The sequence below is a fragment of the Schistocerca cancellata genome, chromosome 1 (genome assembly GCF_023864275.1).
Source record: "Schistocerca cancellata isolate TAMUIC-IGC-003103 chromosome 1, iqSchCanc2.1, whole genome shotgun sequence".
Classification (NCBI taxonomy): Eukaryota; Metazoa; Arthropoda; class Insecta; order Orthoptera; family Acrididae; genus Schistocerca; species Schistocerca cancellata.
The window spans coordinates 459,466,107-459,538,195 of record NC_064626.1 but is presented as its reverse complement, the minus strand read 5'-3'; the positions used below and the strand labels follow the sequence as shown (position 1 = coordinate 459,538,195).

General features: G+C 39.5%; 1 protein-coding gene across 1 annotated transcript; it reads left to right on the top strand.

Moving 5' to 3' along the window:
* Nucleotides 1-38,210: 38,210 nt before the first annotated feature.
* On the top strand, nt 38,211-49,003 carry LOC126176987 (pupal cuticle protein Edg-91-like). Its single transcript, XM_049924202.1, has 4 exons — nt 38,211-38,340; nt 42,203-42,335; nt 46,767-47,096; nt 48,782-49,003. Exons 1-4 carry the CDS (start codon nt 38,244-38,246, stop codon nt 48,795-48,797), a joined length of 576 nt encoding a protein of 191 aa, XP_049780159.1. The 5' UTR covers nt 38,211-38,243; the 3' UTR covers nt 48,798-49,003.
* Nucleotides 49,004-72,089: the final 23,086 nt, after the last annotated feature.

Below are 72,089 nucleotides of genomic sequence, written 5' to 3'. Positions count from 1 at the left end.
CACGAGGATATAGGATTTCTATGACATACCGTTGTGCCATCAAAAGTTCCTCATCACTGCCAGCCCTGAACAGAAGTCATACCTGACGGCTCCTTACACCGTGATGCCAGAAATAATAACACTGAGCCGCTCCAAAACAATGGAAGAATGCGACCTATCCCCAAATCGCTACCGTACTCGCCCACTGTTGTCATTTGGGGTCGCCAGTCTTCAGCAGTTCATACTCCCCGGTCACTGCACCTCTCCAGATGCAGCAATTTGCATTATGATGTTAAGGAATCCTACAGGTGGGTTGGTAATTCTCTTCTCTGGCATCTGCTAGTCTCCAACCAGCGCTGCGGAAAGACACAGAATGTTGCAGGAAGTCCATTTCTTGTACTCGGCTGGAAGGCGCAGATGTGAAGCAGGTACAGTGGGCATGGTGCACAATACTTTGATCTTCCTTTGTAGCGGTCAGACATGGTCGACCAGAACCACGATGATGCGTAAGCTTACCCTTACTCTGCGACGCCGACCAATGTCGAGCCAGCGTTGCATCTGAATACCCCAAAAATCTGGAAACTGCACGATTGGAGCTGAGTACCCGGCGTTGTCCTGGTATTTATTTATTGCAATCTTCTATTAGTCTTTCTTCCCTCTCTCTCTGACCGTTTTCCCGTTCACCCCCTCTCTCTGTCCACCTTGTCCACTCCCTACGCTCTGTCCATCCCCTCTTCCCCCTCACTCCGTCCATCTCCTCCTCCCTCCTATGTGTACCTCTCTCTTCCTTCCCCCTCCCTGTCTGTCCATCTACTCCTTCCCTCTTCTCTCTCCACGTTATCACGTCCATCTCAGTAGGAGGTTGGTGGTCCATAACCCCACAACATTTCTTTCCATATTCTAACTATTATATGTATCATGTTCGGTTGAAATCGGGCCAGTGGTTTAGGAAGCGTTGTAGTACATACATACATGCATGTTCATTTTTCTATGTGGCTTATGCTGGCGATGAACAATTTTTTTAGGAGTATATAAACAGCTAATTCTTTCTATTGGAGTATTGCTCGTTGTTCTAGAAGGAGAAATAGTTTTATTCTATGTTTGATTATAATTGTGCTATCTGTCAGACATTTCATTTTCACATACAGATTGTCAAAGACTTTTATAGCAGATATTTCACCCATTTCTGTGGCAAAGTTAGATACATTAAAGCGTTATGCAGGTCGCTTCTCCTAATACCGTAGTACTTGTGAATATTCATGTTATGTTACTCTAAAAACTCAAATGGATTGTTGATAACTAATTTTGTAACTGAATAAATGTACCGTGATGCTGTGATTAATATTAATGGCTGCTTAAAGAGATGCCTGCAGTTTGGGCATGTGTGAATCCCCCACATAACTGTAATTACTTTCTTTTGATCAATGAATACTTTTTGACTGAAAAGTTACTCCAGAATATTATCACATATTGCATCAGAGAATCAAAAAATTCAAAATATTATCCAAAAGTTGTCAATTATTCTTATGGAAGAAGTAGTAAACATTTTGGTACGTTCACTGTATCGTTTTTTCGGTTTGAGTTTCCATCAATATGCCCACCTAATTACATAGAACTTTCAACTCTGTTCTTGATGGTGTACAAGGTTAATAGGAGGTATGGTACAAAGCTGGGTGAATTGTGTCTATTAAAAGTTTAAAGCTAATCCAGTTACGCAAAACCAGTCAACAACTTACACAAAAAGATGATTGATTAATTTCTCTGTAGGTGATCCTTCGCTCAACTTTACAGCAATGCTTGTGTCATCTTCAGTAATAATTCTGCACCCAACTGAAATAAACTGGTAGATTATTAACATAAAGCTAGAACATTAGAGGGCCAGTGATTGAAACTTAAGGAACATCCACTGTAATTTCTCCCCATGTAAATGATGTGGCGTCCCTCTTTGTATTACTCAGATAGCCGAGGGTAACTTTCTATGCTCTGTTTCTTAAATAAGACATAGCCCAGGCAAATGCTGAACTATGCAGTCCATAAATATTTAATTTCTGTAACGGATTGTTATGAGTTACGCAATCGTATGCCTTTGATAACAATTCCACATGACAGGGACAATGCAAAATCCTACTTCAACAAAAAAGGGGACAAGTAAAATATAAAATACTTTAAATCTGCCATAATCCTTTATTGTAATAGACAACTTATTCATTTAAATTATCATCAAATGCGTAGAAAAAAACCATAGCATTTTAATCAAGCAACTAACTTTAGAAGGAGATACTTCTCAGAGAGAAACCGTAAGTGTAAATTACACTTTCCCCTTGGATCCAAACGTTTTGAGAAATCTTTTTGTCTCAGATTCAACGAAAACTCCACCGCTAATCAAAATAAACACTGTACTGTCGCGATAATGGCTGTCTGAAGATGTTACTTCTTGTTTCCTCTTAATCTAATCGCACCCATAGTGGAAATATGTGAAGCATATATTATGACAGTTAAGTCACAGACTAGATTTTGCTTAGGGCAGTTAAAGACGATGACTGGATGGACAGCAAAAGAAGTAAATAGAAGAGTAAAAATTACTTGTAGCACTGTTAGTGATATGAATAAAATTATCTAGATTAAGCTCTCCAAGTGTGTGAAAACAAATGGCTAAGTCAGTGTAAATTACCAGTTATTTCCCAATAGAATATTACATGGGAAAACTGTTCAAAAACTGAGGTTTGTACTGTGAGCGTTAGAGTAATGCAAGTTGGAAATTACAAGGAGAGACAGGAAAACGAGCATGTGGATTAGGGAACAGAATAGAGTAAAATACGTAATTTTTACTAATAAAAATGGAATGGAGGTGGGGAGGACATGTGGCCAGGCACATTAATGGTAAGTGGGCCATATAAATTCTCTGCTGGACTCCAAGAAATAAGTAGGCCTATGTACCACGTCGCGAACCTAATGGTAAGTGAGTAGATGGCACTCGAAAACATGAAAGAGCAACACTGATGCGTATAGCTGAATACTGTAACGAATAAAAAAGGTAGTCAAAGACTTTAGTCTTCATTTAATCTAAAATGGCTAGTAATGCAAAGCAGTGCTACGATCTGCTGCCCACGGGGTTCTCTATTGGCAGTCGATCGCATTTCTAATAAAGATATGTGCAGGAGTCTGTAAGATACATTCGTCCTTATCTCCCACACTTGCTCTAGAGAGTCAGATCCGGAGCTGTCGCTAAACTGTTTATGTGGGGGATTTCATCTATGGAATATTCCGTCGATACGTGGAGCAACATAGGCATATTAAAAAATTAAATACAAAATATTAATATTAAACTATCTGCACTGCCGTTGGATTGTCTGCTGTGACTGTTCCAAACATGCAAAGTTGAATGCATTTAAAAACGGATGGTTTAATAATGGACACAATGTCCAACAGTAGTAACCACCAATAAATAAACAATACTTCTTAACTCAACTTACGAATGTATTGCAACCATTTATTTCAACGTTCCACCTCTTATCGCAGTCAACTCAATGAAAAGAAGTTTCCACTCTTGGAAATTAATGTACTAAACAGTAAAGTGACATTTATTGCTGATACAACCATGTGTGTAAAAAAGAAAGTAAGTTCTTTGTTTGTTTACGTTTGTGCTGGCAGAATCAGAGGAGAAGAGAGCTGTAAAACTGTCTTTTGACTGCACATGCTATTGGAGGACGAAATATCCAATGTCGAATGTCTTTTGTGCACTGTGAAGAGTTCATTCAACGTTTACGCTTGCTGTAGTGGTATGAATGGCTCCGAAACGCACGTACCTCTCCCCAAGACAATTAGCGCCCACAATAGATGATCACATCATTGCACCTGGTATTATTGTGTGGGCGGGTAGCGTTATCTGCATAACAGCAGAGGATTTTATGCTTTCGTCCGTATTAGAAATTGCTTCTTTACATCCAGGACCAGACACGACCTACACCATCGAGAAAGTGGATCTCGCGCCTATTGACGGTGGAGCAAAAGAGTCAAAAGACTGATGCTGTCGCTCGAGCACCTACACTGTAACAAGAAAAACATACTGAGTTTTACTCCTTGTCGCTACTGGAACGCAAGTTATGGCTGCTTTGTTTTGATATTTCATTTACTATGCAGAGTATTTCAGAGGGATCATAGGGGGGGGGGGGGGGGGGGAAGGAGGAGCAATTACCATAATGTTTTCACTGTCTTACAACATTCACGGACAGAATCAAGTTTATGTGTGGCACAATAGTATTTGAATGGAGGTGAATATTTCACTAAGCACCTCTTTGGGCACTCAGAGAGTACACTACCTTTTGTAAAACACATGATTCTCGTTAGTTTTCTTGATTCTAGAGTCACAGTCATCATTGATTTATTAAATAAAATCATTAGCCTACATAGACTGATACTGTATTTGAAATAAATGATCGCCTCTCACAATGACCAATTTTCACTCTGTACGTCACTGTTCACCGGAGCGTAAGAGTGTGCATCATATGTGCCATAACGTTGTGGGAAGGGTATCGTGGTCTTCTGGGATTTATATGTTTGTGGAATATGATACATCATTTGGTTGTCTTATTGCCATTACATAAGACCTTTTAAGGCATTATGCTTGATTGCAGTCTCATGTACGTCTGAAAAAGATCAAGTGATCAAGCTTGGCCAATCGTATAAAATAAATGTGAAGCCCAAATGAAGGAACAGTCTGTTCAGGAAGATGGCTTGATTTAATACATCAGTTTCACACTGGCACTGGTCTTCCGTATTCCATCTTGGCAAGCTTAGCTAATTGCGATGTTTTACAGCTAAGTACAGCGGAAGGAGCTGCTTTTGGGTAGGTTGTTTTAAACTGTGATAGAACCATTTTTAAATGCTTTCTTGTGAGCGGCCGTATTAGAAGCAGAAGTTATGGCTATAACGTCCCACTGACATCGCGGCCACTAGAAACGTGCCACGTGCTGGGACTGGGAAGGAAATCGGCCGTGTCCTTTTCAAAGAAATCGTCCTGATATTTGCCTAAGGGATTTAAGAAGATCAGGGGAAACCTGGATTTGCCGGCGGGCATTTGAACCGCCATTCTCCAGATTTCGAGTCCAATGTCTTAACCACAGCAACATCTCGCTCGCTAACAATACTGAAGGGAACATCACACGCAGTGGCTAACCGTATTCCCTTCACGGAGTTTCTACTTTGATGACGCTAACGAGTGTTTATTTATGCGCTTGTAAAGTGAGAATTGTTTAGGAGACTAGGTGCCGTTCTGTGAATCTTAATGGTGACCTTCCTTCCAGCTAACACAAACAGCTGGGCTTCATTCTCAACAGAGGCGTGCTTAGTCACATCTTAAGTAGGCTTTTGTTTATGTCCTTCTCGACGGATGTCAGAGGAAATCACTTCATCTGAACTTACTAGTACGGAAAACATGGTCGTAACTACCGCTATAGAGTCTTCGCTTAACCATTGCTGGTTAAAGCGTTCACTACATTAATTTAAATTTGAATTTTGTGTGGCCTTACGCCACTAGGTGTATCTTATCGAGGGTCTGCAAGCTAGTCTATCCTGTGCAACCTACAATTAGTAATAAAGAAAGGATTGTTCATACCGTTATGCGCTCAGCATGAACATCGTCTGAAACCACGAACATCCAAATGGTAGCTTATTTCTAGCCACACGCAAATCAGTTGGTATCTAGTCAATGGACTCGAAGTTTCCAACGGTCCGTCCGCGTATATCTTGAAGAATGGCAGACAAAGCTGGATGAGACGCAGTATCGTTTATGTACGACTACTAGAAGAAATAATAATGATCGAGGAGACAATTGACAACGAACGATCTATTTATTCTCCATTTTTTTCTAACTGAATATCATGGAAGAATGTTTTTAAGATAACGTTTGAAGTAAATGTGAAAGTGAAACTGGTAGCTGTCTGGTGTGCAGATAAAGTAATTCGAAATATTATCAGTTATGGAGACAAGAATTTTTCTAGCACATCTATGTATATCTCTCCTGCCATAGCTTTCTCGATGAAATCGTAAAGACCATAAACTTTATTCGGAAAATACTCACATCACAAAAGACAATAACTTGCAGTATGTAAAAATGATAAGGAAGAAGAAGAAACCGTACCTACTAAGTTTTTTCCACATTTTTAAGTTATCCAGTTCATTATGACGTGTTTCAGATATGATGCTCTTTCTGAATGGATAGAACTCATACCTGATTTTAGAAATTCATACGCTTCAGTTACTGTATACACAATTCGAAAGAAAAATGCCGATGTTTCTGTCAAAGCAAATTATTAATAAAGCTGAACAATTATGACCCATATATAACGTACAGAAAACTTCCATTTTCATGCTTAGAAACTTTTGAAGATGAACTTGACATATTTGGTACGACTATCAAAGAATTTTGTGTGTTGCATTACTGTCCAAAGGTATTAAAGAAAAAGTGCGTGGGATCTGATATTCATCAGTTTTAATGTAATATAGCAGATCATTAACGGGTAAAGCTATCACTAACCTCACGGTTATTTTGAGCGCTAGGCTTGGCTCTTTATGGGATTTTATGCCCTTTCTTCAACTTACATTTGAACTCATACAACCATCGAGCTACAGCGGGACATACAATTTAATGTGGACTCCAGACCGCGATACAAGTCAACGCTCTTCACATTAAAAAATATTGCCAGAAGAACAGATAGGCGGATAAAAATTCTTGTGCTTATCAGGGATATCGAATCCCAGACTTTCGTATCTGTACTCTGGGACTTACTAGTGACTGAGCGAGGAGGCGCAACGGTTAGCACACGGCATACTCATTCGGGAGTGTGACAGTTCAAATCTGCATCCGGCCATTCACATTTGGATTTCCGTGATTTTCACGGGACGCGAAACCCTAATCATCCTTCTTTCCTACGTAGCCACTGAGCCACAAAGTTAGTGAAGTAGTTTTCATGCTGGCACTTTTATATTAGGATAACAGTAAAACATTAAAGGATCGATTGTTCTTGTACATTAACATATCATTATTATCGCTACTGAATATTTCCAGTGCATGTGGCAGTTATAGATGTGATTACTTGTGTTCTCGTAACAATTTTACTGCTGTTTATAACTAACTGAAACTTTCAAAAGGGTCAAATGGCTCTGAGCACTATGGGACTAAACTGCAGAGGTCATCAGTCCCCTAGAACTTAGAACTACTTAAACCCTAACTAACCTAAGGACATCACACACATCCATGCCCGAGGCAGGATTTGATTACCCGAATGCTTGTGTGTATCCTAGGAGTCTGTTCGAACTTTGTCTGGATACGCCCGAAATTACTATAATATGCTTTGCACGATATCGTGTGAGAGAAGGGCTTCAGGTACCTGAAGTTGTTATTACGGTTTCGTGCTGTTGAGTTTGCTACTCTAGTCTAAAACCATCATCATTTGATCATACCACTGTTAGTCACATTCGGACACTTTAGGATTTTGTATCGGTTGATGCAAGTTTAGTTTCATTTACGATTTCATAACACATATCCTCAATTTTTCAGAGTAACGGTCTTATAACGGAGAACAATGTATCATACGTTAAGCTTCAGATTTAAATCAAGAATGACAAAGAGGCTAAGAATTCACATACTTGCCTACTTCAGAGATGACTCGTCTCTTCACTACTCCTCGTCTTGTGCGCGACAGGCCTACAAGGTTAACAGGTGGGCCGTAGAAGAGCCCAAAAGCATGTGGAAGCTCTGCGTACCACTGTGGATGAGGACTCTGGCCGTCCTTGAATATGGAGGAATGCTGCCGCCTAAGATCCGGTTCGCGTTTCCGATTTGTATTGTTACAGTCAAACGCAACACGAGAAGTTAGTGACTGTGACAGGGCGTGATCCCACGCAATGAGTTCTTGGTGTACTAACGGCTTGTTGTAATATTGTTACTTTTATGTCTGCATTTATTTTACTTGCATAATCCAATATCCGAAGATTTGATGACCGTGAACAATTTGTAATTCATTTTTCTGATGCAAAGAAAAAGGGTTAATGAAATATAACTCTTTTATAGTTACTTAATACAGATTGTTTAGCAAATATAATTAATTTTCTTTGCAGTTTCTCTGGTTCGTATTACTAACGCAATGTAGAAGACAGAAGGCTCCGCAGAAATATTGGTTCTGTGCTATAAACTATTCTGTGATTCGTGAGGCAAACAAATGCCGCTCGTACTTAATGTAAACCTTCAACCATAGATACTAGTAGACTGGCCTTGCTGTGCAGAAGCTATGGGGCTAGTGTGGCTCCAACATAAACCACGTGACTGTTGGCAAAACGTGGCTGGATTTCAAATCAGCGGTGTGCCATCCTATGTTTGTATCGGATTTTCCCCACATTTCTCAATTGACTGCCAAGCGCTTCCAACAAAAACTACTTTTTTATTTGTGAAAAATTATGCCAGAACTACATTTGACCTAGATTTGTTCAAAGTACCATTTATAAAATCTTAACAAATACATCGAACGCCACACTGGTGGGCAGCGGGACGAAATTACTATAAACTATCAATTATAGTAAAATGTCGTTAAAATTCTTTTAAACAGTAAGAGTGGGCTCGTGTCAAAACTTTAAACATTGTATTCGCCACGTTTCGAGCTTTAGTCACTTATAAAAGAAAATGGGCTATGGGAATTATGTCAACTATAGGTGTCAAAATTGTTTACTTTAGGAGCATGTCCATTTTAGAGTATCAATTTTAGATGCACTTCAAAGGTTCAGTTCCCACTATTTTTACAAAGGTTTAAACTATCAGTTTAAAAAAAATGATATTTTAGATGAAAGGTGAGACTTTGCAGTTTCAGAAAATAATTTTGGAGCCTAGGTTTAAAAATGACAGACACTGTAAATACAAATTATAGATATACATTGTAAATAATAACTAACTTATCAAAACACTTCTCCGCGAAGTGCTTCAAGCAAAGGCGCGGATGTGCAAACGGCTTAAAGTTTTTCCGTTTCAGGGCCTGTATCCAAAGCTGCCTTCGGTTTTCATCCTTGCGGAACCTATGAGTAGGAACGAGAAACGATTATATTTACTTCTGTAACCGAATTATCACAGATACTTTCCAAAATGTAATATGAGTCTGACTTTACAGGCATCACTTTCAACACTTTAATTTACGTGATACTCTATTTCAAGTGTAAAAAACATATAAAAGTCACTTCAGCAGATTTCAATAAACGCGTCTGCACTATCTTAGACACACTTACACGTGAAATGTAATGCCATTTCCCCGACAAAACGCTGAGTACAGCCATAAGCGCAACACGAAACAACCATGTTTTGCCAACATTCACGTGACTTCAGCCCAGAGATGTTGGAGCCACGAAAATGACGTCAGGGCCAGTCTATCATATTTATGGTCGAAGATGTAAACTCAAGTTAGAATCTCTGATTATGATGAGTTCCGTTAATTTTCGAGTAAATCATGTTTATTTCAATCAACTGCCAGTAGCTTCCAGCTTTGAGTAGTAAACAAATGACGTTAACTTTAAATAAAATACACAGCTTCCAATATTCCTTTGAATCAGTTCTTTTCTAAACGTTGTTTATGAACTTGAAACTTCCTGAGAGATTAAAACGCTCCTTTTGTAGACAAGTGCTTTGCTGACTGAGCTATCCAAGCAGGACTCAAGACTCTCTGTCACAGCTTTAGTTTTGCCAGTAGCTCATCTCCTAAATTCTTGGCCGCGAGAGGCAGAAGTCCCAGGTTCGAGCTCCTGTCAGCACACAGTTTTGACGTGCGAAGTAGTTCCAAATCAGAACACACACCTCTACAAAGTGAAAAATCATTCTGCTTCACTAACTTCTTGATGATAACAATGACTGATATCCGTGCATTAATGAACGGTACAATTAGCTGTATACTTCGACAACGAGATAATAATTTTTTCTCATCTGTGGCAAAATTTAGTCACACTGGTTATCGTTTCAATTTCTTTTCATCACCACAAAAAATGGAACTATCTTGGCAGTGCTGCTGCCATGTTCCCGGGATCGCTGGCTGTCAGCTTACAGATTTCGGTGACTGGCACTGCGGAGAAGTCTCAAGTGAGAAAGACGATACAGCGCTGTTAGCTCCACTCGAAACAAAGAAACAAGTACTTCTTTTGCATATTAGCTGGCAATACGGCAATTGCTCGGATATTCATTTTGCCAATTTTCTATTAGAAACGAAAACAAAAAACGAACTACGTTTTTAGTGTACTATGTAAAAAATTTCATTCCCATGTATTCGTGACAACACCTTTGAAAATATGAAACAGTCGTAAAAGAAATCTCCATGATGCTCACATGTATAAGTGTAGTATCAAAATTAAGGAACGCAATATTTCTGAACGCTGAGCGCAGCTGCTTCATGTGTCTACAACGCGATTTTGTGAACGTCTCTATGGCTACGCCTCTTCATAGCTCTACAGACGGCTATTGTTTTCGCTAACAGCCTTTGAGCTTCGTAACTGAAAGCTGTCAATAGCGTTGCCGGGCGTTAGGGATACTCTAGGTTGACTGTACTGTAGGAGTGTCTTGGTACCAAAGAATAAATCCGTTAAATCATACAATGAAGGCTTTCACGACCGGATGGTACTGTTGTTGATAATTCTTCCGGGTTATATGGCCGTGGTCCATGGAATACTTCTATTCCTAACGTTTCGTCCAATACTACGTTGGACATCCTCAGAGGTATGGCTGGTCCTGTTGAGTCCTGCCGACTGACGAGTCGGGCGTCGGAGACCGGCCTAAATACTGAGGAAAGTGGGCGTGGTCTAGCTTGCACATAGTAGCATAGAGAAAACTAGTCAAAGATAAAATGTAACTATCGATAATAGTTCGTCATAGATAAAAATCACTTATCGATTCTGTAACGCCACTGGCCTTAAAATTAAGCGACATATGGACAGTGGCGTTACAGAATCGATAAGTGATTTTTATCTATGACGAACTGTTATCGATAGTTACATTTTATGTTTGACTAGTTTTCTCTCTGCTACTATATGCAAGCTAGACCACGCCCACTTTCCTCAGTATTTAGGCCGCTCTCCGACGCCCGACTCGTCAGTCGGGAGGACTCAACAGGACCAGCCATACCTCTGAGGGTGTCCAACGTAGTATTGGACGAAATGTTAGGAATAGAAGTATTCCATGGACCACGGCCATATAACCCGGAAGAATTATCAACAACAAATCCGTTAAAGCTTCAAGCATGACGCTGCAGTTTTTCATGCATCTCAGAGTTTATGACGTATCTCCTGAGCTATGAGTAGCATAATGCTATATTTTACAGGTGCATTTAGCGGCATACGTAGATACTGTCTGCGAAATTCATTACGAATAGAGCTCGTAGCACAGAAGTAATATACTTAAACGTCATGAATGATGCGACAGTTATTTACGCATCTTGTTATTTATGAAGTCATATTTCCTGAAGTATTATAGGGACGGGGTTTTCACCCCCACATCGATTGTTGTCGGACAATGAAGGATATGTGTATCAGGCTTGGTTGAAATCGGAATATAAAAAACACACACACGCATACGTAGATACATTTCTATAATATGTATGGATGTCGAAATGTAATTATCGTAAATACATTGAAACATTAAAATAAAAATATTTACCTAATAATTAATCATTTATATTACATAACTACCGGCAATATTTGTAACACTATAGATTCCATAGTAAATTTTGTATGTTTGCTACAACTTTCTCGCGACTCAAGTTGCACAGTTTACCTTAGGTTTATTGTGGTTCATAACTCCCAGCTACTTCATTTAACGTACGTGGTACTGTTTCACAGCAGTTCGGCATCATTAAGGTAGAAGACAGACGCCAGGACTTCTTCTCCTTGCGAAATTACATCCGGAGGTGGAAGAATCAGTGATGACTAATGTGTTAGGAATGTATAAAACTATGGAAATCAATGCAATTAAAACAAAAATGTCATTCGACGAGAAATGTCTCTAAAGTAATCTTGCGTTGGCATCTTACTTTGTGACAAACCTTAGAGGTAAAGTAGCCTCACGTACGGAACTGCAAATAGAAACTGTTTAAGGGGTTGCGAGCAGAAGAGTAAAAAAGGAAACAGAAATGGAACAAAAGGTTCTGATTAGCTGATTACAGGATTCAGCGAATGTTGTAATCGTGGTTGGTATCGTTACGATTCGTAAGGGGGGACACTTAGTGGATTAACAGGGACAGAGGAAGAAAATGCGAGAGATTTACATCATATACGTTCCCAAATACTTACTGTTTAATGAAGCTATGATTTAAAGTTTTTGGTACCAAATACTGCGTATTTTCCTTTTGCTCAAGATATTAATGAACGAAGTCAAAAAATTAAATTAATAGGTTTCTCTTTCTTGTCTTCTTTAGTGCTTCGCTCAAGTAGAAAAGCACCTTAAACAACGCAATGGTAATGAGCAGCAACGAAACTATTGAGAAATAAATATCGCGAGAACCTATTCGTGGCTCCGGTAGACTAATTAAACTGATCGGCGAAATCCAAAATGTACTGTACGGACCAGTTTTCCTCAGCTATTACAGAAGTCTTACGGTGCAACTTGGGTAAAGAGAACAGCGGCAGAACGAGAAGTCAGTAGGTGACAGAACTCGGGTTTCAAGGCCCGAGCAGCTACCGATCAAGAGAACGATTATGCAGTGTCGGCTTAAGTGAAGCAAACAATCTCTTCATTGTTTGGAAGTATGGAAGAAGTTGTTATGTCACGGTACATGAAGTGGCACTCAGATCGAATTGTTAGTTTTCGTCGATGGCAAAATGAAAATATAGCGTGATGAAAACAAGATAATAGCCTGCTTCTGACTATGTACGAACAGTTCGGATCATTACTGTATCTGTTTGTTTGTAGTCTTGCCTCCGAACAAGGAATAGCTGCATGATGGTCCCAAGGAAATTTGTTGCATTTGCTGGACTAGTTCTGGCCTCGATCCATTGAAAATATTTGGGTTGGACGGGTTGGGAAGGACGGGGAAGGAAGTCGGCCGCGCCCTTTCAAAGGAATCATCCCGGCATTTGCCTGGAGCGATTTAGGGAAATCGCGGAAAACCTAAATCAGGATGGCCGGACGCGGGACTGAACCTTCGTCCTCCCGAATGCGAGTCCAGTGTTCTAACCACTGCGCCACCTCGTTCGGTCAGGAATGATCTTTAAGAATGGTAACTAAATTAGCAGTTCATGTGTCAGAACGTGGTATGAAGGCATCCCTTAATGTTAAACAATAAAGTAGCAGCAGACTGAGGTCCTAAAAGCTTTTTAGTTAAATGGCTATCGTCACTGAACGACAGTAAAAGGTGTCCCAATAACTGTGGCTACATGCTGTATTTCTTCTCAGCCAATTCGTATTTTTGGTGCTCGTTGGTCTGCGTTGACTCTTCAGCATTCGAACTAAACGATTCAGGGATTAAACATTACTCTCGTACTCCCACACTTTTTTTTTTAATGGGCGTTGGTTTCAAGATTCCAGACACGTCATTCCACTTCAGAGTGCACATGCTAACCTCAGAATGAGAGCATAATTCTCTCACATTTTTACTACTCGTGTTCTGTTCTTTCCCTGCAGCCATATTGGTTTTCCTGAAAAGTCACATCAGCTTCTTTGCTCTGCTCCTCTGCATGCTGCTAAAGAGTTTAAACGCAGCGAACTGATTGAGTGGTAGTTTGACCATGGGAAGGAGCGACAACATTTTTCTTGGTGTTATATTTTCAGATTTATTGAGTTCATTAGTAGTCAGCTCATCCTCAAGTGGTTTATGAAGAAGAGTTGCACAGTAAGAACTGATATTGCAGCTTTACAGTAAATGGTCAAGTGTCTTCCCATGTGTCGTAGTCCCATGTGTCATCGAGATCCGAATTTTGTGTAAAATGACAGAAGATTGCTAGTTGCTGGACTATCCATTTCCAGTTCTGTAGTAGGTGTAATGTGACAGAAGTATCCGGATCAACCTCAGTAAAGTGTTCAGGTTCCAACCAAACCTCAGATTGTTAACTTCTGAACACGATCAATTCTTTCAACTAAAATATGAATCGTGACATACAGAAAAGGGTAAACCTAACTACATTTCTAATTAATTAAATATATTAGAATTCTGATAACGCACATTTTATGAACATTCGGTCTTTTATTCGAGCTAAGATCGTTTGAGATGTAACAATGCCCTACAAGTTTTCAAAGTATATCTGGAAAACAAACTTAGACGGAAAAGTATTAGCAGCAGAAAACTAAGCCACACAATATAAACGTCCACTTCCACTCAGTCAATAAAATTAGTTGCTATTTCCCTGTATAAATTAAGCACATAAATACTGAACAGCCGAGCGGTCTAAGGCGCTGCAGTCATGGACTGTGCGGCTGGTCCCGGCGGACGTTCGAGTCCTCCCGCGGGCATGGGTGTGTATGTTTGTCCTTAGGATAATTTAGGTTAAGTAGTGTGTAAGCTTAGGGACTGGTGACCTTAGCAGTTAAGTCCCATAAGATTTCACACACACAAATACTGAACAATCTTATCCTGACGGAGGCTAAAAACTCGTATGTGAGAATTTGCGTCGTGAAGTGATGAAGGTACGTTGTTCGACGATCATATCTCAGACAGCGTTCCTTTAATGGGTCTGATACAAATCTCGTGACAAGTCGCTGGTGGCACAATCGTATTACAAAATCTTGCGTTTTCAGCATCTGCACAATATCTTACGCTGCAATATGCTTCCTCCTCACAGACAACAAACTGCGACGAAAGCGAACAGTTTCGGAAGAGTAACTACTGGATTGTGAGCTGTCTTATTATTCAGCTTGTACCCACGCTATTTTAGTCGATCGAAACAGTCTGTCTTACCTCCACTTTGAATGACGGAAATCGCAAGAGAAGCAAAGCCCTGCCACTTTTAAGACTAAGGCTCACCGCAATCGAGGCGATGCTGTAAAAAGGAAAAATCAGTCAGGGACTAGTTTGCAATATCTTCCTCGACATTTTGAACCTGATAAAGGACTACTCGTTGAGATTCGCGACTCCTCAAACTTCTTCAGAGCCGAGGTACGAGCGGAAATGTAGGAGTTGTGTCAGGCTAAACCACATGATTTCTTTATCCAGCTAATCACCATGGACCTATGCTGGATGTATCTTTATGATGCCGAGACAAACAGCATAGCAAGCTGTGGAACATGTGCGTTCACCACACCCAGACACTATCGGGCAGGATGACGCTGTTTTTTCGGACTGCAATGCTATGTTGCCAACATAATTCGCTCTTAAGGGGCCAACCATCGAAGAAGCGTAGTACTGAAACAGCATGACGAAGTTACGAGATGTTCTCAAGATGAAGATTCGCGGAAAGCTGTCCAATGCGATGTTTTTGGTCCACGTCAACACCCCATCTCATTCTCAACAAAACTCAGTCAGTCACGTATGCTGCTTGTTTGCGCTATCCTGTTTGGGGTATCCAATTTTGCCTCATGCTCGTATTCTCCTGGCATGGCACTCATTGACTCCTTTCCCTTTCCTCGGGTCAAGAAACCATTCCTGGTATTCCCATAATGACGACGAGGTGATTTTCGTGATGAATGTGTCATGAACAGCTAAAAATGCAGGTCTCTATAACCAAGGCCTCCACCAAGCTATTTTTCGTCGGGAAATTGTGTGGCACTATAGGATGACTGCCGGCAGGTGTGGCCGAGCGGTTCTAGGCGCTACAGTCTGGAACCGCGCGACCGATACGGTCGCAGGTTCGAATCCTGCCTCGGGCATGGATGTGTGTGATGTCCTTAGGTTAGTTAGGTTTAAGTAGTTCTAAGTTCTAGAGGCCTGATGACCTCAGATGTTGAGTCCCATAGTGCTCAGAGCCATTTGAACTATTTGTAGGATGATTATGTAGAGAGGATCTAACACCATAACCGCGTTTCATGGTCCGAGGTTGATTTTTTTTCGATGCGATAGTTAAATACACTGACGGAAAAAATCGCAGCATCGAAAAATAATTACAGGGGAGTAATGAAATTGTGGAAATACGTATGTAAGTGATTAACATTGTACGATCACAGGTTTTGTAATCGCGAGATGTGCCGGATATCAGTTTGTAGGATGGAGTTCTATGCCTGTCGAACTTGATCGGTCAATACAACGACGGTTAACGCTGTTCGTGGATGACGCTGAAGTTGTCGGCCGATGATGTTCCATATGTGGTCGATTAGAGACATATGTGGTGATGAAGCAGGCCCAGGCAACGTGTCGACACTCTGTAGAGCGTGTTGGGTTACAATAGCCGTATGTGGAGCAGCGTTATCTGTTGGAAACTACCTCCTGGAATGTTGTTCACGGCCGGCAGTACAACAGATCTAAACACCAGACTGACGTACAAATTTGCAGTCAGAACGCATTGGAGAATCACAAGAGTTCTCCTGCTGTCGTGCGAAATCGCACTCCAGACCATAACTCCAGGAGTAGGTCCAGTGTGCCTAGCACGCATAGAGGGCCTGAACTGATCTCGTTCTAACCAACACTCGACCATCACTGGCATCGAGACAGGACCAGCTTTCATCAGAAATCACTCAGACCTCTATCCTGTCATCCAATGAGGCCTCACTTGACACTTCTGAAGTCGCAAATGACGGTGATTTGGGATCAGTGGAATGCACCCTACAGGGCGTCTGTCTCGGAGCTGTCCTTGAAGTAATCGATTTGTAACAGTTCGTTGTGTCACTGTTGTGCCAACTGCTGTTCAAATTGCTGCTGCAGATGCAGTGTGACGTTCCAGAGCCAAACGCCGAACGCGATGGTCTTCCCTCTCGATAGTGCGATAGTACCACTTGGTCGTCCGCAGACAGGTCTTCCTGCGGCCGTACTTTCTCGTGACCGTCGCTGACAGCGATAGCATACAGTTGATACATTTCTGCCAGGTATTTCTGCAGTATCGCAGAAGGAACATCCAGCTTCTCATAGCCCTATTACACGATCTCGTTCAAACTCAGTGATGTGTTGATAACGGCATCTTTGTCTCTTTAAAGGTATTCTTGAGTAACGTCAACTCACCACGTTCAGTCTCAAAAATAGCTAACGGTCACGACCGTTACAGCGTGGCACGGACTTCAATGCGAGATGCCTTTAATAGGTTCCGCAACGAAACATTGTCTCGAAATTTGGTAGAAAATCCGAAGAAATTCTGGTCGTATGTAAAGTACACAAGCGGCAAGACGCAGTCAATACCTTCGCTGCGCAGTGCCGACGGTACTGTTACCGATGACTGTGCCGCTAAAGCGGAGTTATTGAACGCAGTTTTCCGAAATTCCTTCACCAGGGAAGACGAATGGAATATTCCAGAATTTGAAACACGAACAGCTGCTAGCATGAGTTTCTTAGAAGTAGATACCTCAAGGGTTGCGAAGCAACTCAAATCGCTTGATACGGGCAAGTCTTCAGGTCCAGATTGTATACCGATTAGATTCCTTTCAGATTACAACAGATTACGCTGATACAATAGATCCCTACTTAGCAATGATATACAACCGCTCGCTCACCGATAGATCTGTACCTACAGATTGGAAAATTGCTCAGGTCGCACCAGTGTTTAAGAAGGGTGGTAGGAGTAATCCATCCAACTACATACCTATATCATTGACGTCGGTTTGCAGTAGGGTTTTGGAGAATATACTGTATTCAAACATTATGAATCACCTCGAAGGGAACGATCTATAGATACGTAATCAGCATGGTTTCAGAGAACATCGTTCTTGTGCAACGCAGCTAGCTCTTTATTCGCACGAAGTAATGGCCGCTATCGACAGGGGATCTCAAGTTGATTCCGCATTTCTAGATTTCCGGAAAGCTTTTGACACCGTTCCTCACAAGCGACTTCTAATCAAGCTGCGGGCCTACGGGCTATCGTCTCAGTTGTGCGACTGGATTCGTGATTTCCTGTCAGGAAGGTCGCAGTTCGTAGTAATAGACGGCAAATCATCGAGTAAAACTGAAGTGATATCAGATGTTCCCCAGGGAAGCGTCCTGGGACCTCTGCTGTTCCTGATCTATATAAATGACCTGGGTGACAATCTGAGCAGTTCTCTTAGGTTGTTCGCAGATGATGCTGTAATTTACCGTCTAGTAAGGTCATCCGAAGACTAGTATCAGTTGCAAAACGATTTAGAAAAGATTGGTTCAAATTGTTCAAATGGCTCTGAGCACTATGGGACTGAACATCTGAGGTCATCAGTCCCCTAGAACTTAGAACTACTTAAACCTAACTAACCTAAGGACATCGCACATATCCATGCTCGAGGCAGGATTCGAACCTGCGACCGTAGCAGTCACGCGCTTCCGGACTGAAGTGCCTAGAACCGCACGGCCACCGCGGCCGGCTTAGAAAAGATTGCTGTATGGTGTGGCAGGTGGCAGGTGACGCTAAATAACGAAAAGTGTGAGGTGATCCACATGAGTCCCAAAAGAAATCCGTTGGAATTCGATTACTCGATAAATAGTACAATTCTCAAGACTGTCAATTCAGCTAAGTACCTGGGTGTTAAAATTACGAACAACTTCAGTTGGAAAGAGCACAAGATAATATTGTGGGGAACGCGAGCCAAAGGTTGCGTTTCATTGGCAGGACACTTAGAAGATGCAACAAGCCCACTAAAGAGACAGCTTACACTACACTCGTTCGTCCTGTGTTAGAATATTGCTGGGCGGTGTGGGATCCGTACCAGGTGGGGTTGACGGAGGACATCGAAAGGGTGCAAAAAAGGGCAGCTCGTTTTGTATTATCACGTAATAGGGGAGAGAGTGTGGCAGATATGATACGCGAGTTGGGATGGAAGTCATTAAAGCAAAGACATTTTTCGTCGCGGCGAGATCTATTTACGAAATTTCAGTCACCAACTTTCTCTTCCGAATGCGAAAATATTTTGTTGAGCCCAACCTACATAGGTAGGAATGATCATCAAAATAAAATAAGAGAAATCAGAGCTCGAACAGAAAGGTTTAGGTGTTCGTTTCTCCCGCGCGCTGTTCGGGAGTGGAATGGTAGAGAGATAATATGATTGTGGTTCGATGAACCCACTGCCAAGCACTTAAATGTGAATTGCAGAGTAATCATGTAGATGTAGATGTAGATGTATTTAAAGCAAACCTGATTTGCATCCTCATAGTGGCGCTACTAACGCCATTCTTATGCGACTGGCGCGGAATTTGAACGGATATCATCTTTCAGATGTAGAAAGACGCCTACCAACTTTCGTTTATGGCGCACAAGCCCTTCTTGACGCTGCGATTTTTTCCGTCATGTATTTATAACTACATCAATGAAGTGAATGAAAACCTTATAGAACGTATGAATCGATCAATGTCCACCGGTTAAAAGAACAACGATATGGATCTGTGAAGCCCATTTACTGTCGACAAGGCACAAGGCACATCGCCCCCGCGCTAACTGTTCTGTGGGGAGCCGGCTGCCCATGTTTTGGCCGAGTGTTGCGGAGTCCCTCCTTTATTCCTCCTCGCCGCCGTGAAATCGCAGAACGTTAAAGCATGAAGGTGGCCACCGGGCGTCTGCCTCCAGAGGGCCATGCACGCTGTTTTTCGGCCCTGTTGCCGGACAATGGCACAGAATCTAGCCTCTTTTTCGTCTCAGAGTGCCACTCTCCGCTCCAGGATTCTTCCGGCAGCCGCGGGTCTTCGCCAACGGTTCCCGTTGGAACGTGCCCGTCTCGAGTGTTACACATCGCCTGTTACTCTGGGTATTGTCATTTCTAAACGAGTCCCCGAGCTATGAACGGCGAATCCTGATAGAATCTACTTCATAACTGTATATATCCTTTCTTTTCACACGATGGAGCTGCTTTCTCGCTGCTAAGGGAAGATATTTTTGAAAACGTTGTTCCATTATTGCGTCTCCGCAATAAATGCACGACATCGTTTCAATGAAGTAACCTGAAGATCTGGATATTTAAAACAGGTGGTGCGAGTTTCTTAAACAGCCAACTGTACATGCCAGGCTGACGAAGTAAACCAGCAAAACTTTGATACACTGACTGCGAGCCACAATAACTTTCACAGGCGGAAAGACACTTTGAAGCAAACTGTACAAAAATTTCTAAAGGCAAAGGCGTTGATGTTCCTGAGCACAAGCCATATGTCACATTACGAAACAAAAATCTTCGAGCGAACAACCCTGAAACTGATAGCCTACAGGGGCTGTTTACCTCACTACGTCTGTGCAACATGTCTGATTCTCCCTGTTTGTCTGAACAATATTTTTAAATTAAGTTTTATGAAATTAATTTTGATTGTGGTTGGTTGGTTGTTTGGGGAAGGAGACCAGATAGCGTGGTCATCGGTCTCATCGGATTAGGGAAGGATGGGGAAGGAAGTCGGCCGTGCCCTTTCAGAGGAACCATCCCGGCATTTGCCTGGAGTGATTTAGGGAAATCACGGAAAACCTAAATCAGGATGGCCGGACGCGGGATTGAACCGTCGTCCTCCCGAATGCTAATTTTGATTGTGCTTCTCCAGTAGAACTTGTACTTTGTTAAAAGAAATCTCTCCGTCAGTTAGTCCAGAATAGTTTTCTAATTGGTAACAGCAACGAAAAACTGTAAGGAAACCGCTCCAGCGAGGTGGTGGCACCCCGATTGGCATCACCAAAATTTTCCTGGGATGAATTCCATTGTGTCGTAGAGCGATGTCATTGACCCAATTAGTGAGGGAAAAATCGCATTCTGTGGTCCCATTGGTTTTATTGGAGACGTGTTCTTAGCGTGTCAGTGAAATACTGTATTCTTTTTAATTTTTTTTGATTTTTCAACGTAGTCTTCTTTTAGTTCGCTGCACTAAATCTGGTGATTTTTCAGTGAATGGACCCATCCCTGACGTGCAATCCTGGAAGAATCGGGGGAAGATTATGGTTAGGGCTCCGTCGACGACCCTTTCATTAAGAACGGACCATAAATACAGCACAGGGAAAGGATGCGGACAGAAATGGGCCGCATTTCTTTCAAAGGTTCCATTGAACCATTCGTCCTGCGATTTAAGCGAACCACGGTAAGCCTAAATCTGAATGGTTAGGCGGGAATTTGAATCCAGTTGCACCTGAACGCAAGTTTCGTTGTGCTTCTGGGAGCTCTGCAAAATAACCATTTCTGCTGCAATAACGTTCTCACTGAATTCAAAACACTTCCAGCCGAACAGGAAAAGTGGCAATAGCCACTAAAAATAAATTCCCTGGTAAGTGGAAAGTGGAAGTAATGAGAAAGTACAGGACAGTTCACCGATCTGGACTCTCCTAATCTTCCTGCTACAGCCTTCTCCTTGTTACCTGTTTCTTATTGCCCCCTTCGTGACTTTACTTTTTGACTTACGTCGTGGAGAGAAAAAATTAAGAATAAAAATATAAAAAAACATGGCAGATATGTGAACTACGTTTTATAGACGTTCTCCTTGGGATGTCACCTACCGCACTGTACGTCGTCAAAGACTGCTTCGTGAAGTCACTAACGCGGGACACGATTCGAACGCAGAAGCGGAATTTAACAAACGTGCTGGTATGATTAATTCGTCTATCGGGTTAATTAGTAGTAATACTATCTTGACAGCAGCCTTTCAAGTACACCGGTGCGAAATTTCTAACAACATGTAATTATAGCTTCTATATGTCATTCGGCAGTTCGTAGTTCTTTGTAAAGGGGCATATATCAATTTTCTAGAAGGGTAAGTACCATACATAATATATTATCTTGAATTTGAGATTAATGCTGTAATTTACTTCTGTTTTTCTCACGTGAACGACATTTTTAAGTTACTTTTCCTCGACCCAGCAACATACAAAAGATTAAATCTATGATCAGTGTCGAATCTGATTTTGATTTGTAATACGGTAAGAAGTACAGAAACATTTGTTATCTGAACGTGTTTGTTGTCAAACAATTTTCTTTCAGAGCCCTAACAGGATAAAAAATCTTTGTAAAAGAGAAATAACCCGTCGAAGAGTGTTAATATTACAGTGGCGTCTTGAGCGATGATATCGTGTGTGGTTAGCCGTTGTTTTCTTGCAAATGGCTGCGTGCCGTCCGTGACACCGAATACGGAACAATGGTTCCTCGAATTCGACATTGGCACGATACTGCTTTCAATTTCAAGGATATGAAGGACCGTTTCTAAAAGATGCCATCGTTAGTAATGTGAGAAGATATTTCAGTACAGAAACATCGATATTTTCTTGAATGCTTAATGCATACTATCCACTCTTCATCAAAATTCCAGCTGTTGCAGATCGAAATGGACAATTCAAATTGGGAATAAGGAGGAGGTGATTATTGCTTCCTGCGTTTTGCTTTTAAAACAAGAGCAATTCCTCGCGGTGTTCTAGTTTGGAACTCGAAAATTAGGACCCCTTTATTGTTCTTTGGTCGGGCAACACTGCTTTATTATTACTGCGTAATCCTAGAGTGTTTATCAGGTTACGGACACGAAGTAGAATAAGGTCGACGACTCGCTTGACATTTACTGGACTGTGTCTACTTTTGTCCAATCACATGTCATGCTTACGAGACGCATTCTCTACGTGTGTTTACCAGAACGTGTCAGAGAAAGGATACGATTTAAACCTGAAACAACGGTTTAAAACAAGTAACTGAAGAAATCAAGAGCGTCAAATTTAAATATTGAGATTATTAGACATGTTTCGTAGTTATCGTTTAATGTATCCGAAAGACCTTCATTTCAACGACAAACGTTAGCTGCCCGAAGAGATTTTTAATGTGTTCTGGGTCTCCCGACATTCTACTAGATTTCATTCTTAAAATGTTATCCCGTTTCGCCTATAGTAACAATACGTGTACAGGGCCTAAATTTTTATTTGACAAACCAGAATAACTCGAAAAATAAGCTTCACCGGAAAAAATGTGTAGAATCCAAAGTTGATTATTTTCGGGGGGGGGGGGGGGGGGGGGACATCTGCTGGTGCTAAAATTATCCCGCCACCCCAGCCCCCTGGGGGTGGGGCGTTTTATTGCAGAATTAGATTCCACATAAAAAAACTACGTACATTTTGCCTTAAACATGATTCTTGGTAGTTGACGCTGTAATTCAAGAAAATCCATGTTCTCATTTTTGCTTGGAAAATGTTACGGATAAATAAAAAATACTTATTTACTTCGTAAATTTTGATTCGCTAAAACTAAAACTCTCCCTCTCTCCCCATAGGGTGGGGTCTGAGAGAGAGGAATCAGAGTTTTACAAATGTTGACCCAAACAAAACTTATCCGAATCTGAGGAAAAAATTATATGTGGGTCAACATTCGTAAAACTCTAATTCCTCTCTCTCAAAACTTACCCTATAAGGAGAGAGGGAGAGTTCTAGTTTTAGCGAATCAAAATTTACGAAGTAAATAAGTAAATTTTATTTATCCGTAACCATTTTCCACCCACAAATGAAAACATGGATTTTCTTGAATTACAGTGCCAACTACGAAGAATCAAAATAAATGTTTAAGACAAAATGTACGTAGTACTTTATGTAGAATCTGATTCTGCAATAAAAAATGAGGATTCCCGTTTGAAATTTTAAAGTTGCCTCCCGCTCCACCCCCAGGGGGCTGGGGTGGCGGGATAATTTTAGCATCAGCAGATGTCCCCCTCGAAAATAATCAACTTTGGATTCTACACATTTTTTCGTGTGAAGCTTATTTTTCGAGTTAGTCTAGTTTGTGAACTTAAAATTTAGACCCAGTGTACAAATATCATCAGGCAAATAGAATAAACACATCAAAGAATGAGTTGCTTCCTTTTTAATAATTTCGTTACTTTTGTTAACGAATTGTGAGGTCCTGAATACACCATCGCAGTCCATAAAAGTCTACTTAGGCTCGTGTTTTCATTTTGCTCCACTGGAAAATCGGGCGGATAGTTACGTCATTGGGATATCAGGTTCAACCCCTATGACTCCGCTTGTGCAGCATGAAAACGCGTTGAAAGTTATTCGTGGCAGCACGTGTTAGACCTGTTTGCGACCACTTTTCTGCAGACAGTGTCGTCGTGAAAGATCTTGGCCATGGGGTGTCCTGGCTGCTGAATCATTTATATCCGTTGCATCCTTTGAAGGCCTTACGCTCAGCTGTAGCGTGCCACAACTGCGGAGACAGCATACAACAGATCACTGACGTAGCGTACAAGTAACTTCCCATGTACTTGCTGAACGACAAAAACGGGAAATCGTGCGTATTATTTTCTCGGAGGCCTTACAGTCAGGACTATAACTGTTTTATGTAGAATAATGAGGTGCAATTTGAAAAGGAAGTACTCCAGGCACCGTCGCCCAATTTTCAGGTTATGCTGTACCTGAAGCTAGTACGAAAGAGTGACTGGATGTGGAGTACCATCGTCACAAAAAGCTACAGTAAATTAGGAGTTGTCGCACTTTGCTGGCTTTGACTGTTGGTGTTTGCAGCCTTTGTGATTTGTGTTACGCTGGTATTAGGTCGTGGCCCAACGCATGTTTCTGCGCCTAGCATTTCGTCTGCTAATGCTGGAATTGATATCAGGAGCTATAACGATTCAAATAGCAGTTTCAAACTTAAACAAGCATTGGGAGGCAAAACGTCAGGCACATAACGTTCCTTGGACCACGGAATTATGTCCTTATACCGAAAATCACCAAAAATACTTAAGAATATAGGCCATCGCCTCAACTTTACATTTTCAGAATCCGTCAGAACTCTTTTCCATTGCTTTTAGTCATTCTTTCTCTCTCGTTTCTGTTACTGTTATTATTCAAATGGTTCAAATGGCTCTGAGCACTATGGGACTCAACTGCTGAGGTCATTAGTCCCCTAGAACTTAGAACTACTTAAACCTAACTAACCTAAGGACATCACACACATCCATGCCCGAGGCAGGATTCGAACCTGCGACCGTAGCGGTCGCGCGGTTCCAGACTGTAGCGCCAGAACCGCTCGGCCACCAGCGGCCGGCCACTGTTATTATTATTCCACCTTTTCAATACCAGGTCGTAAGTAGTATTAGAGATAATTTAATAATTTTTTAAAATTTTTCCGTAGCTTCTAACTCTTTCAGTCTACTATAGAGTAACAAGGGCTGTCAAAACTTTCGCCAATCGACAGCGAGCAAGGTTGAATTGCCTGCGTAACTATTCATTAAAAAAAGAGAAAAATGTTTAAACATACTGTATATCTTGTTCCTACAAAAAAGGCAAACAAGTATTACCTATTTTAGTAATCGAACTGATGGGTTATCAGAGAAAATAAAATAAGTCGAAGAAAATATTACAGCTGTTGTTTCACAAAAGGCATCAACACACAGCACTGCACCTTGGACGTTTCTAATTCTTTCTGATGTGCGTTTTTTGTGAGTCTGCATACCAAGAAAGTTTCTTTGAAGTTTCAATTTGAGCATAAAACAAGCACCAGAAACACAATTGATTACTCTGGCATAGATCGTTCTTTAATATATTTACAATAACGAATGACATATTGTAAGGAGAGAAACTGCGACTGTACTATCGCTTTTTAAAATATGTACCATAATGTTATTTTGTCGAAAACGGACATTTTGAACCCGTGGCTGTGTAAAAAATATAGGTTGACTCTTACATAGGAGATAACAGCAACCAGCCATTTTTTTACAATATTTATTTATTTACTTAAATAACACCGGTCCGAAACCAGTAACGCCGCTATTTAAATAAATAAAGAGCATTGTAAAACGTGGCTGGTTGCTGCTATCTTCTATGTAAGAGTCAACCTGTACATACCATAATACTTTCAGTTGCAATTATTCACACTTGATAACCAGTTTTGATCAGTTTATTGATCATCTTCACATCTGATTAATCACGAGCTGTGAGGAGTAAAAATTCCTTTTATGTTACAGTTTATGACTACGTTTTTTTTAAGATTTCGTACAAGTTTAAAAAATAGAGGTGACGCGCTTCAAAAACATCCCATCAAAAAGCGTTTTTTGCACGTATTTCCTCGTAAAAACCGAACGGGGCACACACAAATTGTGTTATTAGCTGAGCATTAATTTCAGACAAATTAATATATTTTGCAAAAGGAATTAATCGACTGGCACAATTCACCTAGGTGCCACCTCCGGTTCGCCGTTCAAACCTTGTTTGATATTGTGTTACACAGCTACAGGAAAACAGATGTTCGAATGGCTATACAAATGGCCGCTGGTCCGTGCTCAGCCAAAGACTTTTTACCCCATGTTCTTACCTCAAATAGGAACCGAACACCAAGAGCCCCCTCCCCCCCCCCCCCCCCCCAAACTGCGATCCTGCATGCGATCTTCTCAAACATAATTGGTATAGAGCTTCTGCAAGGTAAAGATCACACGGTTTCGAACACAATCTTTACGAACAGAGAAACATCCATGTGTTCAGCTAAGATCGATCAGTGTGTTGACAATAATTGATAACAGTGTCTTCAGAGAGGTATACTAATTATATTCAAGAGACAATAGATTGAGAAATATTGAATACTCACATAGTTTCCCACATGAGATACCCCATCTTTTAAAATTCCTTAAGCTCACACTGTCTTGTCACAAACAATCCATTTTCTTTTCACTACACAAATAAAGTGAAAATTTCTGTACATCCAAAAGCCGTAGAATGATGTAATTATCGCCATTTCCCTGTGGAGATCTTGTCCTTATAAACGACTTAATTTTTAATTTTATTTCTGTGAAAGCAAGACATGTTATTAGCGGCGCCACACGATGGAATATTTTTAAATTCGTTTGACTCTTTTGTTTTTATTATCCCTCTGTGATATGGACACTTGTATATCCTCGTATAGCTTGCACAGTAGGATTTACCGGAGAAATTTTGTGACAGATATGACTCAGGCAGAAACATTTCTGCCTTTGTGATAGTTACATGGCGATAGTCATGTAGCTTTTGCCTTTGACACAAACAATTTTGCAAACAAACATCACCATCGCTCTGTAATAAGACATTTGTCTACGTTTGGGCCGTTAAAAGCCCCGGTTTGTATCCCTAACATTCGAACAAATTAACTGAAATGAACATATCCTAATTCGTTTGTCCTAAGGTACAGTCAATTGTATCAGTTTACAAATTCCCGGGAGCTGATCAGTTAAAAATTAGCGATCATGAATTTTCATTAGTTTGCAGCGAGAACATATACTACTTCATGAAAAAGAATGCTGCATCATAATTTAATCAATCTACTCTAGATTCATGATGTATGCAAACACATAAATATGCATAATATATAACTTGTTTTGCCTGTGGTCAAAGTTCCAAAGATGAATACATCGCATGGTACACAGAATGCGAACTGATAGGTATACCTATAGATAATGAAACGAATTTGACGAAAAATGTTTTCATTTTGGCGTTAACTGTATTTACATAGCCATAATTGAAGAAATGGTGTCTTTGGGAAAACGTGATTACTATTAGAAGATAGAAAAAACACCGTCTGGATCACTCATTGTTTTCATATTCAGGTGATAGGTTATCTTCATATCCAAAACGAGTATTACAAAACGCAGGTTGTCAGCAGGATGAGGCTGAAGAAGTAAACGCCTAAGGGGACAGGCAGGAGGGTGGACTTAGAATGGGACCAGCTCAAGTTAGTATCGACCGAAGTGGCGCAGTGGTTAAAGCGCTGTATTCTCAATAAAGAGTATTTCAAATGTCTGTCTAGTCAGCGTTTCCGTGCTTTTTCTAAATAATTATCACGAATATTAGGAGGATTACTTGAAAAGAAGACGCTTTCCTGCCTCATTCTTGTTCGAACTCTAGAATTGGTGGTTGTATACAGCGTCGAGCTTTTATGCTTCTTGAAAGCTATAATTACGCTTGTGAGAGAACTGCCAGCAGAATGTTTGAAAGGATTCCTACTGATCAACCAAACCGTCGAGTTACCCGCATCAGTACGTTTGTTGTTTTGTTCTCTCACCTTCCCCATGTCTGCAGTCCTCCGCTTAGCGCTGTACAAAGCAGTCTTTGAAGACTACACTCCGGTTGGTGGCCTCCCAAGGACAACATCTTTAAAACGAAGCTCGCCTATCTGCCATTTTTTTGTATTTTTGTTGTTACTCGTGTCTCTCCATTGCAGGAGTCGTAGAGTCACACCATCTACGGGCTAGTTTAGGAGAAATCAACAATAGCGAGAGTAATGGTTCTGGGGATATTAAAGAGTTCTATAAAGGGATTAGGAGAGACTAGAGACGCGAACTTTTATGTACTCCGAATGTGAGATGCCTCCAGTCATCTAGTCGTCGACAACTCATTAAACTCCTGTCTTCCTTTTTAACGATTATGAGACACCACTCAAATCATCTTAATTGATTTCTGTAAATCAATTTCCGATCATCAGTGGACTAATGGTTGCTGTCTGCTGTCAAACCCAGTTACTTGTGTTCCACACTCAGTCTTGTAGCTATTGTCTCTCACAAACTCCACAGAAGCTCTTCTGCGCCGGTTGGGGCAAAGGCTTTGTGGAAGCCATTATCCACACTATATTGTGGAAACACGGTGCAAATACCAACAGAGTTGCAGCGTTATTAGAACACAGGTATCGTTTCAGGAGGAACATCATTAAGTCACGGTCCATGTCCTCACGTTTCTCATCCTCTATGGTTCTTATTTAATGAACAGTGAACATTAAGCGCTAACAAAAAAAGGTTCGTTCCGACACAATTCGCCTACAGCACTGCAAATGCGATAGAGTCCAGAAATGAACATAATCTGAGAAAGAGGAAACTGGAAAGATATAACGTTAGCAATCACCAGCAAACCGGAACTGTGCTACATGAGCAGGAAAGTGAGTGCTCTTTGTTTGGAATACGCAGTTGGTTCATAGAGACCGAAATCCAGTGCGTCAGGCTCATTATGTGTTGACTATTATTGTCATTTCTTTGGAGCGAAAGCGCAGAAATTTATAAATTAATGCCACAGAATCGCCGTTGGACTCTGATTTCCAAGGAAAAATCCTCATTCGAGTTGAAAGAAGTCAAGAAGACCGAAGTCTCACTGACGAAGGACGTGCAACAGAGTATCATTTCAAGCTTTTGGGGATGGTTAAGGGACACAGAGCGGTCGTTGGTGGCCATTAGATGATCTAACAAAAGCAGCCGTTTCACAAGACCGATGTCTGTATTTAACTCCACGACGAAATCCAACGATGTCCCAAATACAGTTGTCTGCAGACGTTACAACTACATCGAGTTGTATTTTATTGACATATTGTTTATCGGAGAATCAGAATAGTAGCCCTTTGTGTGATCTTCGGTTACGTATGACCCACTAAAGGCTGTGCGGAAACACGTTCGTTTATTACGGTGTCAGGATTTTCAAACTGGACCATGAATAAAAGGAGGAACGTACTGTTGGCAGATGAATACTACTTTAGTTTACAAAATGATTTTCGTCGCACATTCGTCTGGAGAACTGTGGCACTTTCATCTCGAGAATATGTTGTAGCCGTTAAAATAGCAGGAACGTTGTGAGTAGTGAATGGATATAAGAACGTATCTTCGTAGATGGTCGGAGAAAAAGTGCGCCGGCCGAAGTGGCCGTGCGGTTAAAGGCGCTGCAGTCTGGAACCGCAAGACCGCTACGGTCGCAGGTTCGAATCCTGCCTCGGGCATGGATGGGTTGGGTTGTGTGGGAGAAGAGACCAAACTGCGAGGTCATCGGTCTCATGGGGTTAGGGAAGGACGGGGAAGGAAGTCGGCCGTGCCCTTTCAAAGGAACCATCCCGGCATTTGCCTGGAGCGATTTAGGGAAATCACGGAAAACCTAAATCGGGATGGCCGGACGCGGGATTCGGGCATGGATGTTTGTGATGTCCTTAGGTTAGTTAGGTTTAACTAGTTCTAAGTTCTAGGGGACTAATGACCTCAGCAGTTGAGTCCCATAGTGCTCAGAGCCATTTGAACCATTTTTGAGAAAAAGTGCTCCAGACTTACGGCATATGACTCATCGAGTTGTTCTGGTAGTTGGAGGTGGGCTGGTCCTGAAGAACTCAAGTAACTTTTCAGTACAGCTGTTTTTCGGGAATGAGATCAACCACCAATGAATTTTTGACCATTTCTTTCATTCTTTATATCACGCAGCTTATTAAGTTTTTGCTCGGAACACGAACATTTTAAAAGTAATTTAACTTCCAAGTGCACACCATCGCATGTTTATCGTAGACATATGAGTATGCCGACCACCATAGATTATTTTAAGGACACCACTGTCGTAAATCTACAGAATCACCTGCGCTCATTGCATACATTAAGACGTGATTCAGCTATATGTTGATAATAATATCAAAGCTGTAAATCAGTTCATATTACTGTTCGAATGCTACAGAAACAAGTTGGAATGTATGAAAACGAGTTCTCAGTTCAACACTGGCAGCATTTATTTACAGCCACGATGTTATTATAAACATACGAGTCAGGCACATCATGATGTAGAGATGAGCGTAGATAGTTTGTGTATGTTTCCAGCAGACGTGGCCAGGAAGCTGATTGTTCGAGAGAGGGCCAGATTTACACACGTATCATGTTGATCCGGGCCTGGGATGCTAAGAGAAAAGTGGGCGCCGAGAGACGTCGATCGCCATGTATATTTTCAGTAGACTTAGTAAAAAAAAAAAAAATAGCAATACTGTTGCTAGTGAAGCGTTTGGCTCGTCCAAGATCACTTGGATTGAGGAGGGAGCGGGGGGGGGGGGGAGGGGGGCGAAGGGCGACTGATCGTGTTACTGGTTGTCACAGAATGTTTTACTTCGATTCGTAGGCAAGTTACTACAGCTTCGGTCGTCAGTTACGCATCACGAAGGGATCATCCGAATGCGATGGAAATTGGTTGATGTGATGTTCATATACAGACAAAGAAATGAGACGAGGTACCGGCAGAATTAAAGCTGTGAGGACGGGTTGCGAGTCATGTTTGGGTAGCTCAGTCGGTAGGGCACTTGACCGCGAAAGGCAAAGGTCCGGAGTGCGAGTCTCGGTCCGACACACAGTTTTTATCCTTCAGGAAACTTCAAAGAAATGATTACAATTACAGAAAAATTGCTGTCTGGGGCGTCGACATGCAGGTCTTAAGTGGTCGTTGGGGTTCAGGGCCTCAGTTCTAAGCGGAAACCATCACTGACGACAATTCTACTCCAGTCAATGAGATTCCAGGCCGAAGACGTGTCTGGAGACGCTCCGGACGGTGGTCGGATACCAACCTGGATGTTGCCCACCATACGTCCCGACAAGCACGATTTAGGGTGACATTTCTTTCCGTACGTCGACGATATTCTGCGCTCCGTTTTGCTGCCTTCCTGGCAAGCCATCCTGGGCTTACATTCCAGTAAGATAATGCCAGCCCGTCCACGGCGAGAGTTTCTACTGCTTGTCTTCGTGCCAATAAAGTCGCCGGGTATCCTCCCAATTGAGAACGTATGGAGCATTTTGGACAGGGCCTACCAACCAGCTCGTGATTTTGAAGATCTAACGCGCCAGTTGAACAGAATTTGGCACGATATCTCTCAGGAGGACATCCAACAACTCTATCAATCAATGCCAAGGCGAGTAACTGCTTGCGTGAGGGTCAGAGGCGGACCAACGCTTTATTTACTTGCTCAATTTGTGAAGCTCTTTCTCTTGAATAAGCCATGCAATTTTTTCTTAAATTGTAATCATTTGTTTGTCTGTCCATGTATGTCACGTTTAGCAGAGTGTAATTTTGTTAGAATGAAAATGGAAATTTGCACCCCCAATCGGCTGTAGTGACATTAGCAGATGGAATTTTAACATTCAGTGAAAGCATTGATGGCGGTAGAAATGTGTATCGTAGATTTAGGAATGGAAGCGACATTGTTGTGTGTTTTGATTTTACCCATACTGGATGAGAGGTCGTGGTTGTGAATGTCAATGTTAAAAAATATATGGGCTCAACCACTTGTTTATAGTGTAAAACACTAAGATTGACGCGTTTCGGAAGTCAAGCTTCCATCATCAGAATAATAAAAGTAAAAGAACCTGTTAAAATTTACTAAAATGGAACATGCGCCAGGCACAATAATTTTTTTTATTGTGCCTGGTGCATGTTCCATTTCAGTGAGTTTTAACAGTTTCTTTTACTTTTATTATTCTGATTATGGAAGCTTGACTTCCGAAACGCGTCAATCTTAGTGTTTTACACTATAAACAAGTGGTTGAGCCCATATATTTTTAACATTGTTGTGTGTGTTAATGCTGAAGATGTGTTTAAAAGGTGGGTGGGGGAGGGCGTCGGCGAAAAGCCGCTGTCTGAGACCTCACTGTCCATGAAAACTAGCTAAAGGTAAGATTTGATGGATTGAAATTGAAAATGGAATTATATATTTTGAAACGCTGTAAGAAAAACTGAAATATCTTTTATATTAAAAGAAGCTTTACATATTCAAGATTGTTTAGTCATTTTCCATCTCCAGCGCGTTGGAAAAAATTAAAACCGATGTGTTAAGTGTAAGTTGACTGATTGCCGGAAGAAGTAGCAGATAGCAGAAAATCAAGACCGGCCGCCACACACTTAACGCGAGGAGACGTGTGGCTGCGAAAAGCCACGCCTACTTCCCCGCCCCCCTTCCCCCATCATTACAGGTACCTCAACACGTCCTTCTGTGGAAGCAGAAAGCCCTGCTTGGAGGTAGAAATACCTTAAATGTTCTTTGTAATAGAAGCTGTCATTGTCTTATGTATTGGCATGTTTAATAAAAGCATAACTGCAACATTACGTATACTTCTGGCTTCTTTCAAGGAAAGGAAACAATATGAAATAGAGTGAGGTACGGCACAATAACAGCAAACGATAATGGCTGCCTCACACAATAGGGAAGAGTGGTGCACTTAGAGGGTAGTGTAGGCCTACTGTGAGCTAGATAGCGTTGGCTGCAAGCAAAAACAGCTGACTATTGGCTGAAGCCTTCCGATTTCTAACGATTAAGGACTAGGGAGCTGGGAGCTGATCGGACAACATACAGCTCATGTACTGTATGTATATTTATTCAGTATCGTCATTAACAGCTTTGTTTACAGTTTCAATATATACACTGAAGGAAAAAGACTGCAACGCTGAGAAGGAGTTGAGCGACATAAAGAATAGTTGGTAGGCCTCTTTCTACATCTGAATGATGTCTTAAAATTTCGCGCCAGTCGCACTGAAGTGGCGTTTGTAGCGCCACTATCAGAATGCAGATCAGGTTTGCTTGAAATACACGCTGTAACAGTCGTGAGCGTTAGTTACTTTTGATTCTGGATGTGGTGAGCTGATATAAGTTAAGAATGCCATTAAGGCGACAAAGAAGCCGCTATCAAAACCTCCCTTAGTTTGAACGAGGTCGTGTAATAGCGCTGCGGTACCACAGAAAGACTGCGTAGGAAAGTAGCCACCAAAAATGATCGGACTCTCAACGGTCACATGGCATTACCAAGAGGGAAGACCATCGTGTTTGGCCTTTGGCTCTAGCGCTTCTTGCTGAGAGTCTTCACCACCAGTTGGCACCACAGTGACACAACGAACTGCTACAAATAGGTTATTTCGAGGATAGCTCCTAGACAGGCGCCCTGTAGCGTGCGACTCACTGCCCCGAAACCACCGCCATTTGCGACTTCAGTGGTGCCAAGCGAGAGTTCACTGGAGATTGGGATGGATTTCTGTCGTGTTTGTTGCGTGTCCTGATGAAAGCTGCTTCTGCCTCGATGCCAGTGATGTCCGTGTGTTGGTTAGGAGGAAGTCAGTTGAGGACCTGCAACAAACCTGTCTGTGTTAGACACTCTGGACCTACATCTGGAGTTATAATCTAGGGTGCGATTTCGTATGACAGCAGGAGCAGTCTCGCGATTATCTCAGGCACCCTGACTGCAAATTTGAACATCAGTTTGATGGGTGGGCCTTTTGCACTGCCATTCATGAACAGCATTCTAGGTTTTTTTTCCAGCAGGATAACGCTCGCTCAGATGCCGCTGTTGTAACCCAACATGCTCTACAGATTGTCAACATGTTGCTTGGGCCTGCTCGATCACCAGATCTGTCTCTAATCGAGTACACATGAGGCACGACCGGACGACAACTTCAGCATCATCCACAGCCAACTTTAACCATCCCTGTATTGGTCGATCAAGTTCAACATGAATTGGATTCCATCCCACAAACTGATATCTGGCACATTAAGACCCAATGCATACACGTGTGCATGCTTGCGTTCAACATTCTAGTGGTTACTCTGGTTATTAATGTACCAGAATTTCACATTTGCAATGGCTTATCTCTCGCTTATAGAAACCTGTGATCTTGCAATATAAATCACTTACATACAGGGTGATGCACGATAAGTCACCTGATCTGTCTCATGAATAACACAGTTGTTGTTGACAAGATTTGTAATTTATTGATGTTGAAGTAAATAATACGGCTTGGAAATTCAACCTAATGAGTCACATGTTCAATACGACTGCCGTTTTGGTTTACAACTTCTTCAAGTCGCACACGTGCATTTGTAATGACTCTCTGACACAAATCTTCTGGAATGGCGCGGCACTACTCCACAATGATGGCCCTAAGCTGCACCGCATTTTCAGGTTTTCCGTGGTACACCTTCTCTTTAAGGAACCCACAAAGGGAGAAGTCACAAGGATTAATGTCCAGGCTACAAGGATTAATGTCCAGGCTGTAGGGCGGCCACATTCCTCCTCCTGCATAACGTTCTGGAAATCTGTTTGACAATACCCTAAGGCCAAGTCTTTCGTGTAGAAAATCAAGCACAACATTGGCAGTATGGGGGCGTCCTCCATCCTGTACGAACCATCGTGTCTGCAATGGAAGACATGAGGCCATGAGTTGAGGAAAGGACTGTTTTCGCAGCATGTGTAAATAGTGTTCACCGGTTATTGTAGTATCGAAGGAGAACGGACCAATGATTCCATGGCTTGACATTGCAACCCACATGCCCACTTTCTCCCTGTAGATGTCTTTTGAGTGGATTTTTCGCGGAGTTCACGTGCCCAGAATCGAATGTTCTGTTTGTTCACAATACTGTTCACTTAAAAATAAGCTTCATCAAAACCCATGTGTTGAGTAGCACTGCCTCTTGGCCTTGCTCGATTCCACAAGTTGCAAACTGCAGTCTCCACTCCTTATCTCTCGCAGTAAGCTTATGCACCACAGTCATCTTGTATGGATACAAACGAAGGTCGGATTGAATAATTCTGTGTACAGATCGACGTGAAATTCCCAACTTGGCACTGGCTCTGCTTGTTGATTTACTCCGGCTACGAGTCAAAGCCACTCAAACTACTTCAATGTTTAGCAGCGAATGTACGGTACATGCATATGGCCGCTGACACTTCAAAACAGATCCAATGCCTTCAAATTTTTGAAGTAATCAGCATATTGTCTGTGGGCTGGGAGCCCACCGTGTGCCGAAATGAGCACAAAACTTTCTCCGTGTCAATGTAACGCTGCTTGTCGCCGAGAGCAGCAATACAATCTTCGTCATTTATGCGACCGTCAACCGGCATTAGTCCGCCATCGCGGCAAACTGAAATGGCGGACTCACAACGGAAGCGATGAATTCGCAACGACATCTGGCGTAATTTCTATGAACTGCACGAAGCTGAGCGCACAATTCGAAAGCTATTTGCCCCAGTAGTATACTTGTAGGGTCAAAATTCAATCGGGTGACTTATCGTGCGCCACCATGTATACAGAGGGGTCCAAAAAAAAAAAAAAAAAAAAAAAAAAAATGTATCCACTGTTTAAAAGTCCATAACTTGCAAACCAATTGACGGAGTTGTCTCGGTTTTGGTGAAAGTGTAGCTTAAAGTCCAACTTAAAGATCTCGCTGTAGGTGTTCGAAATGGTCACCATTAACATCCACACACAAACGATGCCACGGAATTGCAGCACGAACTACTGACTGCAACGCGTTCAGTTGGATATTTGCACATGAATGTACGATGGATTCTCGAAGTTCATCCAATATGCGTGGTTTTTGTCGATAAACGACGTCCTTCAGTGTTCCCCACAGGTAAAAGTCCAGAGGAGTTAGGTCTGGGGAACGTGGTGGATACTCCACAGCACCTCTACAGCCTATCCATCTTCCTGGTAGGTTTTCGTCGAGATACGCCCTAACACGATTTTGTTTCATACTCATTTCTCCATTGCCATTGAACCTCATTGATGTTTCCGTACTTAAAATACCACTTCAAAACTGACTTCCTTTCATCGAATGCCGGCCGGTGTGGCCGAGTGGTTCTGGGCGCTTCAGTTTGGAACCACGCGACCACTACGGTCGCAGGTTCGAATCCTGCCAAGGGCATGGATGTGTGTTATGTCCTTAGGTTAGTTAGGTGTAAGAAGTTCTCAGTTATAGGGGACTGATGACCTCAGATGTTAAGTCCCATAGTGCTCAGAGCCATTTGAACCATTTCATCGAATGTAAGCCTTGCACCAGCCATGTTTACTCGAGTAACTAGGTGCAACTAAGAACAAAACACTGAATATCTGGCGACTGTCATCCGACAAAACAAAACAACGCAATACAACGCTTGTGTGGCGATTGCCGGAACTACGAACTATTACACTACCAAAGATGACACAACTCCGTCAATTAGTTTGCCAGTTATGGACTTCTAAACACTGGATACATTTTTTTGGACCCCTCTGTATTACCTGGACGAATGTGTTCCCAAAATTTGCTTACTCCACATTAATTATTTTTTGGTATTGCGATATTTTTCCCCATGTCAGGTATCTTGTGAATAAGTACTGCTTCGTTACCTTCCCATTATCGTTTTCGGGAAAGTGCTCTCGTTTACTTTAATGGGACTTAATTTTTGGAATTAGTGTATATCTCATTTCTGTCGTACAAGCTGATTCTTCTAACGCGCCCATACTCTAACAAGGAGACGGCACGACAGTGGGGTCGGGGATTTGTCCGCAATTTTGTGCGATGAAAGAGGATCCCTAACACCTCACGTGGTTAAAATATTAGGACGCACTACCCGGAAAATCCCAGGAAAAATCGATCCAAAGTTTCTTAGGTGCCTCATGGGTATAAAATGTTAGTATACTGCCGAGCCCCCGCCTGGCCTCGGTGTTTAGGGCTCGGATTCTTACGTCAGAGGTCTCGTGTTCGATTTCTCCTCTGGCAACTTTTTTTCTTCTGTTTCATTTTCTTTGGCTATTCCACTAATTATTCAGAAAGTTTCCCAAACCTACATTATCTTTAACAAATTAGTTAAATTATTGTCCAACAACACAATTCATGGCTGTGGGTTTTCCATTTTTCATTGTAAAGTATATGAGGAGAAACATTGCCTTTTTAATCAGAATAACAAAGTCGATTGGGAAACATTCAATTTTTATACATATAATAATTATAAACAAGAACTGCAGTGGTAATTATTGTAAAAACAAACAAAGCAATCATTTTTGCGACATCTTGCGCAACATATAAAAGCGGATTTTTTACAATCACAGGGCGTTTGCAATAAATCTGTACAAAAACATGCCCCATTAACATTTACGAAAATGTTTCGAGTTTCTGACAATTTTGAGGCAAACCAGGAATATTAAATCATGTCTCGGAATATTAGTGACGATAATTGATGGTGAATTATAGAATGAATTTTTATACAATCTTCCTGGTAATTAATTTCACGATTCTCCTGTAACAATGCGCTGCAATTTTGCAAGCAACAGAATAAAAAAAAAGTGCCAAAGGAGGAATCGAACCCGAGACCTCTGGCGCAAGGGTCCGAACTCTAACCATGTAGGCCAGACAGTGGCATGACAGTGGACTAACATTTTATGCTCATAAGGCACCTAAGAAACTTTGGATCGATTTTTCTCGGGATTTTCCGAGTAGTGCGACCTAATATTTTAACTACGTGAGGTGTTAGGGGTCCTCTTTCACCACACAAAATTGTGGACAAATCCCCGTCCCCACAGTCGTGCCGTCTCCTTGTAAGTCCCTTGAGGAAGAGTAGCCGGTACGGCCCTGACCTGGGACCGGCCAGCGGCTCATCCGGTAGGCGAGGCTGGTTTCTGGGAAGGCCCGCAGCTACGCCGGCGCTGGCTCGCCTGCTCGTCCCCGCCGTTTCGCGAGGGACGCCGCCGTCGTATATAAGGCGGCGGCGGGCGCGGCTCGGCGCACTACCGCCTTCCTCCCACCGCGTGTCGCCATGGCAGCCGCAGGCAGCCCCCTAGCGCGGCTGGCGCTACTTCTGCTCGTCGCAGCCGCTGTCGCGGCCCTCGACGCTGCGGACCAGCCGGCACCAGGTGAGGGCTCTCCGTGCTGCCGGCTAGTGTCTTACTCGGCTCTTCATTACCCTCACAGCCTACGAGGGACCTTCTGGCAACGACGCTCTCGGTCTCGCTACCGCGAATTAAAACTTTCACTTTGTAGGTCTACAAGCTTTCCGATGATAGTTTAACAGAGTTGTAGAAGATCCTTCACTATTTCCATCTTGATCTGGAGATACACTGCTGTCTAATCGAGCACAAATGAAACTGCTTTCGTATTGTGGGCGTTTGATACAGTGAACCACTCTCGAAATATATGAAGTTGTGAAGCGACAAAGTAGGCTTCAAAAGGCCGGCGTTTACTGCAAACTCTTAACTCACGAGGTAACTTAGGTCTCTAGAAGAGCGTAGCGTTCCAAAGGATTGGAAAAGGGCACAGGTCATTCCCGTTTTCAAGAAGGAACGTCGAACAGATGTGCAGTACTACAGACCTATATCTCTAACGTCGGTCAGTTGTAGAATTTTGGAACACGTATTATGTATAATGACTTTTCTGGAGACTATAAATCTGCTTTGTAGGAATCAGCATGGGTTTCGAAAAAGACGATCGTGTGAAACCCAGCTCGCGCTATTCGTCCACGAGACTCAGAGGGCCATAGACACGGGTTCCCAGGTAGATGCCGTGTTTGTTGACTTCCGCAAGGCATTCGATACAGTTCCCCACAGTCGTTTAAAGAACAAAGTAAGAGCATATGGACTATCAGACCAATTGTGTGATTGTATTGAAGAGTTCCTAGATAACAGAACACAGCATGTCATTCTCAACGGAGAGAAGTCTTCCGAAGTAAGAGTGATTTCAGGTGTGCCGCAGGGGAGTGTCGTAGGACCGTTGCTATTCACAATATACATAAATGACCTTCTGGATGACAACGGAAGTTCACTGAGGCTTTTTGCGGTTGATGCTGTGGTATATCGAGAGGTTGTAACAATGGAAAATTGTACTGAAATGCAGGAGGATCTGCAGCGAATTGACGCATGGTGCAGGGAATGGCAATTGAATTCAATGTAGACAAGTGTAATGTGCTGCGAATACATAGAAAGATAGATCCCTTATCATTTAGCTACAATATAGCAGTTCAGCAACTGGAAGCAGTTAATTCCATAAATTATCTGGGAGTAGGCATTAGGAGTGATTTAAAATGGAATGATCATATAAAGTTGATCGTCGGTAAAACAGATGCCAGACTGAGATTCATTGGAAGAATCCTAAGGAAATGTAATCTGAAAACAAAGGAAGTAGGTTACAGTACACTTGTTCGCCCACTGCTTGAATACTGCTCACCAGTGTGGGATCCGTACCAGGTGGGGTTGATAGAGGAGATAGAGAAGATCCAACAGAGAGCAGCGCGCTTCGTTACAGGACCATTTAGTAATCGCGAAAGCGTTACGGAGATGATAGATAAACTCCAGTGGAAGACTCTGCAGGAGAGACGCTCAGTAGCTCGGTACGGGCTTTTGTTGAAGTTCCGAGAACATACCTTAACCGAGGAGTCAAGCAGTATATTGCTCCCTCCTCGCGAAGAGACCATGAGGATAAAATCAGAGAGATTAGAGCCCACACAGAGGCATACCGACAATCTTTCTTTCCACGAACAATACAAGACTGGAATAGAAGGGAGAACAGATATAGGTACTCAAAGTACCCTCGGCCACACGCCGTCGGGTGGCTTGCGGAGTATGGATGTAGATGTAGATGAACTTTTCTATAAGGTACACTACGAGGAGCGGTCTCTGGAAACCCAGTGTTTTCGAGGCGTAAATCATTTTAAAACTGTAATGAAAGTTACAAATATTTGTTTTTACCTTATACGCCGTCTAAGGTGGGTCTGCAATGATTAGGACATGTCCAACTAACGTAAACGGAAGTGGTACTGTGTAGTTTATTGGGCATTGTGATTTTTATGATACAACAATCATCTGTGTGCGCTACATATATGGACACGGTTGTGTGTACAAGGTACTTTTTGACTATAAGTGTTTTATTTATGACAAACTTTTGTATAATGTGCTACATTTTATCCACTAAAATGGCATCTCAGCGTGAGGTTCCAGTTCAAAATTTGCGAATAGGGCTAAATCGTTCACTTAAGGACAGCACAGGGCACACAACACTTTCTTGGAGAAGTTGCACTAGATCAGTTCCCGTCAGTCACTACTAACTGTGATATTTATGACAGGAAATCACGAATCCAAAGGCACAAAAAACGATTTTCCACAGGCACGCAAATTGCTCAGACACCACCCGTGAAGAACCTCTGGAAGTCTAGAAATAAGTAATCAACTTAAGATCCGTTGTGGACAGCACTCATTACTTCCTTTGAATAAAGAGCCTGTTGTGTTTCACAAGCACAATATTTTCTGAATCTGCGCCAGATATCTGTCAATAGATAGTTTTCTTCGAGATAACAATATTTCAAAACGTTGGAACTTCCATCCTCAGACAACGAGGGTGATATATTTTTGATGCCAAAACAGCTGTTTTGTTGAATAAAGCTTCCTACATAATGGCCAATTTACCTTTGATATTTTTCTTACTTACCAGTCAATAGAAGTGCTATTTTTACCTGTTTCTTTAACGAGTCGGTCTCGTCATACGAAGCCTCAGATGCAACGATGCACGGAGCTGTGCATTTGACAGTATTAGTTCGTTTCAGTTGTATATGGAACAGATGACAGAACTGACTTTAGTGGCCGGATATTAAGAAAGTAAAGTTCGCTGACTTTTCACAAAATGTTTGTAGTATTTTGGGGTACCAGTACTGCTATAATATGCTGGCGCTTTCTGAGGATGGAATAACAAGGAATGCATAATTTATACACGCAAGTGTGGTACGAAAAGTCGTGGTTTGTGTTTGTTACAAAACAGTGTTACAAAAATATCAAATATTCTGAATTGTCGTTTGCTTTACAAAACCCTCATGTGATATTTAGAAAGTCAGTTTTTGGAAATGAATTGTGCTCTATTCCATAGTCCCTGGTACATTTATAACGCAAAGCGGATTTGAAAATGAGGTAATGTAACCAAGGGAGACCTTACAATGTCTGTAAAGGGAGGAGGGCAGGGTGGTTGGACACGGAGGTATGGAGCACTTTTAATATTTTGGAGGACGAATAACGACTTGTAAGTAGCCGTAAAAAGTTCCAGTTCCAACTCTTTTAAAAACATGCATAATACCAACTTTTAAATCATATTCTTGAAAGAAAAACGCCTGATAACACTACATTTTTTTCCTTTCCCTGATAGATAGGAGCTGCAGATTCCCTTGCCTCTGAGCATCTAATGGCGATATAAATACTCTGCTCTTCTTTGAAGAGTAGTGGGTGAGCCTGCCCTACTAAGAAGTACACTACATGTATTTGTGAATAGATAATAATGTATGTGTTTTGGAAGTACAAGTACCTAAAAACCTAAAAGTTACCTATATATGGTCAGAGGTTGTGTTGTATGATGTAGTGGTAATGGAAGGGATCTTTAGTCATCTCATATATATACCAGAGATCCATTCTTCCAGTTTGGATGCACACCATGCTTGATCTCTTGTTAGAATCCAAAATGGTGCATGAGGGGTTAATGGGCAGATGACGCTATGCCACTAGCTTACAGCAGGCTGGGAATTTGGGTTAGATGGACTGAGACAGTTAAGGTGATCATTCATGTTAAATGGGATATCTGGGTTCGAGTCCTGGTCTGGCACAGATTTTCACCTGTTGCCACTGATTGATTTCAGGGCACAAATCCAGCTAATGTCATACAAAATTTTTGTATAGCATTTTCTTTGTTGCTACATATCATGTGCATTAGAATTTGATTTCCTTTTCTTTCTGTCTTGTTTTCCAGAAGGAGATTCATTTGAAATAGCAGCAGAAGTTGGCCCAGGAGAAAAGCGGGACAAAAGAACTGTTTTGCTTGGAGCTGGCCTTGGTTTTGGGAAAGGGCTTTTACTTGGTAAAGCTGCTGGTTTTGCCCTTGGGTAAGTCACTTTTAATAAATTTCATTAAAATATCAGTCATTAAAAGTAGTTACAAGTGATTTAGTACATGAAGAAATTCTGAATAATGTTCTTTACTTGGTCAACATCCTTTGTATGCTGTCTGCATACTGAAAATGAGATGTTTCTAACATGCAGGAAGTGAGGAATTAGATAATATAGGTGACCTTGTCGTTTATATAACAGTTTGATATCATCTGCTCATAAAACAATTCGACAACCCTCTGCTAACTATTTTTATGACTGGTAGTGTATAATATTCAACGCATGCAATATTAACAGCACACAGTTTTCTAGAGCAAAAAAATAAATGTATCTGAAAATTGTTTTAATCAACGCTTATTTTCTTGAATGAGTAACATTTAGATTCTGAAGCATTTCTTATAATTCTGTGAACCTTATTTTCACTGAAATTTCTGGAAGTAATACCACTATTGATAAATTATTGTGATTATTGAGCGTTACTGAGGTATCTGTTGGCAGATGTAAGTACCGTGTGACAGAGGAAGGTAATATCTAGATTACTGTGAAATGCTTGTAGGGAACTAATGTTTTGAAGTGTTTTTAGAAGTTGCTGTAATTTATCTAATAAAGGCTAAAAAGGCAACCATTCAACTGAAGTTAAATGATGAGTGGCATATAGACATATGTACCAGATAGGAAAATAGCATTAACTTTTGCTCTTTCCCAGGTGTAAGTGGTCTCTCTCTCTCTCTATCTCTCTCTCTCACTCTCTCTCTCTCTCTCTCTCTCTCTCTCTCTCTCTCTCTCTCACACACACACACACACACACACACACACACACACACACACACACACACACACACACACACACACACATACATATAGAGAGAGTTTCCCTATGTGAGTGTTTGTAGTTACACGAGAAAAAGGGTGAAAGCTTGTATGATTTTCTAATTTTCTACATGTCTGAATGTGCAATGTATAATCTGTATGCAAGTTAAGTGGTTGCTTTTCCTAACTTTGTGTATTGCATATGAAATTTTGATAAGTGGTATGTGTACTACAGGTGGAGCACAATCTACTTTTTGTACAAAAATCATGTCTATGCTAGCCAAAGGCTTTCAGCATAATGTTCAGCCTCAATTTTGAAAATGGCCTTGTCAGATTAAAGTGAAAAATCAGGGCACACACTTTCTCAGAGGGGTGGGAACCTGCTACCAAAAGAAGAATAAAAAATGATAAACAGCTTGAGGATTTAGAAGGAAATGGAAGCCACTGCATTAAAGTCATGAAGAATGCACTTACAGGGCACACTGTCATATCAGAAAAAATAATAGCAATACCTGTTTGGATTTTTGGATTTGGATTGCCTCAGAGGCAGGATGGGGACATACAAGAGTAATGTTTGAAAAATTAGAGAATGTAATGTTGGAAGTTTCAATTTTGTAGGAAAACTGAAGAATCTCAAAGGAAAAATGAGTCAGTTAAGGTTACAATTAGTAGAGTCTAATGGATTGCTAATGCAGTGTAGTGACCAACTTACTCTTCTGAGGACTGAATCAAAGCCAGTATCAGTCACCATTATACAATTTCACATGTTCATGTCACAAAATGAGAAAATAAAAGACTTGATAAAATTTACGAGGGGTGATGATACCAAGATACTAGGTGACTGGAACATTATATTAATGGAGGAAAGGAATGGCAAAATTACTGGAGAATATAGAGTAGAGTTCTGCCAACTGTTTCATCTCATAAAATCAGCAGAGAAGAAGGCAGATTTTGAAAAGAGCAGGAGATATGAGAAGATATCAAACTGACTACATTTTGATTTGGCAATGAGTTAGGTAGACATACTTTCAGAACATAACCTAACAGTGAGGTTCAAATTCAAGAAGATGGAAAAAAAGTTTTAGGGGAAATGGAATACTGAAAATATAGGACAGAATAATAGCAAGTGAAAATTCTCCCATGTGATGAGAAATGACAAAATAAAAGTGCCACAAGTAGTTAAGCGGAAGACAAGAAGAAGGTATAACACAATAGGCACAGTGAAATCAGATGAACAGCAGCAATGGATAACTCAAGAAATTTTCTAGCTTATTGACAGAAAGTACACAGTACCTAAATTATTATGCAGAAAAGAAACATCTAAAGAAGTTGAGAAAGAGATGGTTTTAGACAAACTAGTGTGGTTAACAGACAGAAGAAATGTTGATTAATGATACAAATGGAAAACATTTCTTAAGTACAGAGAAGTGACCTGATAGAAGTCACCACATATATATTGTTTGCTCAGAGATCCACAGAAAGATAAGTGTGTGGCAATAAAATAATGTGAATATTGCTATAAAATGTTTTATTTCAAAAATATATGTTTTTAGTTATTGTCACCCTTAATTCCCCTCCTCTATCTGTACAACACTCTAAGTGAATTTTCCATGGATGGAAAAGTGAGCCCCTGGATGATGCATGATGCTTTTTCTTTCATTGCTTCAATTGACTGAAATCTTGCTCCTTTTAATCCAGATTTGGCCTTGGTAAATAGATAAAAGCCACACTGTGCTAAGTAAGGTGAACAAGGTGGGCGGTCTATCACTAGCTGCTGTACTCCACTAAAAGCCTTCTAACAGGCAATGCAGTATGGCCCAGTGTGTTGTCTTGATGCAGAACCCATGACTTCTTGTTTCACAATTTGGGTCTTTCTCTCTCATTTTCTCACACAGTTGTGCAAGAACCCAAAGGTAGTAATGTTGATTAATAGTTTGATGTTGAAAAACTCAGTGGAGGTACACAATTCATAATATGTATAATAAATCATCATTGCTTTGAATCTTTATTTGTTCATTTGAGCTTTTTTCACTCCCTTCAGTGCTTGGATTGGTACTTAGTTTTGGGATCAGAAGTGACAAACCGAGATTCATCACCTTATCACTCTTCCAAGAAATTATGATCATTTTCAATGGTATTCAGAGTGTCAGTACAAATTATTCACAAATTTTATTTTGTTTGGTTGCCATAATTTTTGACAAATTTGCACACACTTTTCTCATGTTAAACTGGCTATGCAAAATTTGCCTTATGTACTCTTTGTCAATTCCTATAGTTTCAGCAATTGATCAGATGCTCACCTGACAGTCAGACCAAATAAATTACCTACTTTTCCAACTTTTTCATCTGTTTTTGATGTTGGAGGTTTCCCAAGCATGAGTCATCTTCAATGTCCTCTCCATCTTGGAAATCTGTGAAACACTCAAAATCTCATGTACATGATAAACAGTCTTTGCCATACACTTATTTTAGCGAAAGATAGGTTTCAGTAGCAGTTTTTCCAAGTTCCGTGTGAAATGTAATGACAATTTGTTCTTATATTATTACACTTACCATTTTTCTGCAAAACAAAATAACAGCTCTTACACAAACAGAAGCCACGAGCACACTGATTTGTCCACAGACACCAGTAATGCCATATTTGAACAAGATGGTTACATGCTTCACAGCTATTGGTCATTCATCTTAAGGCACATCCATATTTACACTGTGGCATCAGTCCCATTATTTTATAGCGACACTTTGTAATAAGAAATATGTCACCATAGAGATCATGAATGTTAAAAGGTATAGAAGGTTTCTATGAAACATATCAAATATGTAATAGTCAAGATGTACAGAGGTAAGAAGAAAAAATTTAACAAGATGATAAGGCAGATATTATGGTATAAATATCAAATTGAGACCTCATAAAATCTTCATAAGATGCTCTGGACACTTAAATGTATGGAATATCTGCAAAAGTAATAAAACACTGCTCACAGTATCTAGCAAAGACTCTGACATACCTCATGAACTTATTAATCGAGAAAGGGCTGTTCTCAACTTGTCTGAAAAAGAATTAAGTAGTGCCAATTTATATAGTTGGTGACAAGGAGGATCCTGCAAACTACAGATCTATAATGATTGGCAACCACCTTATCAAAGACTGTAGAAGAGGCTATGAAAACAGTTATAAAATACATAGCGAAACAAAATATCCTAGATGAAGAACAGCATGGATGTAGGAAAGGAAAGTCTATGAAAACAGAAGAAACAAACTTTGTGACACACAATCAGAGCATTAGAAGAAGAAGAGAAAGTTTGTAGTATATTTCTGGAAGTCTCAAAAGTGGAGAAGAAGTCAATGTGGAAGCAACAGACACTCCAGTAATAGGACCAAGGTTTGACACAGTGCTGAATAATTTGAGCTCTTGCAAGTCATTGGGAGTTAATGCTGTACCTTTGGATCAGTGGCTATGTGGCGGAGGTATAGAAATTAGAAAATTATTTCAGCTATTGTTAATGATGCTGTACTTATTTTCCAGTGCTGTTAAGAAGTTTCAAATCAGTGTCTTTTTACTTGAAAATTAACTTAAAAACAGATTGCATACAGTGAGGACTCTTTTCTACTTGCAGGAGTACATTGAGAGGTGGCTATGGAGGTTACTATGGAGGTGGTCATGGCTACTATGGAGGTGGCTATGGACACAGGTATAACTATTATCCATCCGGTGGTTATGGACACAGATATAACTACTATCCAGATGAAGGATATGGCCACGGATATAACTATTATCCCCATCACAACTATGGTGGAGGTTATTATCCAGGAGGCGGGTATGGTGGAGGCTATGGTGGAGGCTATAGTGGATCACACAGCCAGTCCTCAAGTGCAAGCTTCTCTGCAGGCATTGGGCCATACACTGGAAGCTTCTCTGCCAGCCACTCATCTGCAGGAGGATATGGGTAAGAGAATAACTTTAGCCTTTCAACTTACCACTTATATTTTGCATCTGTAAAACAGAGATACGAATGATGGAGGTAGGAGAGAAAAGGTGAGAATGTGGGGAAAAGGTAGTGATGGATGAAGGAAGAGAATAAGTATGGGATGTGTTGGGGCAGGAAAGTATATTAGAAAGTGTATACTACTGAAATAACTGGATTGCTGTTAAGTGACACATAAGCTTATTGAAAAAGAAGATACTGAAATATGCAAGTTTTCTCGAAGAAAATTTAGTAGTACTTTTATATACTACTACTCTAACAATAAAGCTGTCTATGAAACTGATGATCAATTTCCTAATTCATGTAGAATTTTCACATGAAGATAAAACACATCAAGTTTATGATTTATATTTAGTATCAATGAATATTTCAGATGTGTGTTGTATTTACATAAAAATTAGGAATTAGAACATTGTCATTTGCTGTAATTTGTATAGCTACTCAAATTCTTTGATTATTTTTGGGTTCTTATGACAGTGTTTTTAATTCATAACAACAATTTATGTGGCTACAAATTTTTATTAAAATTGATATTCTTACAATGAGAGACATAAGATTAAAGAAACACCTTAAAGAACAGTAAATATGTTATCCTGTACGTTGTTTCACATGTTTCTTATTCATCAAATAAACACTGTGGAAGCAAACATGAACTCTGGATTTTAAATTATTGCTAACATCAAGGTTATCATGCAACAGAAGATTTCATGGAAAAAAGTTGTGCAAATATTATTCTGTTCTTGATAAGATTTCAACTGGTGCAAAGATTGACAGCTTGCTTTAAATGTTCAGGATAGTAAAATCATACACTTCACACACACACACACACACACACACACACACACACACACAGAGAGAGAGAGAGAGAGAGAGAGAGAGAGAGAGAGAGAGAGAGAAGGAAGAAACATAGTATGCTACATCTGTAATCTCAATGAGCTGCAACTTGAATTGGTCAGTTCATACAAATACCTTTGTAAATAATCACTTAGACTCATTCATGGGTAAACCATGTGGTAGACTTCAGTTTATTGTTAGAATACTAGAGAAATACACTTAGTCTGCTAAGGAGAATGCTTACAAATCACTTGTGTATGCATGATGCATCTTAAAATATTGCTCAGTTTTGTGAGTCCCATCCCAAATAGGGGTAACAAGGAGTATTGATTGTATATATATGGTCACAGGTTTGTTTGACCTATAGGAATGTTTCACAGAGATTCTGAAAGAACTGAACTGGCAGACTCTTGAAGATGATGTGAACTATCTTCAGAAAATCTAATTCCAAATTCCAAGAACCTGCTTTAAATGATAACTCTAGGAATGTACTACAACTCCCTACTTATAATGCTTATAGTGATCCCAAGGACAAGATTAGTTTAATAAAAGCATGCACAGAGGCACTGAAAGAGTTATTTTTCCCATGTTCCATAAATGAAAGGAATGGGAAAAAGCTCTAATAACTGGTACAATGGAACATACCCTTTGTCATGTCCTTCACAATGGTTTGCAGAGGATAGAAGTAAAAGTAAATGTAGATGTTGATGTTGAAATAGTATTTGCTCCATTTCTGTGATTATATGACTCTTTTTTGTGAATTTTCTTGTCTAATTTATCCTTTCATGAACATGTATCATTATTGTTCACAGGTATGGGAAGAAATGAACATTTGGCCTGGATCCACTAAGAATATGGGAGATGAGGGGTAACTGCACTAAAATTACATGTGATGTTTGTGTAACAGTCTCATCACTTGTCATTTTTGGGCAAAATATATAATGACATTTATGTCACTGCCAGTATTATTTAATTTGTCATATACTGTACTTTAGAATCTAACAGCCAAAAATAAAATTTTTATATTATAAAAATCATCGACAATATTATTTCATTGATCTCTCAAGTACCTTACATTATATTCATGGACACATTCCAAAAATTGAAAGAGATTGTAGATGGTCAATAACAGAAGCAACATGGCTACTTGAGCATACAGAAAACATGCAAAGGAAAATATGATTTTCATTAATTACTTCATGAGAAATGATGTGAAATAAAATATAAGTGGCCACTATAAACCAAATCTGCACACGTAGCAGACATATGCCTTTCTGATCATGGTGCTCAGGTAGTTACAGTATATGACATAGCTCCATTCAGTAATTCAAAACTACCCTCCAAAGTTGTGCATTCAATTAATGACTCAACAATTAGAAATTTCAGGGAAAATCTTCAGCAGTTAAACTGGGATGAGGTGTACAAGGAACCTGATGCTAATTTAAAAAATAACTAATTTCATGATACGCTTGTAAGAGAATTTGAAAACTGTTTCCCCAAGAAAGTACTTAAATCTAATTATAAGAAACCACGCAAAAAACCTTGGCTTACTAAAGGAATAAAAATATCTTGTAACCACAAAAGGGAACTGTATCTAACAACAAGAAAGAGTAATGACCCATAAACTGCCAAATATTATAAAAACTACTGTGCTACATTAAGAAAGGTTATTAAAAAGTCCAGAGGCATGTGTATCATGTCTGAGATTAATACCTCTGATAACAAAATCGAAACAATTTGGAATATTATTACAAGGGAGACAGGGCAACCAAGAGTACAGGATGACAGCATTACCATCAAAGTGAATGGAAACTTGACAAACAAGCCAGAAGTTGAAAACATTTTGAATAATCATTTTTTAATTGTTGTAGAGAAAATAGGATCTAAATGTTCATTAGAAGAAGCAAGTCAGTTAATGGAAGAGGCCTTACCCACACAATTTGATACAATTGAGATTCCACCCACCTCTCCTTCTGAAATTAGGAAGATAATAAACTCTCTCAAGAATAAAAGCTCACATGGAATTGATGGCATTTCCAGCAGTATAATAAAAGCTTGTTCCCAAGAGATAAGTGGGATTCTTAGCCACATATGTAATAGCTTTCTGAAGCAGGGTATTTTCCCAGATAGACTGAAGTATGCCATTGTTAAACCACTGTATAGAAGGGGATACATCTGATGTTAACAACTACCGCCCCAATCTCTCTTCTGACTGCCGAATCCAAAATTCTTGAAAAAGTAATGTATTGTACAGTAGCTTCACACCTTTGTAAAAATAAAGTTTTAACAAAATGTCACTTTGGTTTCCAGAAAGGTTTTTCAACAGAAAATGCTATATATACTTTCACTAATGAAATATTAAATGCTCTGAGTAACCGGAAGTCACCCGTTGGGATTTTTTGTGATATCTCAAAGGCTTTTGATTGTGTAAATCATGGAATACTTCTAGAAAAGCTCAAGTACTATGGTATGAATGGGACATCACTCAAATGGTTAAAATCATACCTAACTGGAAGAGTGCAGAAAGTTGAAATAAACAGTTCACATAATATACAAAAAACTGGTGATTTCTCAAACTGGGTAACAATCAAGAATGGGGTTCTGCAAGGTTTGGTCTTGGGTCCTCTGCTGTTCTTAATATATATTAATGACTTGCCATTCTGTAGTCATGAAGATGCAAAGCTGGTACTTTTTGTTGATGATACAAGTATAGCTATCACACCCAACAGACAAGAATTAACTTATGAAATTGTAAACGATGTTTTCCAGAAAATCATTAAGTGGTTCTCTGCAAATGGGCTCTCATTAAACTTTGACAAAACACGGTATATACAGTTCCACACAGCAAATGGAATGACACTATTAATAAATATAGACTTTGATCAGAAATCGGTAAGTAAGGTAGAATATTCAAAATTTCTAGGTGTATGCATTCATGATGGGCTGAACTGGGAAAAACACACTAAAGATCTGCTGAAACGTTTGAGTTCAGCTATTTATGCTATTAGGATCATTGCAAATTTTGGCGATATACATCTCAGTAAATTAGCTTACCATGGCTATTTTCATTCTCTACTTTTGTATGGCATCATATTCTGGGGTAACTCATCATTGAGTAAAAGAGTGTTCATGGCACAAAACCATGTAATCAGAATAATTGCTGGAGCTCATCCAACATCATCCTGCAGACACTTATTTAAAGAGCTAGGGATCTTCACTGTAGCCTCACAATATATATATATATATATATATATATATATATATATATATATATATATATATAGTTATAATAGAAGGAAACATTCCACGAAGGAAAAATATATCTGAAACAAAGATGATGTGACTTACCAAATGAAAGTGCTGGCAGGTCGACAGACACACAAACGAACACAAACATACACACAAAATTCAAGCTTTCGCAACAAACTGTTGCCTCATCAGGAAAGAGGGAAGGAGAGGGATAGACGAAAGGATGTGGGTTTTAAGGGAGAGGGTAAGGAGTCATTCCAGTCCCAGGAGCGGAAAGACTTACCTTAGGGGGTATATAATAGAGGGAAACATTCCACGTGGGAATGTGTGCGAGTGTATATATAAAAAGAAAGATGATGAGACTTACCAAACAAAAGCGCTGGCAGACACACAAACAAACACAAACATACACACAAAATATAATGAAAATTGTTACTAACAATCCAAAGGAATTCAAAAGCAATAGCAGTGTACATGTCTACAACACTAGGAGAAAGGATGATCTTCACTACTCAAGGTTAAATCTAACTTTGGCTCAGAAAGGGGTAAATTATGCTGCCACAAAAGTCTTTGGTCACTTACCTAACAGCATCAAAAGTCTGACAGATAGCCATATAGCATTTAAAAGGAAATTAAAAGAATTTGTGAATGGCAACTGGCAACTCCTTCTACTCATTAGATGAATTTCTGGATATAGTAAGAGGGTAATTTCCCCACCCCCCACCCAAAAAAAAAGTTATGTAATATTTTGTGTAAGGTAATATCTTGTATACACACATTTTATTAACCTGACACATCCCACGTCATTACGAAATGTTGTATTCATGATATATGGAACAAGTACTAATATAATCTAACCATACACAACATTACTATGTAATATTTAAGCTTACATAGGCTAAATACAGTACACAGTAATCTGTGCAGCTTAAGCTTCTGCATAATTTCATATGAATGTAAGTTGTAGGTATGTTATGCCTGAAAATGTTTTTTTAAGTTACTTTCTTTTTAAAGAGTAGTCTTTCATGTATATACAAACAAAGCTTAGTTTGATTTATCATTCCAATAATCATTTTCTGTAAGTTAAATATGTTTTTTTAAACTGTGGAATTCCCACAAAAATGATTCCATACATCAGCAGCATCTGTATATTGTCATGGTACATTGCCACCACTGTTGAGCAGTTTGAATGAGAATCCAAACAACATATGTAAGTGTATTGAGTTTTTATTTATATTGTTGAGGTGTATCTCCCACTTCAAATTGTCCCAAATGTGTAATACATCGTCAACTGCTATGCATATGATAAGTAATTAGCTGGTTCTCTGACTTCTTTATTAACTCATATCATTTTCTGTTTGATGTACTTATTCTATCATGTTAGTCTTATATTTGATCTCATAGGCATACAAAGAAAATAAGAAAATTGAGCATCTGTTACATGATGATCAAATTGGCTTTAGGAAAGGTAAAGACACAAGAGAGGCAATACTGACTTTGGATTCTGTAATGGAAGCAAGATCAAAAGATGTGTTCATAGGATTTGTCAACCTGGAAAAAGCAATCAACAATCCAGAATGGTGCAAGATGTTAAAAATGCTGAGAAAAATATCACTAAGTTATAGGGAAAGATGGATACTGTACAATATGTACAAGAACCAAGAGGGAACAATAAGATTGGGAGGCCCAGAACAAAGTACTTGGATTAAAAATCATGTAAGACAGGGATGCAGTCTTTAATTCCTACAGTCCAATGTATACGTTGAGAGAGCAAGGACAGAGAGAAAAGTGAAGTTCAAGAGTGGGATTAAAATTCAGGGTGAAAGGATATCAATGATGATATTTGCTGATAGGATCACTATCCTTAGTGAAAGCAATGAAGAATTGCAAAATCTATTCACAGGAGTAGACAGTCAATGTGTATATATTGTGGATTGAGAGTAAGCCAGTAAACCAATGAAAGAGAAAAGTAATGAGAAATGGCAGGAATGAGAATAGTCAGAAGTTTATCATCAAAACTGGTAATCACAAAGTACATGAAGATAAGGATTTCTGTTACTTTGGAAGCAAAAGAACCTGTGACAGGTGACATAAACAGCAAATTAGCACAGGCAGAGGACATTCCTGGGCAAAAGAATTCTACTAGTTTGAAACATATACTCTAATTTGAGGAAGAAATTTCTGAGAATATACCTTTAGAGTACAGCATCATATAGCAGTGAAACTTAGACTGTGGGAAAAGCAGATCAGAAGAGAAATGAAACATTTGGGATGCAGTGCTTCAGAATAATGTTGAAAATTAGATGGACTGATAAGGTAAAAAATGAGGAGGTTTTTCATAGTACTTCCAAAGAAAGCAACATGTGGAAAACATTGATAAGAAGAAAGGACAGGATGATAACACGTGTTAAGAAATTACAGGATATATTTTTTGGTGCTAGAACAAGTAATAAAAAATAGGTGCTGTTACTTTCAGATAGTCACGGTAGGAACTGTGCAAAAATATTGAATGAAATTTCAACAACCAGTTATAAATTTATATCTTTGATAAAGCCAAATGCTATATTCAAAGAAGCAACATGTTGTTGTTGTTGTGGTCTTCAGTCCTGAGACTGGTTTGATGCAGCTCTCCATGCCACTCTATCCTGTGCAAGCTTCTTCATCTCCCAGTACCTACTGCAACCTACATCCTTCTGAATCTGCTTGGTATATTCATCTCTTGGTCTCACTCTACGATTTTTACCCTCCACACTGCCCGCCAATACTAAATTGGCGATCCCTTGATGCCTCAGAACATGTCCTACAAAATGATCCCTTCTTCTAGTCAAGTTGTGCCACAAACTTCTCTTCTCCCCAATCCTATTCAACACCTCCTCATTAGTTATGTGATCTACCCATCTAATCTTCAGCATTCTTCTGTAGCACCACATTTTGAAAGCTTCTATTCTCTTCTTGTCTAAACTATTTATCGTCCATGTTTCACTTCCATACATGGCTACACTCCATACAAATACTTTCAGAAACGACTTCCTAACACTTAAATCAATACTCGATGTTAACAAATTTCTCTTCTTCAGAAACGCTTTTCTTCCCATTGCCAGTCTACATTTTATATCCTCTCTACTTCAACCATCATCAGTTATTTTGCTCCCCAAATAGCAAAACTCCTTTACTACTTTAAGTGTCTCATTTCCTAATCTAATACCCTCAACATCACCCAACTTAATTCAACTACATTCCATTATCCTCATTTTGCTTTTGTTGATGTTCATATTATATCCTCCCTTCAAGACACCATCCATTCCGTTCAACTGCTCTTCTGAGTCCTTTGCTGTCTCTGACAGAATTACAATGTCATCGGCGAACCTCAAAGTTTTAATTTCTTCTCCATGGATTTTACTACCTACTGCAAATTTTTCTTTTGTTTCCTTCACTGCTTGCTCAATATACAGATTGAATAACATCAGGGAGAGGCTACAACCCTGTCTCACTCCCTTCCCAACCACTGCTTCCCTTTCATGCCCCTCAACTCTTATAACTGCCATTTGGTTTCTATACAAATTGTAAATAGCCTTTTGCTCCCTATATTTTACCCCTGCCACCTTCAGAATTTGAAAAAGAGTATTCCAGTCAACATTGTCAAAAGATTTCTCTAAGTATACAAATGCTAGAAATGTAGGTTTGCCTTTCCTTAATCTAGTCTAAGATAAGCGGTAGGGTCCGTATTGCCTCACGTGTTCCAATATTTCTACGGAATCTAAACTGATCTTCCCCAAGGTCGGCTTCTACTAGTTTTTCCATTCGTCTGTAAAGAATTTGCGTTAGTATTTTGCAGCTGTGACTTATTAATCTGATAGTTCGGTAATTTTCACATCTGTCAACACCTGCTTTCTTTGGGATTGGGATTATTATATTCTTCTTGAAGTCTGAGGGTATTTCGCCTGTCTCATACATCTTGCTCACCAGATGGTAGAGTTTTGTCAGGACTGGCTCTCCCAAGGCCGTCAGTAGTTCCAATGGAATGTTGTCTACTCCCGGGGCCTTGTTTCGACTCAGGTCTTTCAGTGCTGTGTCAAACTCTTCACGCAGTATCATATCTCCCATTTCATCTTCACCGACATCCTCTTCCATTTCCATAATATTGTCCTCAAGTACATTGCCCTTGTATAGACCCTCTATATACTCCTTCCACCTTTCTGCTTTCCCTTCTTTGCTTAGAACTGGGTTTCCATCTGAGCTCTTGATATTCATACAAGTGGTTCTCTTTTCTCCAAAGGTCTCTTTAATTTTCTTGTAGGCAGTATCTATCTTACCCCTAGTGAGATAAGCCTCTATGTCCTTACATTTATCCTCTAGCCATCCCTGCTTAGCCATTTTGCACTTCCTGTCGATCTTATTTTTGAGACATTTGTATTCCTTTTTGTCTGCTTCATTTACTGCATTTTTATATTTTCTCCTTTCATCAATTAAATTCAATATTTCTTCTGTTACCCAAGGATTTCAACTAGCCCTCGTCTTTTTACCTACTTGATCCTCTGCTGCCTTCACTACTTCATCCCTCAAAGCTACCCATTCTTCTTCTACTGTATTTCTTTCCCCCATTCCTGCCATTTGTTCCCTTACTCTCTCCCTGAAACTCTGTACAACCTCTGGTTTAATCAGTTTATCCAGGTCCCATCTCCTTAAATTCCCACCTTTTTGCAGTTTCTTCAGTTTTAATCTACAGTTCATAACGAATAGATTGTGGTCAGGGTCCACATCTGCCCCTGGAAATTCTTACAATTTAAACCTGGTTCCTAAATCTCTGTCTTACCATTATATAATCTATCTGATACCTTTTAGTATCTCCAGGGTTCTTCCATGTATACAACCTTCTTTAATGATTCTTGAACCACTATGATTAAGTTATGCTCTGCACAAAATTCTACCAGGCGGCTTCCTCTTTCATTTCTTACCCCTAATCCATATTCACCTACTACGTTTCCTTCTCTCCCTTTTCCTATGCTTGAATTCCAGTCACCCATGACTATTAAATTTTCGTCTCCCTTCACTATTTGAATAATTTCTTTTATCTCCTCATACATTTCATCAATTTCTTCATCATCTGCAGAGCTAGTTGGCATATAAACTTGTACTACCGTAGTAGGCATGGGCTTTGTGTCTATCTTGGCCACAATAATGCGTTCACTATGCTGTTGGTAGTAGCTTACCCATACTCCTATTTTTTTATTCATTATTAAACCTACTCCTGCATTACCCCTATTTGATTTTGTATTTATAACCCTGTATTCACCTGACCAAAAGTCTTGTTCCTCCTGCCACGGAACTTCACTAATTCCCACTATATCTAACTTTAACCTAACCATTTCCATTTTTAAATTTTATAACCTACCTGCCCGATTAAGGGTTCTGGCATTCCACGCTACAATCTGTAGAACGCCAGTTTTCTTTCTCCTGATAACGACGTCCTCTTGAGTAGTCCCCGCCCGGAGATCCGAATGGGGGACTATTTTACCTCTGGAATATTTTACCCAAGAGGATACCATCATCATTAACCATACAGTAAAGCTGCATGCCCTCGGGAAAAATTATGGCTGTAGTTTCCCCTTGCTTTCAACCGGTTGCAGTACCAGCACAGCAAGGCCGTTTTGGTTAGTGTTACAAGGCCAGATCAGTCAATCGCCCCTCTTCAGGAACCACGCATTTGTCTGGCCTCTCAACAGATACCCCTCCATTGTAGTTGCACCTATGGTACAGCTATCTGTATAGCTGAGGCACGTAAGCCTCCCCACCAACGGCAACGTCCATGGTTCATGGGGAGAGAAGCAACATGCAATATACAAAAAACAAAATGTCTAGTCTAGGACAAAATTATTATGTTTTCGTCTTAGCTGGTGCAATTGATATTAATGCATTAAACATGGTTTTATGACATCACTAGATGAAACCATTGCAAGAACTAGGCACACACAACTAATTCTATGCACAATACCATATAGATATGACATGCCAAATGAAAACTGCAAAATTTACGAAATGAACAGTTACTTGATGCAGAAGGCATCTTGCAGTGAACACATCAGAGTTTTAGATGTAAATAGCTTCCTCCAATGGAAAGACTTCACTAGGCATGGGCTTCACTTACATAAAAATGGACATCAAACATATTTGTGGTCCAATGAAGCTAATTTGATGGACAATCTCAGACGAATGAGCAATACTGCAGCTGAACCAACAACAACACCAGGAGCTGCAGAGCCATCAGTAACAACAACAAAAGTGAATATGCAATCAGGATCATGAAGGAAAACATCAGAAACAGTGTTAGAAAAGAAGAAGGTATCCCAGTCAGCACCAAGTCACCACAAACATCCTGTGCAAAAATCTTGTCAAGTGCCACAAATCAGTCAGCCCACAACATCCAAACAGAAACAGTAAAAAATGTGCAGCCACACTCCAAAACAGTACCACTGGAAATTGTGACACGATTTTCAACACGAAAATGCAGACCTCCAGCCTACAGCCAGGATTTTTTATGGGCAAGAACACCAGTAGCTCCCTGCTAGCAGCAAACCAAAGGAAAACAGATGCAGAGAAAAACCTTCATGAACCAAAACTACAAGAAAACCCAGTGAGTGGTGTCAAAAATCATTCCATTGGAAAACAGTCACTATTATCCTTTAAAATATTACACCATAATGTGTGGTCAATGTTTAATAAGTTACTAGAAACAGATCTTTTCCAAAAAACAAAGTCACACTTAGATGTTCTCTGTATTACTGAACACTAGTTAAAAAAAAAAAAAAAAAAAAAAAAAAACACACTTGGCAAATTTACTCTATCTGGTTATTCTTGTCAGAACAAAAGTAAGGGAGGTGGTACAGCAATCTATGTCAAGAAAAATTTAAGCTACAAAAGCCTCACAAAGTACAATAATATGGAAATAGAAACAGACTTTGAATTCTCCTTAATTATCTTAACAGACTATAACCTATTGATACTGAATGTATATAGAGCCCCTAATGGGAACATTTTAATACTAACTTCCTCACACCTGGAAAAAACAAAGATGAATTGTTGAATATTACAAATTCATTCAACCCATCCCCAACTGTAAACACACCAACCAGGATCACAAAAAATTCGAAAACAGCTCTGGATCAGATTTTCATAAACACAGACAAACTTCACCACTCAATCAAAGTCATCAGCACAGTTTACAGTGACCATGAAGCCCAAATACTAATGGCGAATTTAAATTACATAAGACAATATCCCACAAAAACTAAAATGCAAAGGCAATTTAATGATGACAATATAATGCTTTTTAACTATCTGTTAAGGGCTGAAAACGGGGCAGAGGTCTATAAAGAAAATGATGTAAACTACATATTTAATTCCTTCCATGAAACATTTCTCCACCACTTCAATACTGCATTTCCACTGTAATCCAGGAAAATCAGAAAAAAAAACACGGCTTAAAAAATCACATGAAACACTGTGAAGTTGATGATCAGTTTAGGTCATACTGTAAGACCTAAATTGCAGTCTACAGAAAAGTAATCCAACAAGCAAAAAAATTATACAATGATAAATTTATAAAGGAATCTAACAATAAAATGGAAGGCTTGTGGACAGTTGTAAAAAATAAAACAAACAGTAAACAGCATGTTATAAACAAAACATTACAACTAAACCTAAATGATGAAGTCACATCAGATCCCCACAAAACAGTAAATGGTTTTAATGACTATTTTAGCAAAATAGCAGAATACCTGATAAAAAAAACTGGCACAGACCAAATACTCAACACCAAACACTAATGAAAACAATACCAGCACAGGCATCAATGTTTCTTCACGAAGTCTCCAATACTGCACTACTTACAGCTACAAAAGGACTAAAGAATAAGTACTCCAGTGGCAATGACAACATTCCTGATTTAATTGTAAAGAAATGTGGAGAATCCATTGTAGAACCCCTAACCCACATAATAAATGCATCCTTTACAAATGAAGTTTTCCCTGACCTACTAAAGATTTCTAAAAATACCCCATTTCACGAAAAGGACCCTACGAATGATGTAGCCAATTACAGGCCCATAGCACAACTCAGCTCATTCTCAAAAATATTTGAACAATTATTTTACATCAGATTGGATGACTTTACCAATAAACTATCCTTATTAACAAAACACCAGCATGGTTTTAGAAAAGAAAAGATGACAACCACAGCTATTTAAGAGTATCTCAACAAAACCTTAAAAGGACTGGATAATAAGGAAATCTCTACTGGTATCTTTTTAGATTTATCCAAAGCCTATGATGTAATTGACCGTACCATGTACCATACTCCTTAAGAAGCTATCTAATAAAGGTATAGGAGGAATTGCAAACAAATGGTTAGAATCTTACCTGTCAAACAGATCACAAAAGGTTGAAATTAATTTTGAAAAAAAAAAAAAAAAAAAAAAAAAAAGAATACAACCTCCCATCAATGTACTGTTCACTCCTCTGACACAATGCCTATTAGATATGGTGTGCCACAAGGCTCAATCTGGGACCCATACAGTTTCTGCTATAAATTGAGGACATAAGCACGAAGCTTGCTACAGGACATACCACACTATTTGCCAATGACACAAGTATACTAATAACAGGTACAGATACAGAGGACCACAACCAAAAAATTAAACCGCTTATGTTGTCACTCAGCAAATGGTTCAACAAGAACAAACTGATTATAAATATACAGAAAACAATGTACATCAACTTCCCAAAAACAAGAAATTCCCAATACGATTCTAAATAACCAAGAGCTTATGTGTGTGGGCTCTGTTAAGTTTCCTGGCATATAGCTTGAAGAAAATCTTAAGTGGGAGACTCACACAAATTATATCTCAAAAAAGCTATCAACTGTGTGTTACATTTTAAGGATACTCAAATCAGTCACAAATTATTTTGAGGGAACTCACCTGGGGGTAGATATATTTTCAAAATGCAAAAAAAGGCATTACGCATAATATGTAACCTAAGATATAATGAATCATGCAGACAACATTTCAAAACAAATGGCATTATTACACTGCCCTCTGCTTACATTTATAATATCATCTCATTTGTCAAATCATACCTGTTAAACAACGACTGCACATTAAAATTCAATGGAGATATCCGTAACTATGCAACAAGGCAGCAATCTGACCTACATATGATTCAGTCCAGAACTACCTGCTACCAAAAAAGTGTTTTAAATGATGGTATACAAATGTATAATAATTTACCAAATGAAATCAAAGCAACAAAGAACCCAAGAGCCTTCACACGTAAGTTAAAAAACATCTCTTGGACCAATGCTTTTATGCAGTTGATCATTTTTTTGAAAGGGGTTAAAATTGTAATCAATTTTATAATAAATGTTCAGTTAGGTCTGAAAATTATATACTGTGCATGTCTATAAAATATACTGGCTTATTATATACTGTGCATGTCTATGAAATTTACTGGATTATTTTACTGTTACATCTGTATTGGCTGTTTGTATTTTACTATACAACATTTGTATTTACTGTTTTGTTAAAGATAGATGACTCCCCCATTACAAAATAATGTAAAATCAGTTTCTTAAAAATTACTTGCAAATATGTTCTCTTGACCTGTCTGATATCATATGTACAACCGTACAATTCTCTGATTTGTATTGACTGTTTTGTTTAAGATAGATAATTTCCTTGCTACAAAATAATGTAAAAATCAATCTGTAAAAATTACTTGTAAATATGCTCTCTTGACCTATCCAATATCATATGTACAACTGTACAATACTATGATTGTCTGGATCAATAAAATACAAAACAATACAATACAACTGTAGAGTGTAAAAACTATAGAGAAAGACAAAGACTGGGATACAGCCACCAAATGAAGATGTAGTATGGAAGTGCTGTTATTAGATGAAGAGGTTAGCAAAGGAGGGGAATTCATGGTGAGCTGCATCAAACTAGTCAGAAGACTGATGACATTCACACAAAACACCATATATTCAAACTCATCTGTTAAATTATTCCAGTCGTTGCTGAAGTTCATCTGTGATAAAGACATATGGTACAGTGTCATCAGCATTTCAATCTAGATAATAAGATAATAGTTAGAAGGAGTGGCTAATCTCCTGAATTTATAGGAATTCCCTATTTTTTTACTTCATGTTTGATGGGCATTTGTCGTAGACATTTGCATCAGAAAAGCAAAGCCCTACTCTGAATTTTAAACAATTGTGCAAAATCTATACGACAATCATTTCAAATTTTGCATTGTTTATGTGAAATTCACAGTTAGTTTGAAACTGATTTTCATGCTTGGGAACAAAAGCCTTTGTGGAGTAAATGTACTGGAAAGTAAGTGTAAAAATTAAAGAGCCCTCTACATTTACTTCACACAAAATTCTTATATCTGATTTCTTTTGAATAAATATATTATATACATTAGGTCTGCTGTCCAGAAGATTATGGTAAAAGAATGTATGTGTAAATAAAGCTGATTTTCTTCTCTTAAGGTCAACTTAATGAAGTGTATTTCTAAGCAGAACTATTTTATGATGATTTTGGCCCATTTCACAGATGAACTGATGGCCCCTATAATGCAGTGTGCACTCTCATTTTCTAACAAGTTGAATACCATGTGGCTGCCAGTGGTCACAGCAGAGTTTATGCCTAGTGTCACATATCTGGCCTGATCTGGTGGTGAAATATCTATCACTTCAATTCCATATGGAACAGGTGTGCTCAGTGACTGTGTTTATTTAAATTTGAGAAAATGTGCAGCAATTACTAGCAAATAATCTTTTTATTGCAGATATAGATTTCAGCCACTGCAAGTCTATCATCACTGTTAAAGACATATAAGAATACATTACAATAAGACTCATTCATACATCAAAACAAATTGTACTTGTATAAACTTTGTGCAGGAGAAGATGATAAAGTAACATACCGATATGATGCACATAAAATAATCATTATCACTTGTCTATAAAAATAGCCATTACTAGACTATCCATATCAGTAGTTCAGTTTCTGTTGTTTGAATGACTGATTGATTTATTCATCCACTGAACAATATACACTGTATGGATGTCATCAAATGTTTTTTATAATATTTCTTATTAAAAAATAAACATGCCTATTACAGTATTTATAGCTCCTATACCTAGTCCTAATTTTCTAATCACATCATTAATTGTTACATACTACAATATTCATGAACGTCAATTTACTATCTATAGTTATTTTAAGTATTCATTTAGAGTGCAGTATCTATTATTTAATAAATATTTTTTTAGCCTTTGCCTAAAGGTGTGGTGATCATTTACATCTTTTACTTCTTGTCACAGTCTATTACACAATTTTATTACATGGTATAACGCACTATTTTGAATTTTTTATTTGTTTCTCCTGTTTGGATATAAACAGTGTCTGAATTTGCTTCCATGGTCATGTACTATGCTCTCTGTGGTGTACAGTGTACAGCTTAAGACTGATGCAGATATCTACAAATCTGACACCACTGAAACAGTTAAGGAAATTTGTACACAACATAACAGGTTGTCTAAAGAAGAGATTGATGAGTATACAGGATTGTTTACATTAATCTTGTATAAAATTACTTCAAATTCATTGGCAATATATGCTGGAGCATCAAAGAAACTGCTATAGGCATTGTATTCAAATACAGGGATATGTAAACAGGCAGAATATGGCACTGCAGTCGCCAATGCTGACATAAGACAAAAAGTGTCTGCCACAGTCACTGGATCAGTTACTGCTACTACAATGGCAGGTTATCAAGATTTAATTGAGTCTGAACATGGCATTATATTCGGTGCACGAGTGATGGGACACAGCACCTCCAAGGTAGCAATGAAGTGGGGATTTTCAAGTATGATCATTTCATCAGTGTACCACAAATATCAGGAATATGATAAAACATAAAATCTCCGACATTGATGCAGCTGGTAAAAGATCCTGCAAGAACTGGACCAGTGACAAGTGAAGAGAATTGTTCAAAGTAACAGAAATGCAACCCTCTTGAAAAATTGCAGCAGTTTTCAATGCTGGGCCATCAGCAAATGTCAGTGTGCAAACATCATTGGTATGGGCTTTTGGAGCCAAAGGCCCACTCATGTACCCTTGATGACTGCATTGGACAGAGCTTTATGCCTTTCCTGTGCCTATAAATACTGTTATTGGACTGTTGATGACTGTAAACCTGTTGCGAGTCTCATTTCAAATTGTATCAAGTGGATGGATATGTAAGTGTATGGAGACAACCTCATGACTTCATGGTCCCTGCATGTCAGCAGGGAACTGTTCGAGCTAGTGAAGGCTCTGTAATGGTGTGGGGCATGTGCAGATGGAGTGATATGAGACCCCTGATACATCTAGATATAACTCTGACAGGTGACATGTATGTAGGCATCCTGTCTAATCACCTGCTTCCATTCATGTCCATTGTGCATTCTGATGGAGTTGGGCAATTCAAACAGGACAATGCAACACCCTACACATCCGAAATTGCTACAGAGCTGCTCCAGGAACACTCTTCTAAGTTTAATTACTTCTGCTGCCCACCAGACTTCCCAGACTCACACATTATTGAGCATATCTGGGGTGCGTTGCAAAGTGCTGTTCAGAAGAGAACTCCACCTCCTCATACTTTTATGGATTTATGGACAGCACTGCAGGATTCATGGTGTCAGTTCCCTTCAGCACTACTTCAGACATTAGTTGAGTCCATGCCATGGCATGTTGCAGCACTTGTGCATGCTTGCATGGGCCCTACACAATATTAGGCAGGTGTACCAGTTTCCTTGGCTCTTCCGTGTATATTTACAGAAAGATGGGTTAAGTGTGGGTAGACCACTTTCAGGACATTTGGCTGACATTTTTATCAGCTATTTGGAGAACAATTTTTTTCTGGAAAATCTGGAGGTGTAAAATAAAATGATATACCATTACAGATATGTTAATGGCACTTTGTTGTTAATTAGCAGGAGCAATGATGACATCAAAACAGTAGTTAGTAAGTTCAGCAGCCTAAATGGTAAAATAAAGCTAGATTTGAGCATTAAAATTCAGAATGATAAACATTCTTTCAGGATCTACAAAAAAAGCACATGTGTTGACAGTATTATTGACTAAAGCTCAAATCATCCCAGTCAGCATAAAAATGCCTATTTTAATTTTGCCATCAATAATTTACTAAACCTTTCAATTCCAAAAGGAGTATATGATTGTGAAGTGAACATAATTAAATATATTTCACAAAAGAATAACTGTCCACAACATTACACCAACAACATTTAAAATAATCAGTGAAAGGATGGCTTCTGTTTTATAAAATGGAAAGTAAAGGTGACTTTTGCCACCAAGAATAACTTGGGTAGAGGGTTAATAATTGTGTTGACAAAGGTAATTTCTATAATAGATTGGGTGTTTATAAGATAGTGTCCTGATTGTGATGCTTGTTATATGTGGCAAACTAGATGGTGACTCAATGTTAGATTTATCAAATATGTTGCTTAAGATTGAAGGAATGTGACTGAAAAATCTATATTTACCACCCACCTCATGGAAAGTGAACACAACATTCCAGTTATGTTTTCATTCATTAAAAGACCACATTAATGTGAAAAGGGGAAATTTATGGACTTGCTGGAAAGTTTATGCCAGCAGCAGTAATCTAGGGGTATGCTGCTCAACAAGCAGGTAGCAACGAGGAACTTTTAAAAACTGCTTTGGGCTTGATCAGTGACAGTAGATGCCAGCAGGTATATCGACCTGAAAGTATTGGCCTGTTATATAATAGTACATCTCATGGCTCACATATGAGAGCAGCTTTGGTATTAAGTGATAAAAATTTTTTCCTACATCAATAGCCAGCGCCCTCTAAGGCTTAATCAATTTAGCAGCAAACCAGACTGATAATTATGTGGTCTTATGGGAAATCTGATAATAGTGCAGTGTAAAGTGTAACATATCTTGTTTGTTGTGATGTACCTCTCTAGTCTTAAACTGAAGCCATTTGTGTTTCAGTGAACAGTTTATAGGAAAGTTTTGTTTGTAAAGAGCAGTACACACAAACTACTGTTAGTTCACACAGGTCAACTGCCAGACAGGTAGCAACTGCCTTTTAATAATACCTATCTTAGCTATTTTAAGCAATGTTTTTATGAGTTGTTTGTAAACAGTAGCTTGAGTGTGAGCTGAACTACTGACGTGGATTGTCTAGAAGGGACTGTTTGTATAAACAAGCACTAATGATGATTTGATTGCATGTTACTGGTGTGTTACTTCTATCTTTTAATCTTGCACAAAGCTTATACAATTATAATATCTTTTGATTCACGCCTGTGTCTTACTGCTATGTATTCTTACTTGGTTTTAGTTCTGATGATAGCCATGTGGTGGTTGAAATGTAGGTCTGCAATAAACAAATTACTAGTGACTACTTGCTTCACATTTTCTCAACTTTATCCATCACTTTGCAAACAACAGTGCCAGTATGTATTAATCTACTTGCATGCAGTATGTATGGGTAAAATGTTACAAAATTCATGTCACTAATTTAAGAATAACATCTGCTATGGACACTAGTTTTTAATCACTATCTGACTCACTTAATCAACACCATTCAAGGCACTAAAACAATGTGCAAAATAGTTAACTTTCTGTGAGCTTTGTTCTTATAGCAAGGGAAAAAACCACTGTTTACAAGTGACAATTCTCTCCATCAAAAAACTGAAACAAAAGTTTTAGACCAGTTCCCACTTAGGCTGTGTGCGCTCAGCAGGTGGCCAATTGACCAGATAATTATTACTTTTGTTCACATTAAGTGGGAAGAGTGTGGTAACAACTCTTCCAGACTTTTACCATCACTCAAATAACAAGCATGCAGGACTTGACATTTGCCTGCTGTTGCAAGTGCTGTCTTGTTCAGAGTGTCTGAAAAGTGATAGTCTTATTGCAGCTCATGTTAAAAGTAAAATGTGACTCATTACTAATTTCTGAAGACTCTGGATACAATAAAATTTCCCAGCATCCTACTTTATGCTATGCCACACAGAAAATTGTCCCCGCACACTGTTTATTGTGAGTATTTTCAACAAAATGTTACTGGATGAGCTATGTTAACACAAGAGACAATGTTGTGGCACAACATCATAACAACATAGAACAGGTTGTTTTGGAACAGAACAGAAACTCTTGTGTCAGCTTGTAAGATGTAAAATGTAGTTTAATAACATAGTGTCACACCAAACGTGTTTGTCAAATCTTCAAAAATACACACAATTTCATGCCAATGAGCTGTTATCTTCAGTGCTTAAGAACACACATGCATGCATAGAGCTTTCAGATGCATTTTCTTTGATGTTTCAGCAGGCATTTGCGATTTAGTTTTTGCAATGAGTAGCTGAAGTCAACCCAAAAATTAATTCTCACCACACCTTTCATGCAATGCCTAGTGTCAACACAAAGGGTTTGTTTGTTTCCTGTTACCAATAAAATTACTTGTTAAGTGTAATTTGAATTACTGTACTGTGATATTTGTTTTATCACTATTCAGGATGTTCAGAAATTCCTGTTACAAAATTCTATGACTTGTAGAGGGAAGTGAGCACATAATATTTTGAATAGAAACCCATGTATGGAAACATGCTACTTCCATGCCACAGTAATTTGAAAACATGTTGGTAATATGACCACTTTTACAAGTAATTTATCAGGCATGACCCAGTACATGACTTGTTTTACAATTCCATCCTTTGATAACCAAAGACATTGCTTGTGTAGTCACTGATAGATTATCTTCAATGTGATGAAGCATGTCCTCTTCCAGTTTGAGTGTGTGGTGTCTCCTTGGAGCACCACAGTCATGCCCAGTGATGGTGAAGGTATTCTTCCTCAAAGCTGTTTCAAAATTATGGTGGAAAGAGTAAACTAAAAGTATACAGCAAATCCAAATTCATGACATCACAATTGAAAACAGATCAAATGGATATAGTAAGCAAAACTACATGGAACTAGAATTTGGCATGAAACACCTCAAACCAAATTGAAAATGTTCAAGGCCTACATTTGCGATGATAAGACTGACCTGAATAATCCAAATTGCCAGGTACTAACCAGTAACAAAGTTCTTAATTGATTAGTTCAAAGGGGGTGAATATGTTTTTGTAGGTGATGTTCAGTCGCTCTCTAATTATTTCATACCACATTTTAATATGAATGGTTGTCTGAAGATAAGTACATACATTGGCACTTAAATGATTCAATAGGAAAAGCACTGTAAGTATTCAATAACATCCTGAACAGGTAGTTAAGGAAACACAATGACAAAAAGCGTATGTATCACTGATATCATGACATGACAATGTTGAGCTTCAAATTACTAAAGAACATACACTATGTGATTAAAAGAATCTGGACACCTGGCTGAAAATTAGTTACAAGTTCATCATGCCCTCCATTGGTAATGCTGGAATTCAATATGGTGCTGGCCCACCCTTAGCCTTGATGACAGCTTCCACTCTCACAGGGATATGTTCAATCAGGTGTTGGAAGGTTTCTAGGGGAATGGCAGCCCATTATTCATGGAGTGCTACATTGAGGCGAGGTATCGACATTGGTCAGTGAGGCCTGGCATGAAGTTTGCATTCCAAAACGTCCCAAAGGTGTTCCGTAGGATTCAGGTCAGGACTCTGTGCAGGCCAACCCATTACAGGGATGTTATTGTCATGTAACCACTCCGCCATAGGCTGTGCATTATGAACAGGTGCTCGATCATGTTGAAAGATGCAATCACCATCCCTGAAATGCTTTTCAACAGTGGGAAGCAAGAAGCTGCTTAAAAGATCAATGAAGGCCTGCACTGTGATTGTGCCATGCTAAACAACAAACCACATGATAACACCACTGCTTCTGAATTTTACTGTTGGCACTACACACACTGGCAGATGATGTTCTCTGGGCATTCGCCATACCCACAACCTGCCATCGGATTGTCATATTATGTACCACGATTCGTCATCCCACACAATGTTTTTCCACTGTTGAATCGTCCAATGTTTACGCTCCTTATATGAAGCGAGGCATCATTTGGCATTGACTAGCATGATGTGTGATGAACAGCTGCTCGACTATGGAATCTAAGTTTTCTCACCTCCCACCTAACTGTCATAGTATTTTCAGCAGATCATGATGCAACTTGGAATTCCTGTGTGATGGTCTGCCCATTACACATTACACATTACACATTACAACCCTCTTCAACAGTCAGCAGTGTCTTTCAGTCAACAGACGAGGTCGTCCTCTACATTTTTGTGCTGTATGTTTCCCTTCATATTTCCACTTCACTATTACCTTGGAAGCAGAGGACCTAGGGATGTTTAGGAGTGTGTAAATATCACGTACAGATGTGATAATATATGTCATGTGTGAACTTCAAATAGCATGCTAAGTGTGTGCAATGTAAATTATATCGATTGACGTTAACAGACGTATGACACAAGTGACACTCAATCAAAGTCCGTGAGTTCTGCAGAATGCCCAATTCTGCTCTCACACGATGTCTAATGACTACTGAGGATATGGAGTACTGCTGATATGGAGTACCTGGCAGTAGGTGGCAGCAAAATGCATCTAATATGAAAAACATATGTTTTTAGGCTGTCTGGATACTTTTCATCACATAATGTAAATCATGAATGCCAACAACCAATATAGAAAACATGACACAAAGCATATACAGAATCAAGTATAGATAAAGGCACAAGTATAGTGCAAAGCAAAGTAATACACCTGACATACTGAAACTTAGCTTAAACTCCATGCATAATTGGTGTGTCAAAGAAATGGTTGATATCCTGCTGGAGCATCCAACCAAAATATCTTCTATCTGACTGATGTCTTCCTCAGACGAATCAGCCAACACACATATCTCATCAAGGCTGTGGTTATCTGTAACCATGCAGGCAAAATCCACTAATAGTACTATTGTCACCCTAGAACAACAGCAAGCAAAATACTCCTACATCATATTAATCAAAAGCTTTCAAAGACAACACCAGATTCACCGCAGAACAATGGGATTCATTATAATCAAGATTCAGTAAATAATATGTAAATTACTGAAATCCATAGAATATGTGTCATGTGTAAACTTCAAATAGCATGCTAAGTGTGTGCAATGTAAATTATATCGATTGCCACTAACAGTCTCCCTAATAATCATTCTGAATATTCAATCATGTATGTATGAAGTATTTCAGATTCACATGATGTTGAATAATCATAGAAATCATAAAAATGTGAAATAATACCAAATGTTACACAAGTGACCAAGAGTACACCATAATACCTGCTGATCAACTAGAGTGTGAGTAAACAAATGCACGGATGTGATCCAGTTGGCTATACTTCTCTTCAAAATTCATATTGTTGTCAGTTCCTGTCAGTAAAGATGAGATAAGATACTATTATCAAGTCAGTGAAGCATATCATGTACCAAGAATTGATTTAGATGTGGCTAGAAATGAAGTGTAAATGGTGTAATTAAGGAAAGCAGTACCAAGGTAGCAAGATATTGAAGCAGAAATTACATTAGGTGGGGCCCTTGTGCTCACCAGACACATGGTACACACAGAAAGTGTACCCCCCCTGAGGGTTGATCAGACTGAAATTCAGAAAATTCATCAAAGTTGAGTGTATTAAGCAAATTATTGTACCAAAATCATGAATCAAAATTGGTAATCAAAGTCACATAAATCCAAAGAATAGAAATGTGAATAAATATGTGTGTGAATATAGTACTGATGTATAATGGTGCTGTAGCAGGTACGAGATTAGCTGGGGCCCTTGTGCTTGCCAGACACATGGTACACACAGAAAGTGTATCCCCTTAGGGTTGATCATTATATTATCCCCCAACTCTGCAAATTCTCTAACTCATTCTCAATAATCTACCTCTTACAAACAGGTACTCCATAAGGCTTAATGAAAAATGTTCCATGTGGTCTCAGTTTTAACTTACACGTGTAATCTTTTATGTTGGTTGGCTTGTCACTGAAAATGCTAGCATATACTAACAGGAATCCCTCCAAGTCATTCTTTTCATCACTACTGAAATTGTCTGCTGAGTTAACTTTATCCAATACTACTTTAGAAAAATTTTCACTAACCACCTGGTTATCAAAATACTCATTATCTTCATCTAAATAATTTCTGTCACCAAATACTTCCACTCTTCTTAAATTATTGCTACAATTCTCCTCAAACATTATGTATAATTTAGTTTCACCATGAACACCAGATTTTGGATTAATGAAATTTAACCTCACATTTAACCAGCCTAGCACTAACTTTCAGTATCCAATCCATTCCTAACAACATGTGTTCATTCAGGTCAGTTATTACCAGACATCCTTGCTTGAATACAACATTACTGACAGTAAACGAAATTAATGCTTGCCTACTGATTAATTCACTAAGTTTCTCAGTGGCTCCTTTTATTCTAACACTAATAACTGAAAATTCAGTGTACTATTCAGTGTTTTTTAATCTATCTCTTAATTTACCAGATACGCCACTTACAGGGCTACCAGTGTCCGATAGACAAACTCCCTTCCAGTTGCCTATAGATATTTCAATATAAGGACTACTGAGTATTTCATGCTTATTATTTCAACCCTACAATTTAAATCAGCATTTACTTCAACCTCATTTCATAACTTTGGCTGTTAAGTACTTAAAGGTAGCTTACAAGTAGACTGTGTGTGTTTAGTACTATCCCAGTAATCATATAGTTTAACTTAGATATATGATCCTTTGTATTGTATTGTATTGTATGTTAACCAGGAACCTAGAAACGACGGAGAGGCTCCATCCCCGCTGCAGCCGCAGTGGTCCACAACCCCATGATGACTACCGCAGTCCACTACATCCCTCTGCCGCCTCACACCGAACTCAGGATTGTGAGGTTCTGCCCCCGGTGGACACCCCCCCCCTCGCCCCCCACAGGCAACCTCTCATACCAGATGAGTGTAACCCCTATGTTTGCGTGTTAGAGTAATGGTGGTGTACGCGTACGTGGAGAACTTGTTTGCGCAGCAATCGCCAACATAGTGTAACTGAGGCAGAATAAGGGGAACCAGCCCATATTCGCCAAGGCAGATGGAAAACCACCTAAAAACCATCCACAGACTGGTTGGTTTACCGGACCTCGACACAAATCCGCTGGGCGGATTCGTGCTGGGGACCAGGCACTCCTCCCCAACCAGAAAGCCATTCGTTTGACCGCATGGCCAACCGGGCGGGCTATGTGATCCTTACTTTCCTCCACATCTTTTTCAGACAATATTGAAAATTCATCATCACAAAATAAGCTAACTAAACCATATTAATCAGCATCATCATAAATACTACTATTACTAAACACACAACTCTCATCAAACTTGTTACTTAGTTCATCTGTACTAAGATGAAATTTATTTCTTACTTTACTAGTATCTTCACTCATTTCCAACAGCATGAAGTCCCAAAATGCTTTATCATAATCAACTCTGTTTATTTGGTAAGTATTGTATCTATTGTGGTGTCTGTGACCTGAATTTTGCCTTCCTGTCTCACTGTAGCCTGAGTTCTGTAACTATTCTGTACCTTAAACTCACAGTTGCTTATCTGTTTTCTTGATTATTATTTTCATAGGATCTGTTACCATTTCTCCTTTGATTACCTCAGTCCTGCTCATTCCTATTATTGTTATTACTCTGGTTGTGATAGTTGTTACCAAAATTATTATTACTTCTATTACCATCATA

What these genes read in the sequence shown, in the direction of transcription:
- LOC126176987 (XM_049924202.1), top strand. Translation starts at nt 38,244, where the DNA reads ATGGCAGCCGCAGGCAGCCCCCTAGCGCGGCTGGCGCTACTTCTGCTC. An exon ending in TGCGGACCAGCCGGCACCAG is followed by an intron (nt 38,341 to 42,202) that starts GTGAGGGCTCTC and finishes CTTGTTTTCCAG; the next exon opens with AAGGAGATTCATTTGAAATA. An exon ending in GCTGCTGGTTTTGCCCTTGG is followed by an intron (nt 42,336 to 46,766) that starts GTAAGTCACTTT and finishes TTCTACTTGCAG; the next exon opens with GAGTACATTGAGAGGTGGCT.